The sequence below is a fragment of the Poecilia mexicana genome, unplaced genomic scaffold (assembly GCF_051168715.1).
Source record: "Poecilia mexicana isolate PSO_F unplaced genomic scaffold, ASM5116871v1 scaffold_3, whole genome shotgun sequence".
Lineage (NCBI taxonomy): Eukaryota > Metazoa > Chordata > Actinopteri > Cyprinodontiformes > Poeciliidae > Poecilia > Poecilia mexicana.
In genome coordinates this window covers 32,408,965-32,475,711 of record NW_028263372.1, presented here as the reverse complement: position 1 = coordinate 32,475,711, position 66,747 = coordinate 32,408,965, and the positions used below count along the sequence as shown (strand labels likewise).

Below are 66,747 nucleotides of genomic sequence, written 5' to 3'. Positions count from 1 at the left end.
TTTAATTTAAGCTTATTGTATTTATTTATAGATATAAAGACCCGATTTATAATTTACTTAACTCTACAGCTTTGTATCTGTATGCCTTTTTTGTTTTGTTTTGCTTTTTGTTTGTTTGTTGTTGTTTTTTCCCCCACTATATTTATACTAGTAAATCTTTAAAATACAAGGTATCATTTCAGGAGAAACCCTTTTTGAATATATACGTGCAAAAAAACCAATATGCTAAAAAAATACTAGTCAGTACAGTTCATAACCAATTAACTAAAAACCATAAACCAATGAACTAACACACACTCTTGCACTCAATACATTGCAAACTCTTCTTTCTATGTGGTGTTTGCACTTGCCATCTAATTTCTTTTTATATCTCAAGATATTTTAAAAATGTATTATAATTCTGAAGTACTCCATTGTATTTAATAATATATATTTAGTTATTATTTTTATTTTTTTGTCATTTTTTTTATACCACTGATTTGCAACAGCTGATTTTCAACTACATCTTTAAATTCACTGATTTTACATAATTTTAAGTTTATTTAAATATTTATTTATTTGATATATTTGGTACTTGACTTAACTGTACAATCAAATCTACAAGTTATGTGGTAGTGGATATGAAGATAAGGTGTGTATGCTTTATATTTAAAAGTAATATTAGACATTTGCTTGTTTGTCTACCTCTTTGTTTATAGGCATATGAAATTGAATATGCAATACTGAATTTCACCAACATGACATAAATCATGTTGGTATGAACATGATTTATATCTTGCATGATTTTTTTATGTTAAGGAAACCAGTTAAAAAATTAAAAACTGAAAAATTGAGCTGTATATATAATAAAATGAAATAGCCTATGTTTACTCTGATTGTATTTCAATAATTTCTTGATTGTGTTGGAATTATATTTTTCATCTCAAATGCCGATCACTGATTTCGCTTCACTTGTATATTTGCCCGCTATTTTATACAACACTGTTTAATTTTTACCTTTCTTTGGGTTTTTGTGCTTTCATGCATCTATGGGTTATGTTGTTAGATTTGTTGATTAACATTTTAGAGAACCTTGATCCCTTGTTCGAAAATAATAAACCTTAAGTCAGCAATGGCACTAAAAAATGCACAAGGACACAATATGAATAGGTTTAAAACTTTATGAATGTCAACACAACTCCTTCATGTTTTAATAAAACACATAATTATGTCCAAGTTAGTGTACAGATGCAAACACATACGCACACACACACACACACACACACACACACACACACCCCTACACACACACACACACACGCATAACATAGTTCAGTCAAGTGAAGCAGACATCAGTGGTCTATAACGTTAGTGTGAGCGTTACATAAGCGCATTGCTACTAAAAATAGAAATGCACCAATTGTAAACATGGGTCTAAACTGTCGGCTGTGGACTTTCAAAGGAACCTGAATGAAATTTAAATCAGAGCATTGTCTCGGTCGCAGATGGACCGGCAGCTGATCCTTACTGTGAATGCCCCAAGGCAAGTCCTGTGAGTCTGCTGCTCATGCCTCAGTGAGTGAGCGTGTTGTAGGTGAATGAGGAGTGTTGATTTCAACTGTTGCATTGATTGGTTCATGAAAAAAGTGCCAAGCTTGTTAATATATTTGTACTTAAAATGTCTGTAAAACAGTGCCGCAGGCCGATGATCACACATTCTTACTTTACTGGGCTTTCTTTTTGTTTTATCCTTATTAAACTCTACTTTATTGTTTAGTTACTTTGCAGGCTTACAATGACAATAATAAACTCTTGTTTTTGTATACTCTTTATTGCATAAATTCAACTAAACTTAGAACAAAATTAATAAAATAAACATAATTTACACTGACTTTCATTTACATCTTCACAATGTGGATATTATATCTCCTAAATTAGTGTAAACTGCTCATGTTATCTGGATCTCCTTCTGTTTTTTTATTATTAATCAGAATTTACGTGAACAGTGATTACGTGTTAGCAGTGTTTAATCTATATTACATGTGATTACATGTTAGCAGTGTTTAATCTATATTACATGTGATTACATGTTAGCAGTGTTTAATCTATATTACATGTGATTACATGTTAGCAGTGTTTAATCTATATTACATGTGATTACATGTTAGCAGTGTTTAATCTATATTACATGTGATTACATGTTAGCAGTGTTTAATCTATATTACATGTGATTACATGTTAGCAGTGTTTAATCTATATTACTTGGGCATTGATATATTAGTAAAGTTGACAAAGTAAACTCACCAATAATACAAAAGTTTAAAAATATATTTTTTTATTTGAATAACGATGCAATCTATACACAACTTCACACACCTAAAAATAACCATAATAATAATAATAATAATAATAATAATAATAATAATAATAATAATAATAGTAAAAAGAATAAGTAAAAAAAAAAAAGCAGAGTGAGATATGAAAACTCAAATAAGGGAGTTTTCACTGTTTGATTGAAAACATAGGAGTAAATACATTTACCATACATGTAGATCTTAAAACAAAGATGAGCATTCACATAACTTCTGATATATCAGTTTTATGTTACCAACCTTATTAGAGAGAGAAAAAAAAAGATTCATACTACAACTACTTTCCAATGAGCCCAAAAGAGTGAGATATTTGGGGGGTTTTTTTCAATTCAGTGTTTGATACATGCTGGTCTTTGGTGACATTAGTACCATGTCACGTCTTTGTGGGAGCTTAACACAGCATTCACATTAACTGTGCAGCAGAATGTCTTTCCACCTAGAACACATCCATCCATCCATCTACCAATTCATCCATCCATTGTATACCCCTGCTTATCCTTGCAGGGTTGCTGGGGTAGGGGTGACCTATCTCTAGCGGTCAATGGGCGAGAGGTGGGGCACACCCTGGTCAGATCGTCAGTCTGTCATAGACATGCACGACACACACTCACTCCTGAGGGCAGTTTAGAGAGACCAATTGGACACATGCATGCATGGGTTCAATCAATTTAGACTGCTGCTTGTAAATAACTATGATGATCAGAATGTCTCCCATCCAGATACATATACACTCCTAGTACCATTAAACTGCTTCTAATTAAAATCCAAGCTCATACTGTGTACAGAAATAAAGAATTAAATAATGAAAGAGAAGGAAAAAGACTGGATAATGTCAAAGATCGTCACAGTCATAACAGTTAATGTTGATTCATAGCTCTTGTTTTTATTTATGAAGAATTAAAACACGTTCTGGTGGATTTTCTCATGAAAAAGGAGCATAAAAAAATACATTGTAACCCTGCAAAAAAAAAAAAACCCACAAAGAATAAAAAACATTTTCAACTTCTAAACATTGTTTATTCCAAGTTTTAAATCCATTTAAATTGTCACATGATAAAAATATACTTTAATTCCCCTGCTTTTTCAAGGGACTGTGACCGATGTGCAGACGCTGATGTGCATGAGATGGAAAATTGCAAAGAAAGGGATGAATCACAAACATGACGCTCCTTAGTTTGTGAGGAATTGGATAAATTTGACCATTTCTAGGAAAAAGTGTGAGGGGAGTTTACTGCCCATGCTCCCCGACATGGGCAAAATATCAGCCTCATAGCTATTTAAAGGAGCTTTAAGCTTAATGAACGGTTCAGTCACTTACGTCAGCGGCATATTGGGAAAAAAAATCATGTGTGAAATTTGTTAGAGGAATAAACAAAACATTCAGATGATGTATAAATTGTTCAGTGCTATGAAACACAAAAAATATTATGTATGGAGAGTTTAATAAAAGATGTGGTAAAGTATGGAAGGTAAAAAAGCAATAACAAGAACACAAAAAGTTAAATCATTTGCCTGAATATTCAGAAACCAACCTATTAATACAGCGCATGAATAGAACACCTAATCACAGCTTGCAAAAATAAGAAGACACAAATTAATTTGCTTTCTAATGGAATTTTAAGTATTTACATCATTAATAGCTTGATAGAAAATAAACTCTTGATGTCTTAATAGACTCAATTGAAGTGCAGTTTAAAGATGAGAAGGCAGACATTCTTGACCATTTCACAAAAGTAAAACCAGAATATGATGCAAATTTTTGTTCACATCTTTTCCAGGATTTCCCACTCACTGTAGTCCACTTGCTGATCTAGATGTTGTTTGGTCACTGCTGCTGTCTTCAGGTGTTGTGTGCTGTATTTGCGAGTTAAGTGGGGAGCCTGGGAGTTAAAGCGGTAAGAAAAATTAGAAAGTGAACACAACGTGAGGGAGCAGAAACAGTAAAAATCAAATTTCTTTTGCTGCGTCAAACAGAAAAATGATTTGAAAACATGCGCACGCTGGCGTGACGGAAGATATATGATGAACATGGATAGATTCAATAGATAATTTCTATTTTCAGATTAAGTGTATGTAATAATATATCTGATAAATTGCACATGAAAAGTGTGTTGAAAAAGAAAGCAATTTAGTATTTGTATTGATGTCTCAAAATGTAAAAAATCTAAATATATACCATATTTTGGATAACTTATTACACGGTAAATTCTGGGCATAATGATAATTGTTTTTATTTTCTCCCACTTATTACATTATGCAGTCTTTCCCATGCACCTGTTTACAATTGAGATAGAGCAATATAACAAAAATTAAACATGCTGAGATTAGATAGATAGATAGATAGATAGATAGATAGATAGATAGATAGATAGATAGATAGATAGATAGATAGATAGATAGATAGATAGATAGATAGATAGATAGATAGATAGATAGATAAGTGCAATCAATATGTTTTTAAATAAATGAAATATGTGTCCAAAACATAAATTATTTTCTATTTCACAACTCTTCTGAAATCTAGATATTTTTTTCTTAAATTTCTTTACCCCCCCCCACCCTCCCCTTTGCACAGCTAAGCAACATTTTGCGTAATTGTGCAAACTGCTGAAGAGTGAACTGTGTATAAAAGGTGTGTGCATCTTCGTGTTTGCCTTTTCCTCCTTCAGTAGATGCAGAGACATAATAGTTGTATTTAAGTATCGAACCAAACGTCTAGCTATTACATTCAAACACTGCCTGTGTGTGCGGAAGCACTTTGAGGGTCCAGCTCTCGTTGTTACAACACACCAGAGAGCCCGTTTTGACAGCAGCAGTGTGACTCCTCCATCCAAAACAACACGAGCGACGTTAACGTCCTCCACGAATGCTTTTTGGGGTAAGGGCTTCCCGGATTCATGTATGCACAGCAAGCCCAGACCGCAAAAAGATTCGTGACGGACAGCTGCTATAAATCACAGTGAATCTCCAGTCCACGACTCCCCGGGGGTCTTCATCCTCAAAGTGTCTTCAGCTTTTGCACTGTCGTTTGACTTGTTCATTGACTGAATTGTGTCTAATCTGAACACTCGTCTAACTGGTATTGGCTTTGCAGCAACACGCAGCCTTGTTATTAAAAAGAGCGGCGATGAAGAGAGGCGGTATCTTATCGCCGTTATAGACTTTAACACGCAGCAGAGGAATGCTTGTGGTCTGATTGGACAGGGTACCCAGTCATCCACCAATAGGGATGCAAAGAAAAGGAGCACCTAAAAGCAGGAGGCCAAAGCACCTGACAGTTTCTTGACTACCTCTGCTCTCATGGTCATCAGAGCGGTTTAAAACAATCGGGCTGCAGCTGAAAACGCACTACTTTTCATCACAATCAGATGTGTGGATCCAGACCGGGCGTGTTACTCGGAGCGCATTCATCTTAAATAAGCATAAAGTTTTATTTCATTATTTGCAAAGGGTTAATTTTGGCTCCAAATCACCAGCTGCTGATGTAGGGGCCCCACCCTCGCCTCGTTTTCATTGGGCCGCCCAGTCTTTCAGTCGAGGACGCGTCTCCCCAGCCTGTCACGATTCTCCCCATCTGTCTCGAGCGCACCGGAGCCAGACGCCACTGACGCAGCACGCGCCTTACTCACTTTTAGCAGTCACGACTCGAGGCTCATCGTGCACAAAAGGGAGGAGAGATGAAAAAAAAAAAAAAAATTTTTGTAAACGACTTCAAATTCTAAATGTAGTATTTGGTGTGAGGCGTCGAACTGCTCTCCCTTCAGTTTAAGCATAAAAATAAAATCATGTTTATTCACACAGCGGTAATGCGTGAAGATCAAAACCCATCAAAAAGCATAAAACTCTGGTGCATCAAACTAATCAGGGCTGCCCATGGCGGTATTCGTAGTTGCACTGGGTGTAAACCAGCAACCGCTACCTGAACCGCTTCAGCACCGCTACCAGAGGGACAGCTCCCTTCACACTTCTTGGCTGAGAACCACTCAACAAATCTCAGAATGAGGATCATTAGGTAACAACAGCAAGAATACTGACAATTCATCTCTCATAAACAGGGAGAAGACTAATTTGCCTATTTTAATAACAGTGTCTGAGGGTGATCCCCGTGTAGCTGTAAGCACACACCGGTTGATGTTCCTTCCAGCAAGCTGCAGAAATAGCAGCAATTCTTACGAAAAAGCTCTCCTTAAATGCTATGTGTTTCAAGAAGGCGACCCATCCTAATCAAAGAGTTGCAATGCTCAAAATTTTACGTAAAAAGAACAACAAGGAATACTACTGATGCAGAATACTGGGATAAAAAGGAAACAGGTGCATTCAGAAAAAGGTTAGAACAACTCACCGTTGTAGCTGCAGAGATTCTGATAAAAGCACGGAAAGAAGGTTTTAAAAAATGGACTAAACACCCTATTTGTCCATTAAATCTGCTCCGGCTTTTCTCTTCTCTCACTGTACTCTTGAATGGTATGCCTTTTATAGGAGTGATGCCCCCTATCTATTTCTGGATCACGATCCAACCCCGTTTCTATTTTTAGCTCGCGCGTGATGAAAAAAGAAAAGCTCGCAGAGGTTCCTTGGAGGAATTTCGAGCGTGCGGCGTTTGAGAGCGAGCGCGAGCCTTGTTTGCACGGTGGGCTGCACGCACGCACGCGCAAGCCCACCCGCATATTGTCCAATATATAGTGATCATGATTTCCACAAGGAAACCACTTGGACCGGGTTTGCCAACAAGAGTTAATAATGTGCAAAATTTGACGCTTAGAAAAAACAATAATAATAAAAATAAAAATAAAATCATGATTTGTCGCTGAAAGCACGGTGGCACCCTCATCTCCCAGCGCGCGCGTGCATCCATGCGCGCAGAGACGCACCCACCATGTGGAAAGGGGAAAAAAAAATGTCGAAAATAGTCAAACGAAGCTATAATTGTAGAGCTCGGTGGTGAATAATTGGGTGTCCTTTTTTATTTTTAACGCCTAAACAAATGGATAACTAAAACAGACTTCCTTCTGCTGCGGGCTGCGTCAGTCACACAGGCATTGACGTCAGGTAGAGAATCTCCCACTTTGAAGGTGGAAGCAAAGCCTGCTTTTGCCTTTAATGTGAACAAACACCATCGAGGCCCCAATTAGCCAGTAAAAATGTAAACGAGTAGAGGATGAGCCAAAAGACTAGCCTGCACCTCTTTCAATAGACCGAAGCGGCCGCGGTTTGGTGACTCTAAAACGTCTGTTTTATTTCACATAGAGCATCAGGAGCAAAATGGTGAGTAATGCGAGAATGGACTCGTATAAAGATTGCAAATGTGCTTAAAATGGACTTCAGGTTGGGTGTACTCCTTCGAAACAACCACAAGTGGCCCTCCGACTGATAATGCGGAGCAGCACAAAAAGGTGGAGGGTTGCCGCGGTCTCAGTCCTGCAGACTCCCCCCCTGCATAGGGCAGAATGCTGAAACGCGTAGTAACGGAGCGGCGCTTGGCCGACCGATGATGCTATTTTTAACTCCCATACTCAACACGCCTGGCGCTGCGGGTTTCTCTGCTCAAGGTGTTACTGTACTGGAAGCGGAATATTAACCCACGCCTGCTTTTATCGGACAAATTACAGCCTTTCCAGAATAAAAATAGAAATTAAATAAAAAAACTCTCCAATATTTTTTGTATTCTTTTTTTTCTTAAACCCGTGTCTCTTTAAGAATGGAGACACTGTCTCATTCATTAAAGCTGCAACCTGCAGGATTTTCATGGCATTGCATTTGCAGGAGAGTGAACTTTCGCTTCTTTTTCTGTCTTATTAACGTTTTCTGATTACACTGCAGCTACGATGTTCACTCTTGTCTCTCTATGTTTTAAACATTCAAATGTTGTTGTTTTTAATAAAAGACCAATTATTCATAATGTAGACCCACTCATAATATTTGCAATACAGTGAGTAGCCTTTCACAAGGAAACTGAGACTATAAATATTGTTTATATAATAATCTATAAATCTGAGAAATGTTATATTTTCAATTCGGATTCCACCCTTTTTCCTGGCTTGATTAATAGAAGTCTTGAAACTGAAACAGTGAGATTTTAACCTATCAGATGGTGATGGAGCAATGAGGGAAAACTAAAACAAGTAGGTGAGAGGTCTGTAGTTATAGAGAGGTCTGATATTATACTTTGTATAATATCAGAGGCAGTTTCTGAACATTTGTGCTTTCTACAGTAACAAGGACTTTGGTAGATATGCAGTTTCTGATCTGATATATAACTTGGATATGTATAGACTTACTTACAGTAAGTATTGTATTTATGTTTGAATAGTGCAGAAAATGTATAATGTCTCATGCATATTGACTTGGCCTACAAATGGCACAGCGGGCTCTGCAGATAAAAACTAACATTAACACAATGAACAGGGCCGGCCCAAGCCTTAAGCGAAATGTGGTTTTGGGGCCCTCCAGTTCTGCTAACAATATGGACTGGCTGCAATCAGCAGTCCGATCATTAGATCATTCACACATCTGCTATAAACTTATTGCATCTTTGGCTGTTTATATTATATACATGTATAATAGGATACATTTATTGGCCAACTGATTTATCGACCAGTTGATTTCTGGGTGCCGATTTCCTTAATTTTGGGGGATCGTGATTGGCCAATACTTACACGTGAAGCCCATCTTATCCCCTAATCTTATCTTCATCAGCAATTGTTTATAAATCAGCCTCTGTCCTCTTCTGCTCTGCAGTGAGAGGTTTGACTGACAGACCAACCAGGTCAGGTCTAAACATTTACAGTTAACTACATTCACCCCACTGTTGCCAACAGTGACTTTCTTGCTATATTTAGCAACATTTCAGACAAAAAAAAATTATATCAACCAAAATAAAAATCAACAGGTCAGACTTTTTAAAGATTGGTAACAAGGGATCAGCCAGAGAACTGCAATCGGTGCAGCCCTACACACATATTCATGACACTGTTTGATTAAATAAATTTCTCTTAAGCGTTACTCCAATAGCTAAAAATTTAATTTATACCAGGTGAGTCAATTTCCCCTGGAATATGGACCGGACTGATTCTGAGCCTTCAAATGATTTTAACAGAAGTTTCACATAACTACCACATTTCTACATACATTATCAACTATATATTATGGTAAAAACAAATCACTTCATAGTGAAATTGTGTGTTTTTGATATTTTTAGTTTGCACTAATTGTTTTGATAAATGCACTAGCTGTTGCCCAAATACTAAGTGATGTGAGAAATGCACCAAAGTGACTGAGAAAAATTAAATTAGTGGGGGGTTAAATAGTTGATGATTGTAATCAAATTGTAAACAAGTAACATAAGTATTACTTGAAACTATTACTTGATTAAAAGTAATAAAAAAAATGCGATGCTATATAACTGCGACGAGAAATACATTTTTCCAAAGTAACTGAAGTAAGGGCAAAAGAGTAAATGTTACTACCTATCTCTGATTGCTTTACATGTAAAGGCATAATAAAAACAATTAGATCTATACTAGGCACTAATGTCACATACATTGTATTCTCTTTTAACTTTAGTCCTTCTGTGGGTAATCAATGCTGCTATTACATGAAGGCCCAAGAAGTTTGATAGAAAACCTCAGTAAACACCACTATTATGACCCATTAACCCACCAAACCAGTCATGGATCATCTTTGAAGATGTTTAAAGCACAGTTAAGTGATTAAACATTACACAAAAGGCTTAAACATTTCACAAACCACTATTCAATCTGAAATGCAACAATGAAAATAGTGTAGTACAACTACAATCCTACCAACACATGGCTGTTCAACTAAAATGACAGGCCTGGCAAGGAGAACATCTGGCAGAGTGGCAGCCATGATAACCCATGAACAGTTGCAGAGATCCACAACTCAGGGAGAACCTGTGGGGAGGATAACTGTTAGTCATGGACTTAGAAACCCATGGAAGAGTGGTAAAAAGAAAGACAATTTTAAAAGAATGCTGTGTCATGCTTGCTGTGCCATGTGCAGCAAGCATAACAGCATGTGAAGAAAGAAGTTCTGGTCTCTGGATGAGACCAACATGCAACATGCAACCACACACCGTTCAGTCTGAAACATGGTGATGACAGCACCATGCTGTGGGGATGATTTTTTTTTTTTTTTCTGCTGTTACATGGAAGCTGGTCAGAGTTGATTTGAAGACAGTTGAAGTCACATCCAGTGCAAACCTGGAAGGAAATATGTTGGCGTCTGCCAAAAACTTGAGACTAGTGGAGAGGTTAAGATTCCAATTGAATGGCTTAGTTAAACCATATTCTTGTGTTTGCATATTCCAGTCAAAGTCCAGATCTAAATCTAACTCAAAATCTGTGGTAAGGCCTTTGACATTGATCTTTACAGATGCTTTTCCATACAGTTTGATTCCCTCATTTTTATAAGTGTCTTGTATTGTTGAGATAAAAATCTGGCCTAAATAACTCTGGAGTATTTTTCCATCTAGGGATACCCAGGTTGGAAAACAAGTCCAAATCATCACCCCTCACCAAAATGGTTGACAACTGGTAGTCTGTGATACTGTTAGATTTGGTTTTCTTGAGACATAGTACTCTCTATCTTCGACAAGCATCCAAAAAACCTACTGGAGTCTAATATGTTGTTCTTGGGTTCTTTGCAGTCTGCTTGAACATTGCATGATCTGAACCAATGGGGAACTTGTCATGAGGCCTTTTCCCAGGAAAATAGTGATGGCTTTAACTGTTTTCCATTTGTAAATTACATTCTCACTGCAGATGAAAGGTTTTAAACTGTTTGGTAAAGGGTCTTATATTAGCAGCAGAATTTTGAATGAAGTGTAAGGGACTCATTGGTGAGCTGTCCATGGTGCTGAAGACCTGTTCAGATTGGGGTTTAGGATGATGTGCACAAGGCTGCAAGATGTTTTGGACATCAATTCACTAAAAATAAAATTAATCAACAATCCTTTTGAGATATGTTTTTTTATTCTTTTTTTTTTTAAGTGAAAACATTCAATTTCCTGTTCCTAATCTTTATTATACAATGTCTGTATATTCTCTGTAAATACACTCACTGGAACATGACTCTGGGATACATGCTGTTAAAATGATCAGGTGATGAACTAATGATAAATATGTGTTGTGTTCCTGCAATACTTAGCTTTAATAAAAGTGAGAAGAAAGTCCCTGCTATAAGAAATTCAACATGAAATGCCAATGAATATATTGTTGCACCATATTTGCACCATAAACTATTGTTAAAAACAAAGCAAAGCCCACATTGTAGATACATGCATCCATGTATGTATTTACTTACTTCTTGCAGAGTTCCCAGGGACCTGGTGTCTATTGTCAGCCATCAATAGGTGGGAGGTGAGGTGAACTTTGGAGGTGCCTTAAATACGACCTGACAACATAACAGACATTTCATAACTAAGCACAGCAGCAACAATTTCAAATGGGATCTCTGACCAGTTAGTTTCTCGTCGTGAGTCACAAAGGAAAATGCTTTGTAGGTATGATTTTGCAACTTTGCATTCTCCTTCAACCCCTCTAGAATATTCCTTTATATCTCCATAATCTATAAGAAGGCAACTTCTGAGATTCAATGTTATAATTTACTGTCCAAAAACAGCCCCTCTTCCTTTTTCTTTTTAGTATACGAACAAAACTTGAGACATGGTTCCTGCTGTTTTGTTATCAAGTACATATAATTTGTTGTTCAAGTGTTTGCTCTGTTTGGAAGTAACAAAAGTCAAAATTTTAACAAAATTAAATTAAGAAGCCCATTCCAGTAATCCACAGTGGAGAGGTGGGATACACCTTGAACAGTTCATTAGATTATCGAGAGACATATAACTACACACTCTGACACTCATGCTCTGATCAATTTGGTATGCAAAGTAACCCAACATGTCTTATTTGATTCTACATAAAGAAAGAAGAGTATGATGAGTAAACCCACACTCGGAAAAGAGGAAAAAGCCAAAATAAAATCATACAATCTGAGTAATACTGAAATGAAATATCTATTTATGGCCAAGATAGGTAGATTTATGCTCAACCAATAAACGGTAAAATATGACTGAATTGTAGACAAATGATTGTATTTGATGAGAACTGCCTCAATTTCCTAGTGGAATCTGAAACAAAGATTCAGCCTGTGTATGAAATCTTAATGCACTTTATCTCAGTGCCTTTAAAAATAGTCTTTCATGTCCATGTAGGGAACTCACAATTATTACATAATGTCTTGCATCACTTTCATTCAGTGTTTCTAAAATAAACCACGCTGAGCTAAATTTACACTACTTGCATACGCTGAGCAAATTCCAACATGCCTATGAGCATCAAAAGTTTACTATAACGACGAATGACTGAAAAGTCAAAAACTAAGCCTTTTGAGAATCTATAAAGCTGATTTATTAGGAAGTGAATGCAGCATTCTTCTGTCTCCAAAGTGTAATGAATATTTATATAGACTAAATCCCAAATATTATTTTTTCAGTGAAGCTATTCAACTGGTTACTAACATACAAATGCCCAAAAAAACAAACAAACAAATAATTTTAGTGAACTCAAAAGCTAATAAGTAGCTCCTCCATTGAAAGATAAGAGCAGTTTTTTGTATTTATTTAAAAGTACAAGCTGTACAAATTAATTCAAATGCTGATATTTGGAGAGTGGTTTTCGGTGTGGAGAGGATAATATTTAAATCAAAATTTAACATATCTGGAATATAATGTTTCAAGATAGGTTTGCTTGTGTAGATATAAGATTAACGCGTCCTGTCTGCTATTGCGGTAACGAAAAATTAGCTGCCTCAGCTTCAAAAGACTTAACAAAGGACTCCCAGTGAGAATACCATCGCTCTGAAAACACTCAATGGGAACAGAGCTTTCACACACACCCATTCAATGCAGTGTTTCTGTGGTGTGCCAACTCACATGCCTATTACATAACAGGGCTCCTACTCCCAGGCCTAACACCCCTGACAAATCCATGCACGCTTTGCAGCACATGAGCTATTTATACACTGCACCCAAGACAGGGATGGTCAAAAATACCTCTCCAGTCAATTATTCATTGAGAAACATTCCAAAACAAGAGTGAAGAAGAGGTTTGACTGCACAGACATGGCGAACGGGGATGACAGTAAATATGATCCATTTGCAATGCAGCAGGTTTTGTCCACAGTGGATCTAAAGGAGAGGGGAGGGCTTTGTAGCTGCAAATTTCCCCTTGCATGTGCTTTTCTTTTCTTTTCTTTTCTTTTTTTTTATAGGATTCCATGCATACACTTTAGTTCCTCTGCAACCATCTTGTTACTTCACAGGATTCTAAAAATAGCAGCCTGTTTTGTGCTTGAGCCATTTTTAGAACGAGTATTTTCAGGGGGAAAAAAAGCCAGCAGGAAAAAAAAGTGCCTTTTCACATGAATACCATGTGGCTGTTCTTTCTTATGTGAATGAACACAGTGTTCCATCCTTGGTTCATGACGCTCCATGCTGCAGAGGAAGCAGAACATTCCAATGCATAGCTCTAAACAGCCAAGGGGTAATTAATATCTCAGCTTTGTATTTTTTAAATTATATACGAGTGAAATATTGTCTGATTGCAAGATAACCTTTTTTCATACTTCACTATAATATTATTATATTATATATGTAATCTGATAAAAAAGATCCTTAGCATATTTAATAAATGCTGAAAATGTAGTACAGAAATGTAGAGTTTATGTTGGAAGTAAAACCAACTCCAAAATGTGAGTCTGGTTAGCAGTAAACAAGGACAAGTTGAGTGACAATAGAACATAACAGAAAAGCTTGTTTAAATATACAAAGAACTCATTCTGGAAACTATCTTTTGCAAGATAGTTCATCACTGCAGCCATGTAAGATTTAAATAACAACAAAAAAAGCATGTTCTGCAGTCTTGTGGCAACTAATAAACAACACAAAAGAAGATGGGGAACAAAGTAGAGCCAGTGAACATTACTATAAAGATGGAGTTTGCCAGTCAGCATCTGTTAGCATTTGTTGGAATGTAAATTGTCAAAACCATTGGTCACTTATCTTTACATACACCATTTTTTTAATGACATCTCATTTATGACACAAACTACAACTGAGCAGTAGATCTCTGCAGATCTTACTTCTTTATGAAACCTCTGAGATCTTACAAACTTTTACTTATGGTATAAAATTATATGATTAATTTACATGTTGGGGGACTGTATTTACTCTGGCAACAGGTCAAGAAGTTGTACTGAATTAATTTAGGAGCATCAGAATAAAAAGGGGGTTCAATTTCTTTTCAAAATGAAAATAATTTAACCCTTTTACTTGAAACAACAACCATGTACTTTGGGCATATTTTGTCATTAGTAACTGCAGATTTCAATGTTTTGTAGACATTTTTTAGAGAAAGGTCCAAATTCTTTAGAGTAACACATTCCATCTACATAATTCATTTAGACTGTATAGCTTCATAGATACTTTCCACATTTTCCAGCAACAGAACTTTATGACAAATAGTTCAGAACCTGAAATGTATTATTTATGCCATCCAGTAAAATCTGGACTCATAACCAACTATTTTAAAATACTTCTACAACTTAAGGAAATTAAAGGCATACAAAATGACTTACCTCATGAAATAATAACAAAATCTATATGCTTCAGGAAAAGAAATCCATCAAAAAATGACTAATCTTAGAAAATATTTCTTCCCAGTACAAGGTTTTCTTCAACCAGGATATGATGAATTTCCTGGTTGATGAAGTTTTAATGGTCTCACTTTCTGAATTTATATATTTATTGCAAGAATGAAAATCTAAATCTGTATGCCCTAAAAAAGTGCTTCACTCAAGTGTATTTATATAACATATATAATGCACAGTAATTTTGTCCTTGTCCTTTGAAGACATATTTTAACAGTATCTAAAAGATATTGTTAAATAAAAGCGTTAAGATGAAATAAAATGAAAGTGATGTTGTCGTACTGAGAGGGAGATGATGTAGGAGCTGACAAATGATGTCTGGCTAGAAAAGGTCCAGCAGTGCCACCACTAGGCCAGAGTGACTTGTTTTGGATGAGAGTTTAAACCAGGATTTTTTACATAGCAGCAGCACAAATGTTGTGTATACCTTATGCTAAACTAGGAAGAATACAACCAAAGTTTTCACTTCCTAACGACATGCATACGGCACACCAAGAAATAAAAGGAAATCCACAAGCTGCCTTTAAAACTGTACATTTAATACAGATTTGTTTTTAATAGACTGTCAATGATAAATCCTTTTTTGCCATGTAATTTCCACATGTTGAGAAGCAAATGAAACAGCATGTCATTTTCACTCTTTCATATTTAAATTAGCTTGTAGCAAAGTCAGTTTGTAGGTCCCATATAAATAGGAATGATAAAAAGAAAAAGTGCATAAACCGAGAATTCCCATTCATTGAAAGAAGCACAGAGAGGGCATTATCGCTCAATTAAAACTCGTTTAACTTCTGAGTTGAGAAGCACATTCCCCTATCATCTCAGCAAAAGATTTCTTGCAAAATACTGTAATACAGCCTTTTCATTTAGAATTTAAAACTGGCACCACCTTTGGGAGATTATATGTCATTATTCTTGAAAAGAGTGGAGCAAAAAGTTATTTTTTATTTTAAAAATGTCTTCAAGAAGAATAATAATAACGTGTTCTGGTTGGCCCAGGTTGAATTAAAAGTTACATCAGAAGTAGTCGGACTTTAAAAGTATAACTTACTTTGACCCCCACATATTTTTAAAGTTAAGCAAACAGGAAAAAAAAAAAACATGATATGAGCATCACAAAGTTTTGATTGTTAAATAGCAACAGTCTTGCAGTTGTGGGGCTAAATTATCTACATTTCAACCTAATTAACACAACCGTGTTCGACCACCAATGAAGGAAAGGGGCCTGAAATACACGAAATTAGGACTGTTAACTTTCAACTTCCCTATGTTTTCATTTTATTCAAATAGTTCTGTGGTAGAGGATGTCTGAATGTGTGCATGTGTGTGATGTGTTTATGGTCACTGGGTAGGTCAGGTTGAGTGGTTTAGGGCTGGCGACGCTCCCTCTTGGTGAGCAGATAACACTGAATGGTTCTCAGTCGATCTTTGGCAGGGGCGAACTCTGGCTGCAGCTTCAAAGTGGATTCATACCAGTGCATTGCTTTCTCAAACTCCTCCTGTAATGAAGAAGAAAAAAAGATTTAAGATGCTGTTACAGTACAATACCAGAAAAAACGACATCAGAACCAACAATTTAGTGTTGTTACCATTGCAATATAGACATTGGCAAGGGTAAAGTGGTTCACGACAAAGTGCGGTGCAATCTCGACAGCCATGCGAGCGACTGTGAGGGCATCCTCCCACAACCTAGCGTTTTGAAAGATGTTGGCCAAGCTGATAAGTGGTACATCCTGTTCCATAATTCAAGAGCAGAAAAAGCACCATAAATATATTTTATTTATGGATTTATTACTTGCTATAAGTAGACTAAATAATTGTGTCTATCTTGCCTTCATGTGATGAGGGGCATAGTTAAGGGCTTGCCGCAGGCAGTCGATGGCTCTCTTGCCTTGACCTTTCACTCTCCAGTACAGTGCAGCCATGCTGGACAACACCCAAGATGTCTGATTCTGATTGGCGGAAAAAAAATGCAAAATTAATTGAGTTTGAAAAGTTAATACCATTTTAGTTACCTGTTCACTTGTTGCAGACCTGTTCATGTTTCTCCTTCTCAACACAACTCAAACAGAAAAGAAAACTTGCATGATTTATGTTTGAAATTGTAAAATAAAACAAAGACATTTAGCAGAACTGACTCCAAGACATAAAACCACCAGGTCTTCAATCTCTTGAGGTTCTTCCTTTGGTCAATAGAGAAAACTTGGCTTTGATGTTAGAATATCTGAAGACATTTTTACTCATTCCCTCCATAAGACAAAAATAACTATCAGTAAATATAAATGCATAGCTCTCAAGTACTTGACAATTATCAATGTTCAATTTAAAACTCAATTCTCTCTCTCTCTCTCTCTCTCTATATATATATATATATATATATATATATATATATATATATATATATATATATATACACACACACACATATATATATACATATATACATGTTTTTTTTGTTTAAGATATTCTGTATTTACAGTTCCATCCAAACGGTGTAGGAAAAAAATATCAGAAAAAAACAAATTACTGGTCATAAGTAAATATTACTCCTAAATTCTCCTGGATCACTTCAGTGGACTTACCTTCTCCAAGACTTTAGCAATGCGAGTTCCCACCTGCTCAAACGACTGGGGAGGAAACTTATCTTTCCCAAGGTTCTGCAGAACCTTCAGAAGTGACAAAAAAAAGACCCCAGTGAGACTAAAAACAGAATCTGATACTTGGGTATTTGATTAATTACATAATCTGTAATTTATCAAACTGCATGTGTGAAACAAAATGCGTTTAAATAAGAATAGTAACATTTCTAACCACTTTAGTCAGTGATTCGGTTTATTCGGTTTTCTTTAATGTTAACTGAAACACTGCCTTCATTTCAATCTCACACATACAGCTGGAATTGTTTTGTTCATTAGTTTGTATAATCATTGGCCTCAGCCTCTGTACCTCTCGCAGCTGGGCTTCCCCTGTGTAGTGGATGGAGGCACGGTTGGCTACACCTGCCAGGTGGTCAAGGGTGTGCATACTGGCAGCTAGGTTGGCATTGCATAAAGGTTCAGCTGCAGGCTCTTGGAGTGGGGTGGCAAAGTCTATGTGCTCTGTGATGCTACATAAAAGTGGTGATGAGATACAAAATGATGGATTAAACACCTGTTTTAAATGCTTCTAATTTAACATGACAAACAGACATCATGCTATTTTGCTGATTTCTTTCCCAGGAATAAAAACTATGGCTAACTTTGTCTATATTTCTCCCTAAGGCGACTACTATTACAAATTCACAATATGCCTAAATAAATACATAGGAAAATATATTCCAACTACTTTATTATGATGACAGACTTACTCAATATTCTTGGCAGAAACAGCCAGCCATGTACTAGCTACAGTAGTGAGGTCAACCCTCCGAGTGCGCTGGCACTCCTCTGGTCCAGGCCAGCCAAGACTTGTATAGTCTCTCCAGCGACCTGATCAAAAAGCATAAAAAGATCCTTATCAAGTACCATTTTTCCCCACGTTTCTGCCTTAGTAGGCATATAAAACGCAGGTGTTTTTGCTACCCGAAGGACCAGGAGATGGAATAGTTGGACCACTGATTTCCAGTACAGAGCTCCCTCCAGGTATCGACTCCTCGTTTTGACTGTCATCAGTCATGGAGGCACTTTCTGACCCATCTGCCTTTGATTTACGGACCCGTTTTACCTGGAAGGTGATCTAAGAACACGCAACAAAAACCAATAAAAAAACATTCAAGCTAACCTACTTAACTTTATTCACATTCTCCAACTTACTTTTAATAATTTAGAACAAAAGCTCAGTTTTTCTCTCTTACCCACTCTGCTCCATCATCATCCTCACAGTTTCCAAAACACGGTCCACTTCCTGCTCGGGCCCCCATGACGCGGTCGTTCTTCAGCACTCTGATGCCTTGCAGGTCTCCGCGTTTCCCTCCCACATCAAGGGCTCCCTCAAATGCTCCCATCAGGTCCTCCTTCAGCTGCCATTCCTCCTCTTTTTCCACTCCTCCGTCTCCAAAGGATGACGACATTTTGGCAGTTCCTGTGGAGGAGGGAGAAGCCTGCTGCTGTGTCGTCGCCTCGCCTGAGCCATTACTGTCTAGGATCACATCTGAAAGATTGAAAAAAAGAAGAAAAGTGTTGAAAACAAACAAACAAAAAAAAACCTAATCAGGATCAAATCGTCATCTGCAGTTGACGATTTGATCGTATTGTAGTATCATTATGTACTATCATAATGATACTACAAAAGAATCTTTATGAGCTAAACTAAATAAAACAGTTTCAGTTCTGGGAATTAGGAAAGCATAACCTATTTATTTATTGTGTATAACGTAATGTTGTGTGCTTGTTTCTTCTTAAATACTTATCTGGACTGTAGTCAAATTGGGTTTGACTGTAATATCAACCCAATATTACAGTTGATATACAGTTGAATTGAGAGGAATGGGATTATACTCAGGGTTGTAATGTATCAAAATGTGGAGGAAAATGGTTTAAATACTCTTGCAAAGCTCTGAATTTTAAAACTAACTTTAATTTTAATTGTGGGATAACCCCTTTCCCTAACTGTATGTCAGTTTTAATAACAGATCAAATAAAGTTCTGATCTTACTCTCAAAGAGCAACATGTCTTCAATGGCAGAACTTGCAGTTGCGTCCTGCTTCTCCTCACTGTCCTCCCATTCCTCCAGCTGTATGCCAAAGTCTTCCTCAGTCACGCAGGTTCCATCTTCTGGATCACCGAAAAAACTTCAATTAGTATTCGAAGCATTACTACTTTCATTATGTCCACATTAGTAGTTTTTAAAACATATCAATAGAATCCGACATGTTATTGTTTATTAATCTTCTGTACTCTGTTGACTTTCACTTTTTACTTCCCTAGTTTTTTACAGCACAGAAATTGGCGCTTTTGTTCCACTTCCTTCGTGGCTCCATATTGCATTTGAAAACGAGCTCCATTCGTATACATATTAGAAGTTAAGCTGTTGAATAAAAGATTCCTTAATTTTAAAGAGTTTGAGCAAACATAAGCAGACACATTTCTGTTAAAGCACCAAGGAGCCACCTCTGTAAACTTTACCAATAAAAGAGGAGTTTGGTTAGAGCTGCTCAAGTACCCAAGTATGTTTTACTGCAACAATATTTAGCTTTAGAGAGTAAAATATAGTCATATCTAAAGTTACCATTAGCTATTTTCAGCTGCTTAAATTATTGAGAAGCAGAATTTCTCCACTTCAAAGTACTTTTCTCCTCAGCTGCACTGAAAAAAGAAAACACGTGGTTTCTGTTCAAATAAAGAACACATCATACATCACAGCATTTTTTACAGCAGCTATAAAGGCCCTCAGAGGGGACAACATGAAAACACATATCACTCAGACTCCTTTTACTTCCTCTGTCCAGCAGAAAGCTGATTTAGATTTTTTTAAATCTGGGAAATTTCCCAATTAACCTTTTTTTCCTCTGAGTTCAAAAGTCTATTGTCACCAACTTATTCTGCAATATAAATGTATTATTTAACTGTTCATCTAATATATTTCAGTGTAGTACCAGTTGCAGATGCAATGAAAAAGACAGTGGCAGTTAGCAGTCCACTTGGTGGCTTATGATGCCACCTTGTGGTACAAGTAAAATGTTAGCGTTTATCAAAAAGAAGAGCAACTTATTCTATTCTGATTGGTAACTCTTAGTAATGGTTTACAATTTAAGAGCTCATCCCTAAGGCTGATGGATTTCAATTCAAACTGAAAAAATACATGGGAAAAAAGCAGCTCCACTCTGGTGTGTTTAATGCTTTGACTGAAAGCCCTGAATTTAAAAAACTTTACTCACAGTTGTGTGACTTAAAAGAGAAAAATGTAAAGCTGCTTGTTTGCTTGAGGCGAGACATTTTGAATATAACTGCATCTAGATTGGTTAAGTTGGATAAACTACAGTATGAAAGAAATTAGAGTACATCGTCATATAAATCATGTACCTCTCCTAGTCATCAACCAAAATCTATTTAAATGTAAACCTTTGCGTACGGACTCAAATAATTTGTTTCATTAAAATATGATTCATTATTTTTATTGTACTCCACTAGTGAAAGGTTTATTTTTATTTTTTTATATATATATGTATTTTGAGGAAAAAAATTCCTTTCTCTGTTTAGGTTACTTACGTGAACAAGGTTGTCGGTGGGAAAGATTGTAAAGCGAAGGGTAGAACTGAAGACAGCGTAGTAAAGGCAGGCTGGTGCGACATTGCTCGCAGGCAGCAATGGATGAGAAGGAAGACGACGAGGACAGGGTTGTCTCCAGAATGTGGCGAAATAAGGCCAGAGCACCTGTCACATTGCTCTGGGCCAAATGCACATTCACCAAGCTGAGCAGGGCGTGAGGCTGAGCGAGGAAAACAAAACGAGACAGAGAGAAAATTACCTCAGGTGTAACTTGCGAATCTTGACACTGAGATTAAACAGACATCTGTGTATCTGACACTGATAGATAAAACAAGGTATACAACAGTCTAAACATCCTTGTTCACAAATTGCAGTGTTTAAAGTGACATCTCTATTAGCTTTCAAGGCACACTGCTCTTTGAGTGCACCATGTTTACCTGAATGCATCAAGTGCAGCTGATGGAAAAACAACCCCACCCAAAATTTTTGGGTTTTTGGCTTTTGAACTAACTTACATTAAACAAGTATAAAAACTGCAATATCTGAGTTAGAACCGGATGTATTTATGAAACACTTATTCTAGATTGTTTGAGACCTACTCAAACAATCTTGAAAAACAAATAAGAAAGGGTTGGGTTTTACCAAAAACTATTGCTAAAATTTATCATGTCTCACTCACACCCTGGATGTCTAAGCCTTATTTATTCATATTCACAATCACAATTTCTGAAGATACAAACTCATCTCAAACCAGTTTTTCTTTTCAAGAAATTTCTTGAATATGCAGTTTTAAAATGCTTACTGCTTTATAAACCAACTTTCATTTACCTCAGATGTATTGAGTGTCAACACATGGTCCAGCAGCATTTGTGCATGGGGGGTCAAACCGTAGTGCAGCAGCAGGTTAGCAGCATTGGTGAGGGCCAAGTGATGGTGCGAAGGCGGAGCAGAGTTCAACACTTGACGCAGGCACTGCAAGGCACGACTGCCGTTGCCTTTGGCCTGCCAAAATAGAGCTGCCTCATTGTTGACCAGCCAGTGGGGAATAGTGGCCTAAACAAACAAATGCCTGTTAGCTCTTAATAGGAAGACTTAGTAAAATGCAGAATAAATTTAAATTGAAGTGTGAGAATGTGATATGTAAGCACATGTGAGAGGTGGCAGATGCCTTTTATCAACCAAACAAAAACTTAAGTGTCTGAACGGTGGCTGAACATTGTGTAGATTCAATTTTTGATGTTAAAGATGAATAAAGTGTTTTATATTGTTAAATTTTTACTTCTTTTGTAGCTTGTGCTATTCTGTCGCCAACTTGCTCCAGTGTAAATCCTCCACTGCGTAAATGTAGCATCTGTAAACAAAGACGTGTTTATATCATTTAACTTTATTTTGAAAAGAGAAAAGAAATAAAACAACCCAACACTTAACCAACACAGCCGTATATTATTAAATCAATGAACAAACTGATACCTCAGATGCAAAGGAATCTGGCAGCTCCTTTTCTTCCAGGGGCCAATCTAATGAGGCGGGGAGGAAAGCTGGATACGGTTGAGGGACAGGACTACAGTCTGGTGGACTGTCTACTGAAATGGGGCCAGCGCTGCTATACAGGAGAGTTGCCACTGGGCTGAAAAGAAATAATTTGATTGTGTTTTATGAAATGTTTTCAATGTGCAGCCAATGTAGCACTAAAATTATTATTTTTTTGTTGTTGTTTGGTCTGTAGTTTCTCAAGAAACCAGAGAACCTGCCAACGTGAGATCAATCTATGAGCAATTAGGAAATGGGTACAGAACTAAATGACATTGCCCAACATGTCATCACAGAGTGACGTCAGCACAGATGACTAAAAAAATGAAAATGGGAATATATTGCAAATGATATTTACTAAAGATATTTAGTAACATTGTGCATCCCTATTTATAAACATATAACTGCTTGTTGTCAGTTATATTTCTCCATCTCAGTGCAGAGTATCTTTGGTGTATCTCAAACAGGAACAGCTGATAACAGAAGTCCCCGGAGGCAGTTTTGCATAGTGACAACTTAATTAATTCTGACTGGTCTAGCAAGGTCTTAATTTTTAAACAATCACAGCAAAGATATTTTTCAGAATCACGGTCTAATTTGAAGATGCATCAAACAGACAAAACCGCTGATGAGACTTTGAAACTAGCCAAATCTGGCTAAGATAATAGGTCACATGAAAGTTCTGCAGAAAACAAACAAAAACAAAGTTGCAAAATCATCCACAGACACACAATGCGTGAAGAAAACTCAGCATACTGTAGTTGCTTCGGTCTTAGTACAAGGTTTACTCTGTGATGTATATATGTATAAATCACCAAATAAGGTTTTATTGGATTCAAATTATGAAAGAAAACCATAGAAAGTATGAAAATTCACACTTGGATTAGCCTCTATCAGATCTGGACCTAAACATAATTACATTTAGAATCATTTGAAATAGACACAAATATCTTTAGGTAACAGATTAACTTTCCAACTGTTAATTTAGATTCTTGGTTAAAGGATATTTATCAAAAGTCAATCAAATAATGTGAACTAACCCCAGGCCCTGGGCTTCAGGTGAGAGGAAGTAGGTTGGTAGCAGATGGGCAGGTGGTATACTTGGGAACTGATGGGCACAGTCTGACCTCTGAGGCCACAATGTCCTCTGTGTGTCCTAAAACAAAACCACATTTTCAATCATTCCTCATCAGAAGCAAAGGCTTTTGTAAAAAAAAAAAAAAAAAGAAAAAAAAAAGAAAAAAGAAAGACCATAAAAAAAAAAAACTTCTAACATAATTTACTGTTCTGGCTACAAAATTAAACAAATCTACTGTTTAGATCAGCAAACCAAAATCTGTCAAATATTAGAATGATGAGTCAAACAATGTATTATATTTAGCTGATTCACAAAAAAATGAACAGAAAACTGATTCGATAAAAAAGAGCAGTTGAAATCTGTGATCTTTCTAGTTTATTTGTATCCACATCTTTAAAACATATAAAATGATCACAAGGTTTTGTGGAACAACAGTGCAGATGTTTCTTTCATCCTGCTAATGGGGTTCCTCAAGGCTCCATTCTCATGCCACTTTTATTCAATATTTTTATACTATTCTTTACTCAACTTAAGTGGTACTAGAACATACATTTACATTTCTGAGACACTGAGAGTGTAGGTACCTACAAGTACCCACTTTAGGTTTTAGCTTAGTACTTAGTTTAAAGACCACACACATGCAAAAAACTTAGGCGTCGTCACAGACCCAAAACTACATTTTAACAACCACATAATACAGTCCGCTACAAAATTAGCCCTTGTTTTCAAACCAATGCTATAAAGAAGATATTTCTGCTTATTTTAAAAGTCTGTGTAGAACAAGTACAAATAAAGTGTCAGTGTTCTTCTTGCCTGTGTGTACTCCTGATGGCCACCCCAGAGGGCTGCAGCAGGGTCCTGATCACCAGATACAGTGGGACGGAGCTGGGGGCTGGAAGCTGTCTGGTTGGAGCTGCGTTCTGATACAAGCGCCACACTGGATGCTACAGACAACGCCTCTCCAAACTGTAAACCAACACAGAGAAAGAACTTTAGATTCAGCTAGCTGATGTGTCAATTTTTTATTAACTGTGTTGTTAAATTTGTCCTCAAATATCTCTTTAGGGTCTCATAGTGAAGTACTACATTACTCTTATTTCAGTTAAATATAATAACTGTAAAAAGTTAAATGTCTCAAAATAGAAATCAATATTTTCTAGATACATCCATTATCCAAATAAAGGTATCTTGGATTAATGTAGTTTTTGATCAAATATATTAAACACTGCTGTAGCCTAAAAAAATAGACTGAATAGCTTTTGACAATCTTTGATTCTTCTTCTTTTTTTTTTACCATGTAAACATTCATTCAAGGTCTGCATTTTCCCTAAAAAGCAAGGTGAATGTAGCTTCACATTTGGGAATCTGGGAGGTTTTATAAGAATGGTAATAACATATGTAATGATAATAGACATATCTTTGCAGTAGAGAAAATTAGGGGTGGAAACTTTCTCACCTCCACACCCAAATCAGTTCCTGGAATATTCTTGGCTTTTTGGCTTGTCTTTATCGAGGCGGGGAGGGAGTGCTTTTTCACTTCAAACACTTTTATGGTTATTGCCATAATGAAAACTCTACTACTAGGTATGATAATTTGCTTGCATGATATTCACAAGTACCATAAAAAAAAAAAAAAATACCCTTATAACAATGAAGAATAAGAGTACCTGCTTGTGTCTACACTTTTGACTTACACTTCATGTTCTACTTCTTTTCTATCCCAAAACTCACTTGGACATGGTGGACATGTTCGAAAAGATCACCCCGGTGATACCGCACAGGGAGATCGAAGGGGCAGTACAGGCGGCGTTGCTGCTGACCTAGTGGGCACATCTGATGATTTCCTAAAACAAAACAAAACAAAACAAAACATATGGTGCTCAACACTGTGGCATCATTTGTGTCTTACAGCTTATTATGCAAGTAAACAATGACATTATGATTATATGAATAGTTCTGTTTCAAAACAGAAAAATGTGTATTGTAGTTGGAATCAATTTCAAGAGAGGGTGTGGTTCATAGTTAAACTACTAAGGTATGTCTGATAGTAAAATGCCTTGCTGAAATTGCTGACAAGTGCTGTAAAAAAAAAAAAAAAAAGCTGCAATTATAGTTCTTCACAAGAGTGACATCCTTACACACATTCCACATCAAACGTTTCTTTAAATTTATGCAGTCCCAGTTTATCTCTGCTGTCCTAATATACAATGTACAACTTCCAATATGTTGAAGTTGTACATTAATTTCCAACATAGTGGAACTGTGTTGGAACTTCAAAAAGTGAAAGCACACATTGTAGTTTTTTTTAGGGCTGTTGTAAACGAATATTTTAGTAATCGAGTAATCTATCGATTATTCTTACGATTAATCGAGTAATCGGATAAAAAAAATATATAAAATGAAATATTGGTAAATCTGGCATAATACTTACTATCAGATATCAATATCAGTCTAATTTTTCATATTTGAGCATCCCTAACAGTTGCTTTTTTGTAGTTTAGAAAACTAACCTGTAACAATAATATCTCACTTTCTAAGTTAACCAGAAGAAAAGTTATAGAAAAATCTGAAATTATATTGAATTTAATAACAAAGAGGCAGGCTCACAAATATGCTTATAAAAATGTCTACAATCCAGCTTTTAGTTTATATATTCATCTTCAGTGAGTTTAATAGATTAATTAAACTCACCTTGCCACCTAACCTGTCACGCTTTGGGTTTGAAAATACGGGAAATGCCGCCTGGAGTGGGAGGAGAGGGCGAATGAACGAACGTAAGATGGATGGAGGGGAGGAAATAGACCAGCGGACTGACGAACCGTTAGACCGGGGGACGAACACGGGGGGAAGCAATACGGGATATTTACGACACCTTCATTGGTCACACTCAGAAACTCATCTACCAGCCATGTACGATGCGCTCCGCCACCCGTTTCTTCAGACCGGGATATGAAATGTATTGTGCGGTTCGTCGGTAAAGCTACATTTACACGGTAAGCATCAGCTACTCAGCCGCCCGCCCTGTTCAGGCTATCCGCTCACCTCAGCGCTCTTCCCGCCGTTCGCTTTCAACCAGCAGCCCCGGAGGAGAAATCCTGCCGTACTCCAGGCATTCCCCCAGTCATTTTAAGGATGCTTATTGGTTCCCCAAAAACGATAAAAAGTCGGGCATTATCATCAATCAATAAAATCTCCACGGGCCAATCTTGAAGATTGGACTTTATGCCGCTGAGACTTAGCTTTTGTCAACAACTCAGAGGCGGAAGTGAGAGCTCCGCGCAACGCAAATGAAGTCCCGGCCGGAACACGGTGCGCTAACTAATAAAACATAAATTAACGAAGCTTCGAGGCAGGTAAATTTTCCTCGAGGAATTTTAGTAATCGAGGTACTCGAATCATTCGAGGAATCGTTTCAGCCCTAGCTTTTTTAAATATTATTTTTCTCAACTCTTTCATGGTCTAGTTTAGCTAATAGGAATTGCATCTCACCAAGCTGAGCTTCCTTGGCCATTTGGGTTTCATGGATAATATTGCGCAGAATCTGCTCCTCTTGCAGCAGCTTGTGTTTTTCTAGCGCCTCCTGTTGGCGGAGGTAGTGGTCATGTTGCTTCTGGTACTCCTTCAGCTCATTCAGAGTCCTCTGCAGGGATCTGCAACCACACAAGCGAAGATGAAAAATATAGAATAGTTATCAGGAAATATGAACAAACAACTCACAGTTTGGCAAATCTAGGCATTTCTCAACTCCAAGTATTTCTGCTTGTTATCAACATGCAACTGATTTTGCAATGAACGTAAATATACATTCAGCACACTGTCACTTTTGACAGTATTATTTTTTACAGTTATTGGTCTGGAAAGGAATAAGAAATAACAAAAATGCTTTGCAAGCACATACCAAACAATTTGATGAAACAGAAGATTATGGCTTAATTTTGCAATGCACCCAGTTTGAACTGTCATTTTGTGTAGGAAATGTAGGTTGCATGAAAAAAAGGAACAAAAAACCTGCAAGAGTTCCGCACAAGCATTGGCCTACCTGTGTTGAGCTTCTAGGCGTTGCTCCAGCTTTTGCTGACAGAGCACAGCGTGTTTCCTCCTCAGGGCCTGCTCAAAGCCTGGCTGGGCCTGCAGTGCCTGCTCATAGCACAACACTGAGTGGTTGTATTCCCCAAGCATCTGGTGAAACAGCAACAGAAGAGTATAAATCAAGACTATGAATGCAGCGCAGCTCAAACATATATATATATATATATATATATATATATATATATATATATATATATATATATATATATATATATATATATATATATATATATATATATATATTTTTTTTTTTTAATGTAGATATCCAGACAGCAGAGTATAAATATGTACACAATGCATTGGGAATTCAGTTCACATTGTGGTGAAACAGTTTTTAATTTAATGTACAAATCTGTTTTCTATAAAAAGTAATTTCTGAAAAATAAATGTCCTCAATTCCAACTGTGTTTATAGGCACTTAGTTTAGGAATATATTGTCTTTTTTAAGGTATTCCCAACACACAGAGGCAAAAAAGCAGAGCTTAAAAGTGTATGCACTTAAGATCCTTTGCATATGACTACTCTTTGAAGTAGACATAAGAACTTTCAGTGAAGCTGACAGGTTTCACTTTTACTTACAGCGTAAATGTTGCCCAATGTGTAATGACTGGTAAAGAGATCTGAGGTAAGGTCTAGGGCAGCGTGGGCAAGAATAGCAGCATCAGCTGAGAAATGGGCCCGGTGCAGGATGTTGGCCATGTTTATCAGCGCTATATCCTTGTGCTGTCTGTAAGAACAAAACGCACATTGATACACCTGTGAGCATACTCACAGAACACAATCTAGTAGTGCAAAGGCCTTTTGGCCCACCAGTTATTACCTTGGAGAGAAATGCAAAGCACGCACTACACAGTCCACTGCCCTCTGAGGTTCATTTTTCATACGCCAGTAAAAGGATGCCATGTTATACAACACCCAGGAAGATGAATTCTGAAAAACAAAAAGCGTAACGTAAAACCATTTTAAAGCTCTATAAAATGCTACCTCACAGCAGTGATGCACATTAAGCTGCATTGAACAATGAATCTCAGACGCCCATTAAGGCTCACACGCAGATGAAGATGCAGAATGCAAATAGAGTATGTGCTGCGTTTATATTTCTTTCAAAGGTACAGACATTGTCACATGCAGACTTCAGCTGAACACAAAATATACTCAAATATAAATCTCAAAAACATGTCAGATAAGTTTTTTTCAAAACAGACTCAATTCGATAAAAGCAGCAAAATATTGTTTTTTTTCTTTTTTTTAGTATAGTTTAAGGAGCAAAGTTGTTCAGGAAAAGTTTACCTTCAGCAAACTCTGATGAATGCGGTGGCCCACTTCATCAACAGTGCGGCCAAACTTTTTAGTTAAAGAACTAAAAATGGGATCATCCTTAGAAAGAAGTGGGGAGGTCAAGTTTGCTCTCTCCTGTACCCCCTATGGTAAAGCAAATTAAAATACAGATTACACAGAATTGTGCCATGTTGTACAGTCAGCACTTAAAAAAAAACAACAACAAAAAACTTTATTTCAAGTTATTATACAACAAATAATTACCCTAAGGATCTTGTTCATAATCTGTTGTTGGAACTAAACTGAAATTTAAAATGTTAGCTTTAATTTATGATTCCCTGCAGTTATCTCTAATATAACCTTTAACTTCTGTTTTAAAAAGAAAATAATGAGAGCAATGTCTGTCTGCATCTGTGCTGTTGCTGTTCGCACAGATCCAAAAAGAAGCAAGACAATTATGTTCAGCGCCTTACAAATACTATAAAAATAGCTGACAACCCAATCAGAGCTGCACTGATTGCACAGTGATGCCAAAGACAGCTATGAATATAAATGTCTGCAAAAATTTCATCAAAAATCATTGAATACGCCTTACACAAAAACTAAAATATGTAAAGATAACACGACAGTTAAACCCATATAAAATAATGCATGTTGTTACCAACTTACATTTTTAATTTAGCGAAAACTAAATAAAATACTTTACCACAACATGTAACAAAAATGATTTACAACTAAAATATTCCCACACTGCATTATTAAAAAGGAAAGGCCTATCAATAAGAAGCAAAATCTTAAAAAGTAAACTGAAAGACTATTTTTGTTATTGTTAGACATATGTTTATTTTGAGAATAAAATTCCATATTGTGAATTTTAATAATTCTGTCAGACTGTCTGTTCTTTCATATCCTCAGTGATTTTGAATGACACAGCAAGATGTTAGACTATTGTAACTAAAAAAGACAAACAGGTGAAAGGTTGAAAGCTTATTGAATTGTTGTGCACAAAGATATGGAGAGCATAGCGTATCTCTCCAATACTTTTACTCAGATTATAAATGCATGCTACAAATTACTGAGTGTAATCAAACAATTAAACAACTACTCACCCTGAGATGCTGGAAAGCATGGATACTATAAGGTAGTTCAAAAACTTTAGCACAGTCTGGCTTTTCTAGATCTGGTGGCAGAGCAGATCGTGAATCGACATAATCATCCGGGCTGCAATGACAGGAGAAGAATTTGATTATGTCTTAAGATGTCATATTTCTTCTCAAATCACAACTACTTGTTTTGACATTTTCCTAAAGCTTACCTTATGTCTTTGCTCTCCAAGGAGATATAAGTACCATCATACAGATCCAGGTCACCAAGTGGCACCTTAGCCATTATACAATCTGAATCCTCTTTATAGTGCCGCTGCTCCAAACCTGTGTCTCGGTCTTCATTCTCCTCAATGTGAATCTTTTGTGCTACTAACTGCTTCTGCTCACATAATGTAAACAAAAGTAAGTCTTAAAATTGGTAAAGCCAAAATGAAATGCAAAGGAATTAAAATATCCAACTGTCAACTCTTTGACTACAGTAAAATTAAAAGAGAAACCCACACACCTCCAAAGTCTTGAGGTAGTTTACACGAGTTTCTTGTCTCATGAAGATTACCACATCATGAGGATGTTTTAGATTCAAAGGAGAGTCCACCTGAATTGGAATGAGACAGTGGATTAATCTTTGGATGTAGGTAATGTAAATTAAACATGCATCTGCCGCTGCTGTTTTCACAAAAACTGTGTGATTTGCTATTGTGGTTTGCCGTTTTGAGAATTTCATAAACATATCCAGAATATAATTTACTGTCTATGAGTTAATTTTTTGAAACAAAATAGGTGGTGTTTATTGCTAAACTTCTCGTCCAACAAAACTGTTTTTCATTCATCTAAAGATAAGTAGAATTTAATCTGAAACTCCAGAGTCCATCAAAAAAAAAAAAAAAAAAAAAAAAAACTTAAAATAATTGCTATGCTAATTTCAGAATTGACATATGATATAAGGGGCAAAATTATTATTTTTTTGTCTAAGGCAGAATGTTGAGTGACTAATACTAATAGTAAAAACGAAATGCTACTGACTATTTAGCTGAATAAACCGATTATTACAAGTCAAATACCTGACATATATTCTAACCTCTTACACGCAGAGCTAAGAAAAATGCTTTAGATTTAGATTTTCTATTACAAGAACTCACATTTGCAACAAGTTTAAAATGTTAAATGAGTGAATAAAAGATCCTAGAATTTACTATTTAAACCTTGCAGATCCCCTTTTTTCCAGTCCAAATGAGTTATCTTGTTATCATCCACAAGCATTTAGAAAATCTGCAAACCTACTCGATGAGGTTAACAGCACTTTTATTGCACTCGTACACATCTTGAACTCACCCCAGTACTGCTATAACTTGTACTGTCAGACCCATTAATTAGCGTGTCACTTAAAACATGAACTATATGTCTCACATAAATTAATTGCTCCTTAGCCGTTTCTATCAGATGAACTTATGTTACTTTGCGATGATGTGGTCATCATCTTGAACTGGACTTTCACAACCGATTGACAGAGTGACGTTACCTTACTTAAACACATCAAGCACGATACTTAAACATTTTGTCTTTAGACCAACATTTACACCCTTTCTATAAAACAAAACCGGGGCTTGTAAGTCTTAGTAGGTTCCAATAAATACAATTACAGAGCAATGCAGAAAGTCGTTATTACTAATTTATAGGGGGAAAAAAATACTTAGCTGTTTAGGCTAACCACATAACGTAAGCGTTAGCAGGGTCAGTAAGCTAACTGGCATACTTGTTGTTGAATTTTCCCATCCTCTGTGACGACCCAATGTGTCGTGGCTCCTCCGGAATCCACTATAAGTACACAAAGAAAGACGAAAAGCTTCCCCTGGAACGACGTTTTCTGTGTATGGTTGACACGGCAGGGCAAAGACTCAGGACAGATTTTCCTGAGGTCCGCCATTTTTCTGTCTCCTGCTGCTCTGCGGCAACGTCAGTCTCCTGCCGCGTGATGGTGCTCGCGTGCCCAGCAAGCGAAAAAAATCTAGCCGCTGGAAGTCATCTTCGATGACGTAGGAAAAGAAAAACAGGAAATCTGAAACGAAATGTTCGGGGCTTTTCAAGGCAAAGGTGGCTAAATTTTGGAGATAAAACCCGGGCTTCCACCGATACAAAGTTATTTCTACTGCACCAGAAGACGCGTGGGTGTGTGCTCTTAATAGTCTAGGTCAGTATAAGTGTAATTTATCTTTATTTTAGTCTCTTCTTAGTGCCGCTAGATTCGGGGTTGCAGTTCCGCATCTAGAAGCATGACTGTCAGGTGAAACAATTGCTAACTTTTGTGAGCATAAGATTATGTCTTGAGAAATGGGTTTGACGTTGAATGACTTTGCTAGCAGGCTAGGTCACAACAGCTAATAAACATTTCGATCTTAGCTGTACGTTAGATACAAATTATAACTTTAGCCATACGAAGTAGTTTCTAAAGCCTCCTTAGTAAAAAAAATCAATTAGAATCCATAGGTGAGTAGATTAAGGCACGATTCCTGTGTATATTAGTGATAACCGATTGGCAGCAAATAAATGTACATTGATTGATTAACTATAGTGACAATAACACAGTTGTAAAATACAGTTTGTTTACACTTGTTTATAACGCACCATTTGTTTTAGCTTGATTTATTTCGAACATGACTGGAAAATAAAAGAGTAAAAGAACACGAATACAACTCTACTATAGTGATGTATTCAAGCCTCTATTATCTTAAAGCTTAACGAAGAGTAAGTCTAATATGCATGCTGTACATCAAATACAACCTGAGACCCATAAAATGTCAAACCATCCTTGTCTAAACAATGTTTCAATTAAATAGCTTTGAATCATTTAAGTTAGTAAATTTTTGGACATCCCTGCTTTTCTCCACTGAGACTAATCCACCTTTTCACTCTACCCATAGAATCTAAATATTTTCATTGTTGTTATAACTCTAAAAATTTCAAGATTATATTTTCTTCTCTGGTCATAGCTGCCACTGAAAACATTTTCTATGCATTTACAAGCAGCACGTTGTGTCTTATTTTGTACATTATTTGTGAAGTTTTGTATTTGAGCAGATCAACAAACCTTTGGTCATTTGATTTTTAAAATTGTATATTTTTATGTTCAGGAAAGCCAACATTGTTAACCATCCTCATTACTCTTTTTTTTTTTTTTTTTTTTTGCAGTTTTATAGTTAACGGTTTAAGTGCTGTTTTATGGAGAGTGGATGACTTCTACTCAACACTCCAGATATGGTACAATAGGAGAGGAGGACAGTGATTGGAGTGATTTCTGATTTCACAGCAAGTGTATTCTCAGGACTCCACTGGACAAATGCATCCCATTTCTAAACAGTCCTTCCTAGAGTACTTTGCATTCAAATTCTACTTATCATAGCAATTGGTAAGAGAGTATCAAAATAACCTTGGTCAATTGCTATTAGTCATTGACTTCGTAGCAATATCTCCTTCTTGGCAAACGTGCTGACATTGGATGATTGTTGGCATAAATTATCTATTAACTTTGCAGCAATCCTTCATTCTGAGCAAGAATGAAACAAGCAGTTTAATTGGAAGCTAGTTCTTTATAATACAAATTCATAAGTATAATAAAATGAACAAAGATTTGTTTTTTCACATCAGTTAAAAGTAAACTGATTAACTTTTTTGACAACCATCTAAAGTTCTAGGTTGCCAAGCACAGAACCACACATTTTTGTGTTCATTTTTTTAATATTGTACTTTGTTGAGCCTTGTGGAGAGATTTCATTTGGCAAAAAGAGATGAAATATGTTTTTATTATTTTTCTAAAATCACCACGGTCTTTAATATGAAGTCATATGCCTTTGCACTTAATAATAACAGAGCTGTGTAGAAAACAGGCAAACAGCTTGTTAAGAAAGATGACTTAAATCAAAAGCAGGGATATATAAATGTTGGCTTTTGTTATTTTGGCTATTTTTGGCTGAATTAATGAAGGAAGTTAAAGTGTTGCTATGCTGATGTGAGGAAGTTAAAATTGGCATTTCATAAGCACATGAGGCAAGTAGATGTTTTTAACCTGATAATATATAGATTGATATATTGTATTAATTATTTTTTTCTTTGTCTATGGATGGTCCTTACTGTACCATCCAAACAGTATAGTGGATGATATGCTGTTTGAAGAACAGTATACCATCCATTTTTACAGAAATTAATCATTCTTTCAAATGCTGCATCATTGAATCAAATGATCAACATATTTGTATAATTGGATTGAATTGGCTTTTGTGTTTGTTGCGAGCTGGCACCATATAACTTAATTATTGAACTGAAAAATAATTTCAACTGTCATTAAATAAAAACTTCACTTTTGAAAAATGTTTTCTGTCAGTGTAATGAGCAATTATTATTTCAGTTTAATTAAAAATATATAATTTTTTGTCTTCTAGCTTTGATTTGGCACTCAAACACAGATGGCTTGCTGTGAAAGCAATAAGGGGAGTTTGGAGGAGGACAGCTATGACGGAGCAGTTGGATCGCTGTCTGAATGTGCCTTGTTAATGCAGGAAAAAGAAAGAGAATCCCTTTTAAGCCCATCAGAGAGTCCTGGCACCTTAATGAACAGCTCATCTAGTAGTCTTCAGACCCCTGCCCCACTTCAGGGTTATGATGTGGAATTTGACCCACCCCTCGAGAGTAAGTATGAGTGCCCAATCTGCCTGATGGCCTTAAGGAATGCCATCCAAACACGGTGTGGTCACCGATTCTGCAAGAGCTGCATTGAAAAGTCTATTCGGTAAGTTATTGTCTTTTATTTTAGACTGCACCAAATAACTGAAAGAGGATTTAACCAAATTGTTAATGCAAAATAAAATGGTTTATTCTTGAAGGATTTTTGTTTATTTCTTATTAGCAGCACAGTCATCTGTAAATTCCCTAGTCCTAATAATACGCTTCACTTTTGTGAATATAATGAAACATTTCAATTGTTTTTCTGCCCAAATATAAAGCCCCATGTGGATGCAGATTATGTTAATGCCCTGCCTAATTAATTGCTACTCTTCCTCTTGCAAAACAGTGATACAGGACAGCGATGCCCTGTGGACAATGAAATGCTGTCAGAAGACCAACTGTTTCCTGATAATTTTGCCAAAAGAGAGATTCTATCGCTAACTGTTCGTTGTCCAAACTCTGGCTGCACTTACAAAATGGAGCTCCGACATTTAGAGGTTAGAAGTTTAATAGAAGAACATTTCTGATGCAGTTCATCCAACATAATAAATATGACAATTCCATCAAGCTTTTTTTGTGAAAGGACATTGATTTGCATGTTTAAAGAGATTTAGATGCTTGCATTCAGTTCCAAGATGAAAACACTTTTTAGGTTGCAAAGACTTTATTTTACTCATCATAGCAGCAACCACATACTCTCCGTGATTGTTCTGTTTCCGCTAATAGTGTTCAGTCTAGTTGCATTCTGCAGTCATTATTTTTTTGCTAGTGTTCCCTCTGCTTAAATTACATTAAAATATTTCTGATCCATGTGCTACATTTAATTTTATATCCTGTCTACTTTAAGTAACGGATTTATTTCTGTCCCATCTTATTTTTACCTTAAGTGACTTGGAGTAAATTGAATTGAGTAAAGCCAGCCATGTAATTAAGTTAACTCATTTACTTTGTTTTTCCTTCCAGAGTCATTTGGCTATGTGTCAGTTTGCCACTGTGCCTTGTCCACAGTGCCAGCAGCCTGTAAGGAAGAGCTACCTAGAGGAGCACAAAGCTGTTGAGTGCCACAGAAGGCCCATGTCTTGCCCAGACTGTGTGGCATCCTTTGTTTTTGAGGATAAAGAGGTACTGCTGCCACACTGCTAGGCATGAGATTGTGTGAAATATAGAAAGAAAAAATATATATATTTAAAAAAAGGCAAATCATAAAAGGTTTTATAAGCAAACTTTGTCCTCAATGACAATTCTTTTTTTTTTTTTTATTTGTGAATCTAAGCAAAGACAGGTTAAACATCACTTCAATCTAGTAGTAATTTTCAATTGCATATTCTACACATCATTATAGCTTGTACAATTCTTCCGTTTGTGCTTGTGCTTATTATTTTGCGCTTGTGTAAACAGATTTTCACTCTCAAACACTACAGCAAACATGTTTTGTACATTAATATATAATTTTAAAAAAATCTATAATCCATAAAGGTTCACAATGGTTAAGGCAGTTGTGTATTCATTTTTTTTATTAATGCAGTTTGTTCATAATTTGGTATTTCACTTAGTGCTGTGAGAGATGCTGTTCTAAAAAACTGGATTGCTCATTTGAAAATGTATTATAATCATGTTTTAAATTGCTCAGAACATAAAAAATCTACAAAAAAATAGCATTTATCACTTTAGTATACCAATAACTGACTCATACCTATTTATTACTGTTTAACGGTACTGAGGATGACAAGGGTTTGTCTTTTAATCTCATTCTGGTTTGTCTCTTAGCTACATGAGCAGCAGTGCCCGTTTGCCAGTGTGAGGTGCCAGTACTGTGAGATGGATCTGATCAGAGACCAGGTAAGAGTCACAGTTGTGTCTGGTGCAGGAAATGAGCCGTAAGCTGTTAGACTTACTTACAACTAACAGCTTCCCCTTTGCTCAAACTTTAGGGAACTGCTCCTCATGTTGTCAATACACACATACAATTGAATTACAATATGTTGGTTCTGTTGTAAAAGCTGAAGTTCCTGGTGCATTGTTATACTTTTTATTTACACATTTAATGCTGTTTTTGTTAAATAACCATGATTCATGTTATATTTTTCAGATGGAATCCCATTGTGATATAGATTGCCCAAAAGCCCCCATTGCCTGTAACTTTAGCATGTTTGGCTGTAAGGAAAGGGTATGTGATTTGTTTTGTTACACAATTGAACAAATGTATCTCTAAGTGTGTCTGACCACAAACTGTTTTTACTTTACAGATGCAGCGACACGACCTGGCTCAGCACATGCAAGAGTTCACACAGATGCACATGCGTTACATGGCAGAGTTCTTACGTAGCCTCAGCCTCAATGGCACATCGCCCAAACCTCTCAGAACTCCAGGGCCGTCCATTTTGGCCGAGGATATTGGCGCTGCAGCACCAGCGGCAGCCTGCGGCGGGCTCAGAGGAGCTGCGAGCTGCAGCATCAGCTCAGCCGCAACTCAGCCCACCGAGGAAATGCAGAGGATCAGAGAGATGGATGCGCGATTGGTGAAGCAGGATCACCAGCTGCGTGAGCTCATCATACTGAAAGACACACAAGTAAGAGCTTACCAAGTGCTCTGAGTGAGCTCATCATGATTTCTGTAAAATATCTCCACTGATTAAAATCACAGTATCAGTCCGAACAACAAACCACTGAAATGTTTTTTTTATGAGTTAGATGAACTTCATATCAATAATTCTGAATAAATGTGAATGTGTCTTTTCAGTCATATTTGCTACACCTAATGGCATGGTGATTTCAGTCTCTTATTGTAGAAATGCTGGTATATTTCTCTATGTCTAGCCCTCGCATTACTTCTGCCTGCATGTTATGCAGGCTTACGTTTGACTTTACTTCGTAAATTTTGCATGTGGGTCAGCAGAACATTGTTGGTTCCTTCTGGGAACCAAAAATATATTAATTATATCACTTTAACAGAGATCATATTAGATCTCTGCTAATATGGTTTTACATGAGTTCACTCACAATATATTCATTTTATCTCAGCGCTCACTCATTTTGTAGTGTTGAGTTATATTTTTGTAATAAACAAAATATTTGTGCCAAATCTTAGGCCCTGAATGGACAGATATAAGCACGGTATATTTTTCTAAATGATTTAGAAAAAATGTGTGGCCACACAACAGGTTGCAACGCCACAGAAAATGATGTAGTAGGTATGCTGGGACAATAGGCGGGGCTGTAATAGTGACAGAGAACAAAAACATAAACCGTCACCACATTTATTTATGAGAGAACACTGCATGCAAGAGAGAGAGAGAGAAATGGAGCTACATTTTTCTTTTCTGTTGTTTTTTTTTTTTGCTTTTCCAATTCTAGGTATATTATTTATGAATTCAATAAATGTGAGGGATTTTCAAGGTTCAGTTATATAAAAACTTAAAACATGAAAGTGGGGTTTTGAAATGTATCCACCCTGGAACCTGGTTTCAAAAATGATCGTTTCTGGTCTCTCAAGAGTCCGAATCCATGTGGACTCAGCCTGGAACTCAAGTGCAACTCTTTGTGCGGGCGGGGCCTAAGATTTCATGTATGAAAAATTAGGATTTAGACAAGGATTGGTCAGTGATTTAAATGAAAAGCAACATTTTTACTAATAAATGCTCAAGACAGAGTGGTGTCACCTGTTGCTGTCTCCATTCACATAAAGACTTTCATCTCTTTTTAACTAAGTTTTTCAGTTTTTTAAAAAGAAGAGATTACTTTATAACTTCTTAAAGTTAAGACTGATGGATTATGTTACTCTGCTTAATTTACTTATTATGTTGTAACTAACCTTATGCTCCATGTCATTGGCAGGCAGAGCAACTTATGGATCTGCGGCGTAAGGTCTCAATGCTGGAGGAAACTGTGAAGGAGCTGGAGGCCCAGCATTGCCACGGCATTTTCATCTGGCGCCTCCGAGGTTTCTCTCATCTCTTGCGCAACCAAGAAGCAGGCCAGACAGTGGTCGAGCACAGCCCTGGCTTCTACACGGGCCGTCCAGGCTACAGGCTGTGTCTGCGCTTACACCTGCAGACGCCCAACGCCCCACGCTGCTCCAACTTCATCTCCCTTTTTGTCCACACTATGCAAGGAGTTTTTGACGGGCAGCTGACATGGCCTTTTCAAGGAACGATTCGGCTTGCCATCTTAGACCAGGGACCCGAGTGTCAGCATCACATGGAGGTCATGGAGACAAAGCCAGACCTGCAAGCCTTCCAGAAACCTGTGATTGCACGCAATCCCAAAGGATTTGGCTACGTCACTTTTTTGCATCTGCAACAGCTGAGTCAGAAAGCTTTTCTGAAAGATGACACTCTGCTGATCCGCTGCGAGGTGACGCCACGCTTTGATAGCATGTTTCATCGGGAGGGACCGGCCGTGCAGCCAAGAGGACCTGAAGCATCGATATCAAAAGAATAAGGTCAAGCTTCTTTATTTGGGATTGGTGTCATTTCGGTTGTATAGAACACAAGTACCAGTGTTTCAGTATTGCCTGTTTATCATAAAACATACACAGCAGAAAAGATTAACCTCGCTTTCATTCATCAAAGTGAATTTTCTGGTATTTATTTGTTCTCCAATGTCTGAATGTTTGTTTTCATGAATGTCTTTTAAAAGGCGTCTATGTCTTCCTCTGAAAACCTGATCTGATTTAATCTTGAGGTTTGTTAGAGGCATGGGAGTGGGCTTGGTACGATTTGAAGCGATGTGCTTCTAAGTAACAGCATAAAATTAGTGGATTATCGCTTTGATGCAGATTTTAACTTTGTGTATCACAGCTTTAATATTTAATTTACATTTCAACTACTATTACTCTCAATATGTATTAACCTTTGATTCTAATCAATACTTTTCAAGACCTAACATTATTTCTCCGGTTATCTCTAATAGATTTCTTTAGAAGTTAGAAACAAGCTTTTTTTTTCACAAGTTACAACTAAACACATAAAAACTGCTTTCAGCTCTAAATCTGAGCATAATTGACTTTTACTCAAAAATAAGGAGTCTTAAAATTCAATATATTCATAGTTATGATGTGGACTTGATAAATCTTAATATTATGTGCCTGTATAAAGTGCATCTTAGTCCGTAATTTTAAAATGTACATGTTTTTCTTTCTTAGGAAAAGAACTGAATTAAAGAAATAAGTTGGATCAATAATTAGTTGTCATCTAAGTAAGTGTGTAGGTCTCAAAATACAAGCCTCTTCATATTTCCTTATGAAGTCATCTATTAGTCCATACTGAATGAAGATATAAGTGCAGAATGCAGGAAAAATGAAAGACTACAAAAGAATTCAAAGAAAAACAAAACAGTGAGTCTGTAGAAATGGCACTGAGCTATGTGAAAATTATTTTATTGAATCCACATTTTGTATTCCGACATTTGATATGAAATTATCGACAATAAATGCTGCAGAACATCAGGAAAAACAGTTGTATAGTCTAAATTGACACTTTAAAAATAAAAAGGCGTGAAGAAATGGGAGAAAGTGAAGCAAATAAGGTGCTCCTGTATAACATATAAAAGATTCTACCACAAAAACATAAAATTAAGTGCTTTGGGAAGCCGGATGGGGAGACTGACATCCCCTGGTTTACAGTTCACTGGATGTTTAGTGAAACGTTTTTAAATCAGGGCATGTGTGATGATGTTTCAGCAGTTCTCAGAAGAACAAAGTGATTATAACTCTAAGCTGTGCTTTAATAAAAACTTCACATCACACATTTTTTCTGCAAAAATCACTGCAAAAAGTAATTAAACCTGGTGGGCTCTTTAAAATTTCCAATCATCAGAAATGAGAAAAAAAGATTTACAATCATGGAACATCGTAGAAGATATTCCATGGGTTCCATTGATTTTTGTTGTTGTTTTGTTCTGCTGTTTTAGGTGCAGAAATGTAATTTTGAAATAATATTTGATGTTTCTTACCTATTCCTGGGTAATGTGATTAGTAAATATAAATTTAACATAAGTTTTTGCTGCTTGTTGAGCAGCAAAATGCTTACTTTACTTTTTGTTTTCTTCTTTGCAAACAATGTCATTTGATTTGACTATGTAAACAATGCTACTGTCTTAAAGTTTTATAATATTATGGGATGGCTTCTTAAAATTGTCATTTGTTGCTTGTTAAAATGATGCTCTCTGTAATCATTAGGAACCCACATTTTCGGACGCACAAACAGCACCTTTGAAAATGTCATTTCCTGCATTTTAGCAACCTGCTGAAATAAAACTGTTATTCCATTTCAATAATTTGGCCTTTGTAATGTACTCATTCCCTTCATTTGTCATGCAGCTCCAAAACTAAGGATAAACCAAATAACCTGAACTTACAATTCTTACTAAAAGAAAGATGCACTATGAACTACTGTAACGTCAAGATAAAAAAACAACAACAACAAAAAACAGAAGTGCCAGGAGGATAAGAAGAAGGGTTGGACTTGGCATCTTTTACAAGTTAGTGCTGTGACTATTATGATTCATCAATGTATGGAAATTTCTTGTTGGCTCCATATCCTGGGTGACCAGGTTTGGGTTCTTCCTCTTCTTGTCTGGCTTCTTGCTCAGAGTGACTTTGAGGTGTGTCCGCAGTGTGGTCTGCCTTGCTGCCTGTTAGAGATGCTGACATGGCGTGTCGTATTAGTACAAAACCAGACATAAACGCTCACCATTGTCCTGCGTCGTTTTTGTTAGCCATCACAAGTCTCTGATTTTTGACTCACTTGGAGCTTTTGGAGCATCTTTTTCACATTTGAGCGTGCTCTGCGCAAAGCACTCCGCCATCCAGGACAGCACTTCTCCACAATATCGAACCTACACAGAGATGGAGAAATGGCTGAGGATTAACCAGTCTCTGCACTTCCATAAGTTAAAAAACAGTTGCAGCAGAAGCAGCCATGCAATGCATCAAGGTGATGCTGCCGATCTACCTGAGCTTCCACTGATACCAGTCGCCTCTCCTGGTCCTTGAAACCACCAACGATCTTTAGCAAACTCTGAACCCTGAATAAAAACATAAAGCTTAAATTAGTTGTAATAATATCACTTGGTGAATTAAATTATAGCTTAAAATAATTTGGCTTTGGACATAGTCTACATGGAGCTTGGAAATGAAAAAAAAAACAAAAAAAAAACAGGCTATCTTTTAATGATCTAACAGATTGGGAGTTCACGGATTTATGCTCCTTAAAACTGCAAAATAATTACTTCGAGGAGGTAGTCTTGAGTTTCTCCTCACTGCTCTCCCATTGCTGGCGCTCCACTTTTGCCAGGTAATTCTCTTTCTGCACCGTCTCCCATGTTATGAGCCTCTGGTCTAGTCCTACTGGCAGCTCCCTCTCTGCCAACACACAGGAAAACAAGCACACAGACACATGCAGGCAAAGAGAATGAAACAAACTAACAGAATTCCCTTGAAGGTAAAAGGTGCAACAACACTGAAGAAACGCTTTGAAGTACTTCATTTTTTATAAATTAGCTCCCAAAAAAATAAAAAAACAACAAGCAGTTGGGAATGGTTTAAAAGTCCCAAATGGAAAACGGATTGTAGAACCTACATACCAAGATGTTCTTGCTTAGACTCGGGCCGTTTAACCATGCAGAGGATGAGCTGAGAGATGTGGCTGATGATGATGAAGGGTGGGGCCAGCGCAGGCCGGCTGTGGTATTCCACGATCAGGTTATATCTCTGGAACTTCCAGAAGATGTCTGTGTTACCCTGCACCACTTGAAAGGTGTAACTGCAAATTGTGATACAAATAGTCAAAAGTATTATCTTGATGGGTTATTTTTTTTAGATACGGTGCTTTGCAGAAGTATTCATATGCTTTGAAAATGTTCACATTTTGTCAATTTACAACCATAAAAGTCAATGTAGTTTTCTGGTATTGTAATGGGATATAGCTTTATATCCCATTATAAAGCTTTATATCCCATTATTAATTAGTAGAAACTGATTAAGTTGAAAGAAATGTATACATGTTTCTGAAAAGTGTGACATGCATTTGTATTTCAGTCATAATGATAAAATAGAAACACCATTTGACTTAATTACAGCTGCGAATCCTATCTTTACAAGCTTTGTCTCTTCCTTTCAATCATCTTTCAATGGGTGATTGAAAGGAAGGAACTATTTTAATAACACTGAACTTAAGGGTATTTCACTTTATGTGTAATGACTGCATATAACATGCTATATGCTTTCTGAAATGAATGACAATAAACAATAAGTTTTTTTTCACAATATTACATTTTTTGGAGCTGTATTTGTAGAAACTGACACATTTGCTGATTTTATTTTAAAATTTTTTTGGTAGATATCTTAAACCGAGTCAGATTGGACTATAAGCAACTACAAGCACCATTTTTAATTATTTCTTCAAATTCTCAGTTGCATTTAGACATTTTTAGAAATGTAGAAATTTGACTCGGTCTAACCCATAAATATGTTTTAGTTTGTATGTTTAAAGCTCTTTTCACTTCCCAGCTATGAACTACTTGCATAGATTTGTCACATGAAACACAATTAAAAAAAGCAGCGAAGTTTGTAATTCTGATATCTCAGAAGGTCAAAATGTTCCAGAGGTGTGAATAGTTTTTGCATGGCACTCTAATTCATAATGAAAAAAACAATAGATTTGATTACTTAAATGTGAGTTGTTGACATCAGCAGCTTTCTGCATGTATTTTAAACACTTGACTGACCTGAACATTGCAATAAGGAGGTTGAGCAGAAGCACATTGGTGACAAGGAGGAAGATAACCAGCAGCAGAATCACCAGCCAGTTGGCGTACTTATTGGGACACGGCGGTAGATGACCCTCGAGAATCTGAGTTGAGTTTTCAGTGCAGGTAATATTTGGCATTCGGGCAGCTGGGTCACATTTTAGGAGAAAAGAAAGAAATAGACAAAATTAGAAACTCTTGGTCAGATGGTCAGAAAGTCATCCTTGTTTGTAATATTACAGTTATGAGTTAAGTTGTAATATTTTTTTGTACTAGAAAAATATATCTTTATATGTTCAAAGGCAATAAATGACATCTTTCAACATGGTGTATTTGTTCTTTACCATCTATATCATCCAGTGGAATTTGGCCAAATATGTGCAGATAAGGGCGGTACAAGGCTCTACGAAACACCCAGTCAATCCGTGGGTCATTAGGGTGGAGAAGAGCCTGCGTAGCTACGCCATAAGCAATTAGCCACACACTCAGGAAAAAGAGGAAGAAGAAAACATCCTTCATCTGTAAGACATGGGTAAATAACATGTTAATGGCTATATTAGTGGGAAAATGTCTAAATTAATGACTTTATTTCCTAGTAGGACCATTTGACTTGATCACCATTCTTTCCACAATGATGATCTTGGGGCCGAGTTGTTTATGGATGGCAAAGATGTGGATGAGACGTAGAGTAAAAACCATAAAATCTATGGCCAGAACTGTCCGTCCCGCTTCAAAGGTGTCTTTCGACATCCTGCAGAATCAAAGACCAACGTTGGTTCAATACAGTATTTCATTCCCTAATCAACTCATTTAATTTGATGATGAAGTTCACATTTTTATAACTATTATAACAGAACATCCATACATTATTTAATTTGCACTTTTCCATTATTGTTGTACCTGCAGGAAACCCCAACAACAAAGAGTAAGATGGCCACCATGTCACACTTGTTCCAGTTGTCCTCTACGTAGAGCTTAAACTTCTTCAGGATGTTAATTTCCTCGTCAGTGAAGAAACTCTGTCATAGAACAAAGTTATTGCCTTAACATCATGTTTTCTGGAGGATTTTTACCAGTTTAATTTATTGCATCATCCGCAAAAATGTACGCATTGCTCATTAAACAAACACATCCATTATACCTGCTAATTCTAGCATCTCTGGATGTATGAATGCATGTTTGCATGTATGTATTTTGACATAGCCAGATAATGCAACAGCGGTGAAGTCGTGTCTTATGTCGGTCTGCTGCACCCAGGGGAGCAATGCTCCAAGGGATCACTGCAAGAAGCGATCATGCTTATCTGACCTGTCTCCCAGGGAGAGAGGGAAAGGAATGCAGAGAGGTGAGAGGCTCATGAGTCCTCAAATTCCCTACAGAGAATGAGCTCACTCTAACAAAATCACATCATCGCCTACTCAGATGTGTCTGACTTGTCGGGACTGAATGCTTTAGCACATCTCATAAAAGTGCTGCTCCTTCACAAAAGGTGTGATGTTCTTGCATAAGACAGCTGAATATTCCTGACAAATTGTCCCCAAAAGAAGGACGGGCTACGTTGAGACGGCTTTGAAAATATTAAGCAGAACACTTAGGGACCATGTGTGATTCTGTATGTATGTCACCTGTCGAATTTCTTCCAGCACCAAGGTGAACACCCAGAAGTAGAGCATTATCTCTGGAACTTTAGGACCATTGGGCGGGCTCTTGAAGTCCAGAAGAAGAACGTAAGTGAAGAGGCAGAGGAAGGCGAAGTACATGATGACGTTGCCAAAGAACACAGTGACAGGAGCGCTCCAGAAGCGACGCCAGCGGCGGAGCAGGAAGCGCCACCAAACGCTGGCACAGCTCTGAGATGTCTGACCTCCAGGTGCAGCATCCCTGAAAAAAAACAACCATGCCACAAATACAGTGAAGCAAACAGTGCATGCACAAGAGTGTATGACACAAAGATTTTTATTTATTCGAGGTCAGGTAGCAACATATTAAAGCTTATTTTAATCAAATATCTATGTTAGTTTTCCTGGCAGTTAATTAAATGATTTACAGTGAAAACACTTTGAAGGCAAACTCACAAAGGATCATCGTCATCCGTTAGCAGTAAAGCCTTTTCTGTGTCGAGGCTGTCCAGCTCCACAAACTCCTTTTTACCATCACGATTATCCAGTTCTTCATCGCTGAAACACAAACCAGTCTGTCAGTGAACATAAGCAAATAAATACCTGCCAACTGCATGGTTAAAGTTGTGTAATACAATTTTTGTTCACCTAAACATAATGAGGTTGGTCCAAATAAGGGGTGGAAAGAAGAAAGAGACCACAAGTTTGGAGATGGCAGTGTCTGTCGTCATCGCCCCCCACCAAAGCTTTGTGAGGAGAGCCTGTGGTGAGAGTTGGCATTAGGATTATTTCTAGCAGTGAAGGATTAACTTGAATGAAAAAATGTTTACCACAAGGGGGCACTATAGGTCTTTCTATTTAGACACCATACTGCTCTGGGACTACATTCTTGAGGACACATATTAAGAGTTATATAACCAAAAGGCATAACAAAAAAAAAACAAACAAAAAAAACACACAATATATGATTCACGTTTGGTTTCACAGCTGCAGTTTGAATTTAGTCTCCTACGTGTCGAGGCACCTGATGCTTTGCCATGACTATGTCCACCCTAACAAAATAGTGTTGCCTTGCATATTTTTTATAATAATACACATGTACTGAATCATAATTAACTGCTTCCAAGTAAAAAAAGACTACAATATTCCAACTGCGTCCTTTAAATAAAAGATGTTATTCGCTGTGCGCTAACTTTCCCTGCTGATACTGAATACCAATTAACTCTCACTGATGACTTTCTAATGACAAGGACATATCTTGGAGGGAAATTTGGGAAGAAAAAATGTGCTGTATGAAGTATCTAATGGAATACACTGCTCTGATTAATAACCATAATGAGAATGTCACTAAGTAACCTAGATATACATGTCAGTTTTCACAACATTGTTCTGCAGCAGACTGACAGGCTGAGTAAGAAAACTTGGCCTCCAATCTCAGGAGGCCAAATGTTATCTTCTTGTTACCTGAACTCCATCGTGGGCAAAGAAAGATTTGGCATCAGCCTCAGTTGCCAAGTTGAGAACAGTGGATTTACTCCAGCACTGTGTTCTTCTCACTAACAAAGCATAGGCCCTGTCTTCACTGTTGGAATAACACTCTCCAAAGACATCTGAAAGAACAAGAACAGTTAGTAAAGTGTCAACCAATTAAATCTTTTATGTTGGACAATTTCCGTCTTTCAGATTTAGAGTTTTATTCTCTTCTAATGGCATTTGTTTGTGCTTCTCTCAAGACAATGCTGGTTTGAGGTAGGGGGTATGCTTACTTGACCTTTGGATTCTATAACCACACTGTCAACTCTTATCATCGGACAGTTTAAGAACTCACCAAGGGCAAACTGCTCGTACTTGGCCTCCTTCATACTGCGTGCAGACTCAGCCTCAGATTCCAGGCGTGCCATCTCTTTCAGAATCTTACATCCTGCCAGGGCTGCTGCAACTGCCTCGGGGCCCTGAAGGATTAAAAGAAAGCTGGATCCAAGAAATGGGGCTGGAAGAAACATCTAGTGAATTTGGGATTTATTTTTGCATCTCAATTACTGTGCATGCTGCATCAGCTATGTTTAAGAGGCAAATAGTAGAATTGACCCCTTAGTCTTTAAGTTGCTGTTTTAAAAGCATAGTTCTGGATTTTTTAAAGTGCGTTTCAGATAAAATATTCAGAGAAGTCTAACATCAGTAGATAACTTTCATAGTTTAATATAAATCCAGATTAGTTGATCCTGAAAGCAAAAGCCATTGGCCAAGACCACAGTAGAGTTTCAAAGAATAACCCTAATCTTATAAAGGCCATAGAAGATTATGCAAATACTTATCTGTGAACCTTTAACCTGTCATCATGTTTGCACTGGAAGGTGGTGTAACACTTGTGACCTTCCTGTGTAGAACGTGTTCTGATAATAGCACAGTAACTATTTAACTGAAAAGTAAGGCAGATTAGAAATGCTTCACATCTTCCATTTCAAGTGCTTGTTTTACTGAAATGGATCACCAGAATTTCACTTCACAAAAAATGCTGTACTATTTATTTATTTATTTATTTATTTATTTATTTATTTATTTATTTATTTATTTATTTGCCATGATTTTCTACCTATGTCCTGTTATCTATGGGATGAGAAAATCACCCCCTCTGCTCTCCAAAGAGCTTTAACACAGTCTATTTGGCTATTCACTATTAAATCTGCATTTCATTCGGCTTTCCTTTCATTCCTCCCAGGTTTCATTTTCAGTTAATTCAGTGAACTGAAAGAACCAAAAGTAATTTATTACAGAGAACTTAATCTACCACAGGTTACATTTTCTGATTGAAAATACAGATGTGTTTTATCATTGTCTGGTGATTTTAATCACTTACTGGAATAAATTGAAGCTAGTGACTTGCTGGACTTGAATATGTTAGAGGTTTGGTGGTTTTATTCGGAATCGTAAAATGTCGGTGAAAGGGAGACAAAGACGTTAAACAACCCTTTATAACAATACTTTTCGAGTATTATGTTCATCTGTTTCTGTTCTGAGAGAGAGGAAATTGGCTCCAGGCACACTGAGATAATGACAAAAAATGGCTGAAAATGTTTGCACACCTAGCACCAATACCCAATGACCTGTCTTTGTCACACTGCTTAATAATCGAGGGCCCATGTAGTGCAATTTCTTTCTTTTGGTGACTGGAGGAGATGTGCATAAGAGTCCCTAACCTGCATAGGGTGATCATTTCTCCCTTTATGTGGGTTCTGGCCTCAGGGGAAACATCTAAAGATTATTAGATGTAGTCATCTTGTATGTAGAGAGTTACCAGCATTCATTTTGTTCAATAAAGCCTAATGTGTTTCAAGAAGCTTGGGTGATTTCACTTCCTTTAAATACCTGAAGAATGTTGTGGTAAAACTAATTACTATCAGTATTAACCTCTTCTCTCAGGGAGATGACAACAAGGCATATTTCCCAAGATACCAAGCTATTTTCTTGTAAGTAAGGATTTACACTTTGATAGGTTTTTCTTAAACAGAAAGACTCTGGCTCATGGGAGTGTACCAGTTAAACGACGCTCTTCATATACAACAAAAATCTCATAATACATCTACTTTTCTTTCTTTCTTTTTTTATAACACTGCCTGTCCGTTCTTCATCAGATAACATCCAGTTAATAACTTACAAGTACATCAGCACAAGAGCAGCAGTACAGTCTTTAAATTAAGAGTATGCATAGACTCTCCATCCCTATTTCATTTCAATGTATTATGATTTCTATCCCTCATGCTCTATATATATACAGATAGACAGACATGCATGCATACATACATATAAGCCATGAGATGAGTATATACGCTGCCTTGCATTTTGATGAAGCTTTCAGTGACAGAGAGACGCTTCAAACAATCAAGTTATGAATGGTGCTATCCAGGCGACAGCATGAGAGGGAAAACGACTTGCAGTGGGGGTGTGCACACACTGCATGCAATTAACAGTCTTTCAGATAATATTTGAAATAAGAAGCCAGCCAGAAAGGAGCACATTAAGGTGACCACTTGTGAGATTACAATAATTGGTTGCCTCACTACAGGGATGACTGGAGAAGAAATTAAAAACGGGAGCCTTGAAAAATTGTTTAAAACAAAAAAGGGATCATCATTGATTTATGTCATTTGAACTGTTCAAAGAGCACCAGTCCCATGTCTGGATATATTTCTCATTAACTTCATCAGGACTTTAGATATGCCTTCCCTATCTCACCAAGGGCCGACTGCCTCAGCAAGCGACATGACCTTCATTTCAATAATGTTCTTTAAGATAAGATTGCTTTTTAGCTCACCTAGTTACAGCACTCTTTTATCTAGAGTGACATTTGCATATGGCAGGACTGACCTACACCTGCTCTGTGTTTGGCGTCATGCCTCTTGTCACCCTTCATTTGAAGTTACACTCTCTGTGTAACTCACACAAGCCTGCAGTTCTGATAGAGTAGATTTTTCCAGTGCCAGGCATATTTAGGGTGCTGCTGATTGATATATGACAAGCTGGAACTGAAATAAGCAAAGAAGCTGATAAGACTGACCATGGCCCAAAAGTAGTTAGCCATCTGCTGTCGGTTCTGAAGAACGGCCCAGAGAAAAAGATCTCGCCAAGGATGTTCACAGCGCTCCTCCAGCTCGGGCAGGTTCTTCTGGCTGTGGAACAGTCGGCCCTTTGGTGGCTTCTCCTGGGGTGCATAGACAGTACACTGCATGTATTAAACATGTTTAGTAAATGGGGCAGCTGCAGACACTCAGCACAACATTCAGTGCCTAAATGAATTATAGAATTGATGGTGTTCATTACTGAATTAAGCAATTCATATGGCTATAAAGGAGGTCATTTTGCCTTTTGTTTCATAAAAATCTAAGAAAACCCAAAAGACAATTGGAGTGCAAAGAAGAGTACAGAACATGGAAAATAGCAAAATCAAGTCATATTTGAACAAACACATATGACTTGATTTACATTGGTAAAATGCTATTTTATCTTAACCATAGCATGAAATTGTCAATTAAAGATTCAATATCCTCCCTGAATTCAGTGTACCAAGAAATTTTGTATTTTATTTGATTCATTGTAAATTCTGATGTTTCAAGTGACACAATCTGAGAAAGTCAGAAGACAAAATTAGACACAAGTCAGTTGAAAACTATGAAATGTGTCAAAAATTGCCATTTAAATGACAAATAAATGGGTTGAAAACTACCACTTAGGTTTAGAATTTGACTTGACTTCAAAGTTAGAAATTTGTCATCTGAAATCAATAATTATTCACTCAAGTTGACATATGAGTCACAGTCTGTGTATGTCACTCACTGCTGGCATCTTTTGATAAAAGCCTTTGCAGGAGTCATGCAGAAAGTCCTTCAGGACTTTGGCGACTTCAAACAGGGTGAAGCGGGGTTTCCCTTGCTCCGAGGGATGGTGTCCTGGCGGACCAGGTGTTCTTGCTGCCCCAAGCAAGAGCTGCTTCTCTTCATATTTTTTCAGAAGCAGGTTGTGAAGGAGGCTCTTCTCCGACACAGACCAGTAAAGCTCCTGTAGGCGACCGTAGGTGAGGAATTCCCCCAAGTTCACCCCGTTGTCCACAAAGAGGCGCACAAAGTCTGGTTTGTCGTTGATGAGGGCATCCATCATCACTTCCTCAAGGTCACAAGCCTGCAATAATTATAGGGTTTTGTAACAATCAGTCACAAAGCAGTTTAATGAAATGTTTTATAATGATTAGGTCATTGACTTTTTTTTTTTTTTACAACAGTACACACTGGTGTTCTTAGGTGAATGCAATCTCATGAGAAACAGCTAGTGAGTAAGTCTATAAAAACAAATGTTGGCATGTTGGATAGATTTACAGCCATCCTAACAGGACAAAATGTGTGAGCAAGGACAATCACAAGTCTACAGCTTCATTGTTGACACCGTGATTCAATTATGATTTTAGCTAATGTTAAAAGTATAACTTGACATACTAACAAAATAATGTGTGATATTAAATATCAGACATTTCTGCAAAGTCACAGGAGTCAGCTGTCAGCTGTAAATCAAATGCTGTAAATAAAGCATTTGTCTGGTTGTCTGGTAGAAAGTACAAGTTTGCAATAGGATCAGTTGTACTGTGTCTTAACACAACACTGCATACAAATTCAAATTGCAATGGACTAATAAACAGAATAGACTAAAAAAAACAGAAATATGCGAATCAGAAGGTACAAATCAGATACCAATCTGTGTTGTTAGCCACACATAGTGTAATGTTTTTTACAGCCCACACTGCAACACATATGGGGAGTGTCCACACATAATCAACTGAAAGCACCAGCTGTGGTGCAACAAATAACTTCTTTTTGCAAGTTCTTGTGCTTCCCCCACATCCCTCCTATCCTGGGAGGTGAGCCATATTGTTCTTGTAAAAATATGGGCATTTAATGTTGCAGCTGCAGTGACCAAGTGATAACATTACAATTTTATGCAAAAGCTCTGGTTGCACTGATCAACATTCTCTTACCTTTACATTATTAATGTTTGAGCAGCTTCATCTGATGGCAGGTGAAGCTGCTCAAACAACATGAATATTTTGGATAATAATTATTTTAACAATTTCGACATTAAGCCTTTATCCTTAAATGGTAAATTGATTTCTACATTTACAAAAACAACAACAGAACAATATAATATCACAGCAATAGTAACATCCCCTTACACTGCATGAACTGTATTCCCTTCATTGCAATGCACTTGCACTGTTGAAATGTTCAAAAGTGACACACATATTTATAAGACATGACAGAAAGTGATCCTAAACTTAGTACTATCACCTTTAAACCAATGTCAGTTGTTATCTGATCCACCAACATACATGGCAAGATGGAATACAGATTGAGAGAGATATTCAGTGTTTACCCACCTTCCACTCCACATCTCCATTAAAGATGTCACTCTTGGCAATGTCCACTCTGTTCCAGGCCACAGCCAGCTTTAGCTCATCCAGAAAGTCTTGAGCTTCTTGACTTTGACTCTTACAAGCTGATAAACACACAGACACATAAAATGCCAACAGGTCCACAGGCAATGAAGACCTCAACATTTCGCACACAGAAATGCAGAAATTGTGCGACAGAAAGGGTTCCATCTGTAAGACGAACTTTACCCTTGACAAGAGCTTTGAGAATAACAGTATCCAGCTCGGAGCTTTCCTGTTCAGGGTCGTGGACAGTCAGAAGATGCCCGTGATCAAGTATCTTTTGGATCTGTCAGGCAAGTTAACAGCCAGTTAACAGAGTAAACATATTTTTAAACTCTATGAAATTTGAAAAATAAACAATAACTTCATGAAACATTTAATAATTGTCTTGTCTGTCATGCTACATTTAGGTAATCTTACACAAATTTCTTAAGATAAATATGAAAGTCACACAGTAGCTTGTCTCACTGTGTTTCCCAGTGTGCCCCACTTTTATCCCAGTGTTCAATACTTGACAAGTGCATATCTTTGTAAGTGTCTGCCTCCCTGCTGTGTGCATGGCTCTCACCAGCTTGACCCAGTTACTGATGTCTGTGCTGTGGTGGGCATTGGGAAAGGTGTCCAACAGCAGCTCATGAACGCTGTCTGCGTCCCAGCAGCCTCTGTTCATCAGCGTGACTAGGATGTCAGCCACGCCTCCAGAGCCTGCCAGAATCAGCCACGGTGTGGAATTTCCAATGCCCTTACACATCCTCTGCAAGAAGAGAAACAATTTTATCAGCAGACAGCCACGTTGTTTAGATAGTGCTGTGCTCTTCCATCTCCTCAGTTATTGCCCTGTTTATGAAAAGTAATTGTTGGACAAGCCTTTTCTTTTAGATGAAGAGATTAGTTGTGAGATAACATGAAGAGTTTGTTGTTTGTCCACCTTTGGCTTGCTACTTTAGCTGATCAGAGCCTGATTCTACTAAGTCTACTAACGTATGTTAAGAGTTATCTAAAGAGTCAAACAATGGAAATTAAAATCTGACTTTCTAAAAGACCATTTTGGGTTATTGTTTTACTGTGGAATAACTAAGACAGCATAAGGAAATAAAACAGTTTACCTTTAGGATTCTGGGCTCCCCATGGACCAGGAGACACAGAACAGGGATCTCAAAACTTCCTGCTCCTGCAATGAAGATTTTTGTCTTTTACAACTCTGATGTTAGTTTACTGCATAATGGATAAACATACATTGATTAATTAAACCAAAGAGGAGTTAATATATAGTTTTTTCCAAAAATTGTTGTGTGGTGTAAAATATTCTTAAAGATTATAATCATTTGAAGGGCAGGATCTTTTCTGTTTATCACTGTCAAACAATTTATTTTTAAGTTTAAACACTTGTGCTATGTACAAATGCATTAAATAAACTAGGAAGGTCAGAAATGCTTGCTGCCACATTTGCACTAATGGAAAACATAAAGCACTTTGCAACAGCATTCAGACCTTGAGACTAACATATTGTTTGATTTTAAAAGCATTTTGCAATGTTGCCACGGCGTGCTTCAGTGTATTTAATTGGGATGTTAGAGCAACATTAAACAGTTCATTATTGTAAAGCGCAAGGAAAAATATTTAAGCTTTTTAATTCAAATTTCAATTTTAATGTGTATTTGCATTTAGTCCATTGTCCTCTGATACCACTAAATAAACTACTCTTTCTCTAATTGCCTTTAAAAGTCAACATCTTTCTTAGCAAAGCCAACATGTGTTTAGTTTGATCACAGTATGAATGCAAGCTCTCTTTGGAGGCCTTGAAGGTTTCTCAGAAAAGCGTACTGCACAGCCTACATCACAAACACCCTTGAAGACTCCAGACAGAACAGAAAGTAAAATTGTAAAGATCTTTAAAGTAGGGGTAGCTTATAAAATAATATTCCAAACTTTGAAAAACATAGACCCTGCTACAACTGTCTACACCAGGTGGTAGCAGCATCATGTTGTGGTATATATATATTTTTTTTTCTTTAGCATCAGAGCACTTTGGATGAAAACCTTTTAGACGCCACAAAAGACAAAATATGGACTTAGGTAATCTCTGTAAATCAAAACCGATTTAATGTTGATCTTGAACAGCATAGACAGAGTGCGTCCACAGTGCATATAGTTCGTGGAGAGTGAAGTAAGTACATGATGTGCTGTCACGCTTAATCTTTGAGGACAGATGCAAAAATATCTTGTACACAAGCTGTATAATTTAAAACAGTGATAACGCATGCAGTGATGGAAAAATCTCATTTATAAATGTTTGTCACAGTGAATTGTGTTCTCTTATCAAAATATGTAATTTTAAAATGTTTTTCATTATATCTTCCTATGTATCAGAGAATTAAGATGTCGAAAAATGGCTTAGACAATATTGCTACATGATAAAATATAAAGTTATTAATTTTTAATAAAAAAGTAAATACATGATGTCAAATGTATAGTCCCTATAAGTTAACTAGACTCCGTTATTAACCTTAGCAATGTAGAAAATGTACTGTAGACATCATCAAATCATAAATAGTACATAATTAGATAGATATAAAAAAGTTTTTAGTCTGACTGATCACTGAATAATGGAAAGGAGAGACACAGTGTCCTCAGATGGCCCAGTCCTTCCACTGCTTGTATCTGTGGTTGTTTTTCCTTTAACTTTGCACAGTGATTGCTTTGAATAAGGAATAGCAAAGTTTAGCTACTTAAAAAGAATACTTAACATGACTGCTGCACTTCTCTACAATGCTGAGGCATTTTGAGTTTAGCACGCTATAGCAAAAAGTCATAAAATATGAATCATGGTTTCTTTTAAAATATCCCTATATGACGCAGCAACATGTATTATGTACAGAATTACAATGCAATAAAACTGCATGTATAATTAAAAAACAATGAAGGTTATTTTTATGATCTTTCAAATATTTTACACAAACAAAAATATTGCAATGCTAAATTTGAACTTAATAATCAAATAACAATAGAATAGAACATTTTAACCATTGTCTGTACCCAAAACATATGTGAGCATGAAGGAGTTTACCTCCATAACCAGTGCGCTGAAGGGAGATGTGTTTGAGCAGCTTCACTCTCATTTCACTGGTGGCTCCTGGTCTGTTGGGATCCTCTTCCACAAACACGAAGTGGGAATGGTGGCTGTCCAGGGAATACACTGCACCATGGGGCAAGTCCTGTGGTGTGTATGCTGCAGGCTCATCCACCTTATGAAAATTATTATAACAATGCACCAAGACTCAGGAGAGCACAAATGTATTGGGGTTGTTTACAGATGACAGTATTGTGTATCTGAGCGGAAACCTTGGCAGTGAGGAGAGCCTCTCGGTTGTGGATCATGTTCCAGGGTGCGATGCCAATGGCCACAACACGAACTTTAGAGGAGGTGCTGGCCAGGGAGTGATCTCTTACTGCCTGGCCCAAGTGCTTAGTGATGCCAAAGCGAAGGCCATTAGTTAAAATCCATGCCCCTGAAGAACAGAGAAGGAGTTGCACAACTACTGCTGCTCAGATGTTCATATTTACTAATCAAAGGCATGAATGTCATGTATAACTTTTCATAATGCACATGAACTATTCTTTTTCCGTAGTGGGATGATGATACAGCTGATGAACAAGAACTTTAGTGCAATTTATAGTGTCTAAACAAGATCAAATTAAAACATAGAGACTCAAAAATGTACATACACCCACACTTGATGTAGTTTATCAGGCTGCAGATAAACTACATGGCTTTCTGACACCTACTGAGTTTTTACACATAGTCCACATATTTTGGGCAGGAACCATTCCATCTGCTTTCTTGTTTTCATTATCTATGTTAAGAAGTCCACTTGGGGGTTCATGACAAGGCCTTCAAATCTGAAAACACTTTTCAACATGGGGATGACAACATCATACTGTGGGGCTTTCAGTGGTACTGGTGTGACTGAATCACATCCAAGGTCTTCAAGTTCACACTCAGCTAATAGCTAAAAATTTAAAACATGGACACAATTGGGTGACCTAACTTGGCAGTTCTCCAAAATCCTTTCAGAAACGTTTTGGAATTGATGAAGTAGCTAAACAATTTCTGGGAACTCCAAGGTCTCAATTTTATTAAAAATCCAGGGGACTGTGGTCAAAGTCAGGAAAAAGCATAACTTTTGAGCAAAATCTAATGGTTTTCATCAGAATTAAAATGGGATATTTTTGAAAAAGCCCTTTTGATTATTTCAAAAAGTGTTTGGTTTATCTTTAAGTTGCCAAGGAACATTTAAGCAATTATTAGTGATGGTGTATGTAAGGATTAGACAATGGACATAATTAACTAAAATGTTTGAATCCAATTCTTGATGTCTTAAAAATTACATAAATAATGACTCAAGTACATGAACAAAAGTCTAAAAATGAATATAACATCATGCTGATGATGAGTATATGAAAACATCTGACTTCTAGTAAATTGGACAAAGCTGACTTAAACAGAAACACTTTATGGAAATGTATAAAAGATATTAGACTGGAAGGTTCTTTCTCAGATTGCACGAGTGCATTCACTGCAAATTAGATTTCTGCCCATTTAGTCATGAATAATGTGCGGGTTCTGCTAAAAGTGAATTATGCAATTTTACATTGTGCATAAAAACATAAAGCAAATAAGAAAACCGATTTAGAATTGAAACATTGTAGACAAAAATATACTGTAATGGTATTGTTGCTGATAACAATTCTGCCACATTGCAGCAGAAGGCTAGACACAAGTTATTCCCTTGCTGTGAAAAGTCAAGGCCAGCTTTGGCCCATTGATTATAACCTGTGCTCTGTGCAGCTTTCACAAGTCCTTTTCTAAGAGTGTCCCTGAGCCAGGGCTTCATCTGAGCCAGCTCATCTCCTCCCACCAACGCCACGACCAAGTGTGGAGGAGAGAGGCCCCAGTCCTCTGTCAGCATCTTGTAAATCAAAACTGGGTCTGTGTTGCTGGACACCCTCACAAACTGCATAAAGGGAAGAGAAATATGATGTTAGGATCATGTGTCCAAATCAATTTCTTCAAGGATTTTTCTGAGACTTTCTGCAGCTTTTTATTGTTTTACTGTATTTATTTACATTTTTTGCATTATTTCATCTCACCTTTCCTTTAGTCTTTGTAGGTCCAACAAAGTCAATGTCACCCACTCTCCCAGCTGCCCAGTGAGTTTTCTCCTTCATTTTGTTAGCCAAGCCTCTGGCTACATTCTGAATAGTCTCATCCACTTTACAGCAACATGAGCAGCCAAGGAGGACACTGCAAAGACACAGGTAATTGCTCTGTGTCATAAAGTCATCTTTAGCATACAACAGGAAAGATTTAATTTTGAGTGACCCTGACGCACTTCTTGAAAACAATATACCAAGTTATAAACTCTTGTGTAATCTGTTGCACAGTATTTTCTAACAATGTTATTGTGTTGCTTACTTTGTAGGAAAAGACTATCTAAGATGCTCATAACATGTCGTTGGCACTTCCAGGTAAAATAAAAGTCATACTACCTCCACAAGTTTGCATAAATTCATTTCTTTACAGACATTTTAAAAATGTATTAGAATAATAACCTGTAAACTGTGTTATGTGCATTTCTGTGGAAACATTTCCTCTCTTGCAAGTTGCGTTTCTTAGAGACTGAAATATATCATATCCTTGAACAAATGTGAATATATGACAAAGACCCATTGAGTAAACATGAATGTATTATCAAATCAATTGTATTATTCAACCATTTGCAGAACAGATGAAATGGGAAGCCAGTCATAAGATTTTGGGAGAGTCATTATCCACAAATAGAGAAAATATGAAACAATGGTGAATCTTCCTGGGAATGATTGGTCTTCCAAATTTATTCCAAGAGCGAGTCAGTGACTTATTCAGGAGGTCACAAAAGAACCTAACACAACAACTAAATCATTGCACACCTTACATGTCAAAGTTAATAATGTCCATATAATTCAACAACAACAGAGTGTCATTGAAAACCTATAGGAGTAAATGCAGAGAAAAATAGGTAAAGAAATCCAACATGAAGGCAGGCAGAAAAGATCCAACAAAGAATGACAAGATGCATGTAGTTAATTACAGTCACACTGCAGCTGGGAGAGAAGGCAAATGCATATACTGAGCGAAGATGAATAATGAACACAGAAAGAGCCGAACAAGGACTCAAAGGATCTAGAAGCAAAGGAAAAAGCTTGACAAATAATCTTAGAGACATAAATGCAAATACACCAGGAACAGAACACAAGAATAAACTTAGAAACTATATACAAAGCATCAAACACGTACAGCAATATCAAACTAAATATGCAAAATCTGTTAAGCAACAATAAGGAGCACAAACAAATATACAAAGACAAATTAAACCCAAAACTGAAACACTCCAGGAGAGTGACAAAGAGATTGGATAAGAAAATGCATTCCTAGGAGAGTTCCCTGTCCCAATAATTGCTGAACAAAAAATAAACAAGACTTGCCTCACTTTTGCCAATAAAAATATTGTGATGATAACATAGATTTGGAAACATGATGTGAACTGATGAGATAAAAGCTAACTAAAAGGTTTGTTGGGATTGCTTTTTGTTGTACCTTTATAAATTAAACAGCTGAGAATTGGATTTAGTATTTTCTCATGCTATCTTTGTCTGATATCAAATTGTCTTTGAAGATCTGAAACATTTAACAGTAGTAAATAAAAAAGGGGAGAATACTGTTTTCATAGCGCTGTAGAATTTCACATTAAATAGTAGAACTTGGCAAAATCAAACAAAAGAGGGACATAGATTGAACTTTTAAACAAATTATACCTTTAGGCCCCTCCCTTCTCTATCACTTGCACTTTAACACTGCCCTACCTGCAGATGAGGCAGTCATGCAAGCAACAGGCAAATAGCCATAGCAACTGTAAAAGGTGCAGCAATGCATATGGTTAGAGACTCACCTTCTGTTTTGGTTCCAGCAAAGTGATTTTTACATAGCATTCAGAATAATGGGCATGCCAAGATAATGTGATGACTTGTTGTTTTACATTAGAGGCTTATCAAGAGTTTTAAGTTTTTCTTTTAATGTTTAAAATCCTGCACAAGATGAAAGCATCTTTCAAAGTATAAATATTTTTACCCTGATGTTTTGAAGTTTGTAGATTTTTGATAACAATAAGAAACTGAGACCAGTAGAGAAATTCTGAATGCTTATTGGTTTAGCCGTGTCGTCACTAATCCTCCTTCCTAACAATGTAGTTCAGAGCTACATTGTTATACAAAGCACTCTACTCTCCAGTTTAGAAATGACTTTTTCTCATGAATAATTAAAATAAAAAAATCTACTTGGATCTAGTTAAGACTTTTAGTAATGCACAAATGTTTGCCTCCTGTCGCAAACCACCCTCCAACTTAATGCACTGATCTGAAAGAATGCAATTATGCTTTCTTTGCAATAAAACTATTCTCTTCAGTGTAAGATAAAGTTAGTTTAACCGATTTTTGTGCTGTTTCATATAGATATATTTGGGTTGTGTTACACACAAGCAAACCAATGCTTTGACACACCTGTGCTCCTCTGACCACTCCAGCATGTCTCCACACTGAGGGCATCGTGTTTGTGGCTGCAGTGGCACCTGCAAACAAATAAATACACAGACATTAATCCCAGTTTCCACTAAATCCATTAAAACTCACTCACCAGCCTTATATGACTGGAAAGAGGGTAATAGGTATTTGTGGCTAATGCAAAGCTGGAACAATTTTCATTCACGCTCCATATGCAAAGTGCTTTATCCAGTCCAGTTGCTTGAACTAACATCATAGCAACCATACTTCCTCAAATAGATAAAACTGGAATGTATATGGCGAGCCTATGAAGCAGGACTGATTTGATGCAGAACAATCTGACAAGAAAGTCAACACATTTGTCTCACATTTACATGGACTCTAAAAATATTACAAACTTCTTATAAAAGGAGGTAAAATATTTAATCTTTAACATGATATATGTCCCAAAGAAACGCATTTATATGAGGAAAAATATGAAAAAAAAAATCCTGCAACAACCTATTTGCATAAGTGAGCACGCTAGTAAACAAATACATTAGTCTTATCCAGTCCTAGTCCCCGTCTGTCAATCATCCTGATGTAGGTACTGTTCATATCCTGCATGTTCTCTGCTACGCTACAGATTCTTCCTGATAGAGCCTGCCACAAATGCTCGGGCTAATTAGCATGGCTACAGATAACTTCGCATAACGTCATTTTCCAGTAAGTAAGCGTGCACACAAGCTTGATTGACAATGCCAATGTCTTCCCCCTAACACTGATCGGTTAATTTTAGTTAAGAGCAGTGCACTTCTGCATATTGTAATAGTGGCACATGGAGGAAGGGAAGGATGTTGATTTTTTTCACAGATTATATGTCTAATACCATACTGTCACGACGTACTGACAGTTTTAACAAACGTAAGAAACTTCTTTTTAAATAAAAGTTAGATACTGCAACTTTAACTCATAGAAAACATTCAGTCAGTTTTCTGAAAACTGTCTGAATGTAGAAAACTGTCTGAATGGGCGCGTTGGATGACTCAGTTGGTGTAGCACACGTGCCATGTACAGAGGTTCCCAGTTATTATGGATTCAGTTCCAGGTCTCAAGCCATTTGTTGCCTGTCTTTCCCCTCTCTCTCCACTCTATTTTCCACCTATATACTGTTCAATGAAGGCCACTGCGGCCAAAGGAAAAAAAAAAAGAAACCTCTGAAGAAAAGCAATCTCAAATCATGAAGTTTATGTCTACATGTTTTGCTGTGGGTGTGATGTTCTCCTTGTGAATTAGTCATGTTTTCAGCACAAACCTCACCTTTTATTGTGACCCAAAAATGTGTGTAAGATTTCTTTAGACCAAAGCACATTCTCCCACTAGATTTTAGAATATTTTAATCAGGCCAAAATGCTTTCTTTGAAGAGAAGGCCTCTGTCATGAACCTGCCCAGACATACAAGGAATGCATGAACTTGCCGTACTAGTAGAACATAACCTGTTCTTGCGAGAAATTCCGGCAGCTTTTTCATTGTTACTGTCAGGCTCTTGGCAGCATTCCAGACCGGATCCTATTTCTTCTTTTCATCAGTTTTGGAAAATCATCCATGTTTGTTAATGTCTCTGTTGTCACGTATTCCTCCAACTGTTGTGAGTGTTTTCACTCCACCATAAAATGCAAAGAAGTAAATATTTAAGAGTGTGCAGACTCTTAAGGGTGTAGCTGGTCCAGTGTTCCACGACCAGGACGAAAACCACACTGCTCTTCCTGAATCCGAGGTTCGACTATCCAATGGACCCTCCTCTCCAGGACCCCTGAATAATCCTTACCAGGGAGGCTTAAGAGTGTGACCCCCTGTAATTGGAGCACACCCTCCGGTCCCCCTTTTTGAACAGGGGGACCACCACCCCAGTCTGCCAATCCAGGGGAACTGCCCCCGATGTCCATGTGATATTGCAGAGTCACATGAGCCAACACAACCCTACAACATCCAGAGCCTTAAGGAACTCCGGGTGGATCTCATCCACCCCTGCGGCCCTGCCACCGAGGAGCTTTTTGACCACCTCAGCGACCTCGTCCCCAGAGATTGGAGAGCCCAACCCAGAGTCCCCAGGCTCAGCTTCCTCAACAGAAGGCATGTTGGTAGGATTGAGGAGGTCTTCAAAGTATTCCACCCACCGGCCCACAACGTCCCGAGTTGAGGTCAGCAGCACACCCTCCCCACTATAAACAGTGTTGGTGCTGCATTGCTTCCCCCTCCTGAGCCGCCGGATGGTGGACTAGAATTGCCTCGAAGTCGTACGGAAGTCTTTCTCCATGGCCTCTCCAAACTCCTCCCACGCCCGAGTTCTTGCCTCAGCGACCACCTGAGCCGCATGCCGCTTCGCCCGCCGGTACCCATCGGCTGTTTCTGGAGTCCCACAGGCCAAAAAGGCCCGATAGGACTCCTTCTTCAGCTTGACAGCATCCCTCACTGAAGGTGTCCATCAACGGGTTCAAGGGTTACCACTGTGACAGGCCACAGCTCCGATAAGCCGCCTCGGCAATGGAGGCACGGAACATGATCCACTCAGACTCAATGTCCCTCACCTCCCCTGGAACGTGTTCGAAGTTCTGCCGGAGATGGGAGTTAAAGTTCCGTCTCACAGAGGACTCCACCAGATGTTCCCAGCAGACCCTCACTACACTGCCAGGTCTGACCAGCTTCCTCCCCCACCACCGGAGCCAACTCACCACCAGGTAGTGGTCAGTGGACAGCTCCGCACCTCTCTTCACCTGAGTGTCCAAGACATACAGCCACAGATCCGATGAAATGATGACAAAATCGATCATCGAACTGCGGCCTAGGGTGCCCTGGTGCCAAGTGCACATATGGACACCCTTATGCCTGAACATGGTGTTCGTGATGGACAATCCGTGATGAGCACAGAAGTCCAACAACAGAACACCACTCGAGTTCAGATCGGGGGGGCGCTCCTCCCAACTACACCCCTCCAGGTCTCACTGTCATTGCCCACGTGAGCGTTGAAGTCCCCCAGTAGAACAAGGGAGTCCCCAGGAGGGGCACTCTCCAGTACCCCCTCTAAGGACTCCAAGAAGAGTGGGTAATCTGAACTGCTGTTCGGCCCGTAAGCACAGACAACAGTCAGAACCCGTCCCCCCTCCCGTAGGCGGAAGGAGGCTACCCTCTCGTTCACCGGGGTAAACTCCAACGTACAGGCGCCAAGATGGGGGGCAACAAGTATGCCCACTCCTGCCCGGCGCTTCTCACCGTGGGCAACTCCAGAGTGGAAGTACGCCCAGCCCCTCTCAAGGAGACTGGTTCCGGAACCAGAGCCATGCGTCAAGGTGAGGCTGACTATTTCTAGTTGGAACCTCTCAGCCTCGCACACTAGCTCCGATTCCTTCCCCACCAGAGTGCTGACGTTCCACATCCCAAGAGCCAGCTTCTGCAGCCGAGGATCAGACCGCCAGGGTCACCACCCTTGGCTGTCGCCTGTTACACACAGCACCCAACCCCTTTGGCACCTCCGACAGGTGGTGAGCCCATTGGAAGGGGGACCCATGTATCCTCTTTGGGCTTTTTTTTTCAAAATTTGGTTAATTTAATATAAGAAAAGTTTTAAAAGGCTTTACTGTGGTCACATTTTTACATCATGTTTTAAAAAGAACATAGTTTAAAGACGGTAAAAACTGAAAAGTCTTCCCAGGAAATACTTGTCTTACAGTGATGATGAGTTGTGTGGAACTGCTCATTTATATTTAGTGCTATAGTTTGTTTCAGAAGAATATTTTCATACTTATAGAGAATTTTGTAACAATAAATATGTAATTAAAAATATGTCTTCATATTTATTCTAGTTTTTGACACACTAAAGACATCACCGGGAATTACGTCTGCGAATGAAGATTTTCCTAGAAATAAATGGCACCCTATCATTATGCTAACTCATTTTTTATCATTTTTTAATGATAAGATTTTCCCTGTGCCTCAGTAAACACAGTTTTATCAGTCACTTTCATTTGCATTTCCATTTGAGCTTCTTATGAAAGGTTATTAATAAAATAAGAGACAAGCATGTCCGAATCAAAAGAAAAGAGAAAAAGTCTCTCTGTGTATTTTGGATCCAGAAAAGTGATGTTGTGTATAATGCAGAGGGAAAAAAAGCTAATATCTGCTTTGTAATCTGTTTGATATTATGAAGGCAGCTTGGTACGGAATGCTTTATTTGACTACAGGTATGGGTGGAGGAGGAAAACGACTACTGGGTATGCAAACGGGATAATTTGCATGCAAAAGGAGGAGAAAAGGATGTGGAGCTGTGTGCGTGTGGGTCTGTGCTCTGAATATGGGTTTGGGGGAGAACATGTCTTGGAAAAAAAAAAAAAAATTCAGACACACACACCTTAAACTTTGTTTTTTGTTAACCATTCTGATCTTGATTACAGTTTGAATGAAGTGCAGTTTGAAGTTTATACTATGTTGTGTTTCTCAACAGTGGGAGCTTTGGTAGCTCCTTGTCTTATGCGAGTAATGAAGAAAATAACAAATTAGAGATTAAAAAGTGTCCATGTTTTATTCTGAACTTTAAAGCTCATGTATTTCTTGTAGATTTTTGACAAAATTAGTAATACAGGACTTTATCAGAGCACAGCAAATATTTATCGAATACAAATCCTTCTGATTGCACCATTCAAGGTACCCAGAAATTACACTAGGCCATCCTCACTGAGCTTCATTTTGTGAGAAGACCTTTAAACTTTATGATTTTTCCTATTTCTCCGTTCAACTTACAAGTGCTACTCCAGAGGGAATTTTGGTATGACTGCAAGGACACCACTATGATATAAAGTCCCCTGAGATAATGTGTAGTTTCTCAATACATAAATAGAATTTTAACTACATGCTCCCCAGACGAAGCCCCACAATTTTACTTACCCAAATCCTAAACTGATTTTATCATATTTGTTTTATGATTGTTGACATACAGTAGATTTGCTAAAATACTGCAAGAGACACACAGCTTTTAAAGAAAATACTTTATCATTTGCCTAATATGAGACATTTTGATGATGTTGAAAAGGGAAAAAGAACATTGCAGTAGGCACTCACCAAAGGTGTGTCTTGTTTCTCCGGCATGGCCAATGCAAACTTTTCTCCTTGTTCAGCTTAACCACAGCAGGAGAGACTGCGAGTTTTCTGTTCAGGCGAACTACTTGGCTCATCAGGAGGTGGCATGAAGGTAATGCTGTTCCCTTAGCCAATCCCTGAAGCTCTTGTGCACCATTACTTTGCATGTTGGTTAGCCATAGTCTGCTCCCATCAAGACCACACCTTTATTGTTTAAGCCAGCTGCTTTCTTTACATTTGTGGCACATTTACTGTATTTTTAGGAGTTTTCTATATTTTTTGCCATAACAACTTCTGCATTGACAAAAAATGTGGACAGAGCCCTCCATATTTGGTAAAGTGTGATACAGATCAGCCAAAAACCATCAAATAAATTCATTAGTGATTGCAAGAGCAATACTTGACTATAGGTATTTTTTCAAAACTTATTTAGCAAATCTGAAAAAAAATATATTGATGTAAATATTAAGTCCTCAATATACAATGACAGGTCACTTTTTTAGGTACCTGTTTGGACTACCTTTTGCTTTCAGAACAACCCTAAATTTTCATGTTATTGATTCAATTAGAATCAATAACATGAAATTATTCCTCAGAGATTTTGGGCTATATTGATGCCATCATGCAGTTGTTGCAGATTCGTCAGCTTGACATCCACGATATGAATCCTCTGATCCACCACATCCCAAAGGGATGGTTATTAGAGTGAAGTTGACTTACTGACATGTTCAAGATACTCATTTGAGATTATCTGAGCTTTGTGAAAGGTTCTGAATTATCCTGCTGGAAATAGACAACACAAGACACGAACATTATAGTCACGAAGGAGAGGGAATGTTGAGAAACATCAGTCAGATCAGACAAAGTTTTTCTCTAAAATAAAATTTTGGTGAACCTGTGGGCATTGTAGCTTCAGATTCCTGTTCTTCCTGTTTGGATAAAATGCCATGCTGTCTGATGTTGGTGATTCACCCCATTCACCCCATCTGGGTGAATGTTCCATAGGATGTGTACTTAGTGATGATATTCTTTTTACTTTGGTTAGAAAGAGTAGATATCTGAGCTGTTGTTGCCTTTCTGTCATCTCAAACCCCTGTGGCCATTCTCCTCTGACCTCTGGTGTGAACAATGTATTTTCATCCACACAGCTGCTGCCAACTGTAGATCAGCAGTTTCTGAAATACTCAGAGCAACCGACTGGCTTCCACAACCATCCCAAAAGACACTGAAATTCACTTTCTTCTCTGCTCTGACGCCCAGTTTGAACTTCCTCAAGTTGTGCTCACCATCCCTAAATGGGTTGAGCTGCTGTCATGTGATTGGCTAATGGACCATATTTTTTAAAACAGAACATTGAACAGATGAATCAAACATAGTAAATACATGAGTGGGCAAGAAATAAATGCACCAAGAAGTGTAAATAAGGGAGTTACATGTCTTAGAACATCAGACATATAGGAGACAATGTGTTCTTATAAAAGCTTAGAGTGATTCAGAGTTTAGAGCTGTCATCGGCCAGTGAAGAGATCAGTAGTTAAATCCTAGGTTCTTCAGTCCTCATGTCAGTGTCCTGCCACCTTTTGCTCCCTCTGATGCGAGTATGGACAGGTTCTTTGTGAATGGTAAGTGATGCTT

General features: G+C 37.5%; 3 protein-coding genes across 4 annotated transcripts; 1 reads left to right on the top strand and 2 right to left on the bottom strand.

The window, feature by feature from the left end:
- Positions 1–15,598: 15,598 nt before the first annotated feature.
- ttc17 (tetratricopeptide repeat domain 17) lies at positions 15,599–32,313 on the bottom strand. The gene is made up of 25 exons (XM_014970860.2): positions 32,101–32,313; positions 30,853–30,942; positions 30,557–30,726; positions 30,351–30,462; positions 29,254–29,385; positions 28,784–28,893; positions 28,543–28,690; positions 27,914–28,053; positions 27,364–27,524; positions 25,606–25,718; positions 24,688–24,840; positions 23,837–23,952; positions 22,737–22,893; positions 22,546–22,617; positions 22,095–22,319; positions 21,267–21,486; positions 19,713–19,832; positions 18,913–19,208; positions 18,641–18,794; positions 18,427–18,547; positions 18,027–18,186; positions 17,663–17,746; positions 16,913–17,032; positions 16,670–16,813; positions 15,599–16,579 (listed from the first exon to the last, which is right to left on the bottom strand). Exons 1-25 carry the CDS (start codon positions 32,269–32,271, stop codon positions 16,448–16,450), a joined length of 3,621 nt encoding a protein of 1,206 aa, XP_014826346.1. The 5' UTR covers positions 32,272–32,313; the 3' UTR covers positions 15,599–16,447.
- Positions 32,314–32,380: 67 nt separating this feature from the next.
- On the top strand, positions 32,381–41,339 carry traf6 (TNF receptor-associated factor 6). Of its 2 annotated transcripts, none has more exons than XM_088004449.1 (8): positions 32,381–32,535; positions 34,781–35,127; positions 35,410–35,560; positions 36,027–36,185; positions 36,831–36,902; positions 37,153–37,230; positions 37,310–37,633; positions 38,898–41,339. In XM_088004449.1, exons 2-8 carry the CDS (start codon positions 34,805–34,807, stop codon positions 39,501–39,503), a joined length of 1,713 nt encoding a protein of 570 aa, XP_087860575.1. In that variant the 5' UTR covers positions 32,381–32,535; positions 34,781–34,804; the 3' UTR covers positions 39,504–41,339. The 2 variants fall into 2 exon arrangements, with proteins under 2 accessions (XP_087860575.1, XP_087860576.1); XM_088004450.1 differs by lacking the exon at positions 32,381–32,535 and adding an exon at positions 32,633–33,750.
- trpm5 (transient receptor potential cation channel, subfamily M, member 5) lies at positions 40,425–65,203 on the bottom strand. Its single transcript, XM_014972683.2, has 26 exons — positions 65,095–65,203; positions 60,003–60,070; positions 57,558–57,711; positions 57,241–57,421; positions 55,749–55,915; positions 55,474–55,651; positions 53,513–53,577; positions 52,975–53,160; positions 52,593–52,692; positions 52,350–52,468; positions 50,762–51,103; positions 49,986–50,129; positions 47,259–47,382; positions 46,895–47,040; positions 46,079–46,191; positions 45,887–45,988; positions 45,437–45,692; positions 44,712–44,830; positions 44,430–44,562; positions 44,156–44,330; positions 43,791–43,959; positions 42,648–42,826; positions 42,294–42,426; positions 42,017–42,089; positions 41,810–41,900; positions 40,425–41,708 (listed from the first exon to the last, which is right to left on the bottom strand). The coding sequence occupies exons 1-26, from the start codon at positions 65,119–65,121 to the stop codon at positions 41,560–41,562; spliced, it is 3,693 nt and encodes a 1,230-aa protein (XP_014828169.2). The 5' UTR covers positions 65,122–65,203; the 3' UTR covers positions 40,425–41,559.
- Between the last annotated feature and the right edge of the window lie 1,544 nt (positions 65,204–66,747).

Coding starts and splice junctions, on each gene's coding strand:
- ttc17 (XM_014970860.2), bottom strand. CDS start 32,271: ATGGCGGACCTCAGGAAAATCTGTCCTGAGTCTTTGCCCTGCCGTGTC. Junction 27,525..27,913: donor CGCCTAGAAGCTCAACACAG/GTAGGCCAATGC, acceptor GTGTGGTTGCAG/ATCCCTGCAGAGGACTCTGA. Junction 21,487..22,094: donor TGACACTCAATACATCTGAG/GTAAATGAAAGT, acceptor TTCCTCGCTCAG/CCTCACGCCCTGCTCAGCTT.
- traf6 (XM_088004449.1), top strand. CDS start 34,805: ATGGCTTGCTGTGAAAGCAATAAGGGGAGTTTGGAGGAGGACAGCTAT. Junction 36,186..36,830: donor TTGTTTTTGAGGATAAAGAG/GTACTGCTGCCA, acceptor TTTGTCTCTTAG/CTACATGAGCAGCAGTGCCC. Junction 37,634..38,897: donor TCATACTGAAAGACACACAA/GTAAGAGCTTAC, acceptor TGTCATTGGCAG/GCAGAGCAACTTATGGATCT.
- trpm5 (XM_014972683.2), bottom strand. CDS start 65,121: ATGCCGGAGAAACAAGACACACCTTTG. Junction 47,383..49,985: donor CTAACTACTTTTGGGCCATG/GTCAGTCTTATC, acceptor TTAATCCTTCAG/GGCCCCGAGGCAGTTGCAGC. Junction 43,960..44,155: donor TCCACTGGATGATATAGATG/GTAAAGAACAAA, acceptor AATGTGACCCAG/CTGCCCGAATGCCAAATATT.